We start from the raw sequence: 72,089 nt of genomic DNA, 5'->3' as shown, positions 1-72,089 counted from the left end.
GCCATGCTGTTTTTTACCCTCTCCACAGGGGTAATTTGGAGCACAATAAAGCACTCTAGTGGGTAACAGAGCTCTCTTTGTGGCACGGGCCCCTGGGGGCCGCTAATCTCTGCCAACGAAAACAATAGCGTGCTGCTGCAGCAAGGCCCGCTCCTGTCAGTAATGCATCAGGTTCAAACACATGCTCAGATGCACGCACACACTCACATACACACAGGGAACATGGTTGCTGCCCATCCCTACAACCAAAAGCAGCAAATAACTGGATCCCAACCTGAGTGTCAATAAAAAAATGAGCAAATATGGCCAGTTATTTTCCCTGACTGCCTCAACACAACATGTTTCTTCTGTTAAACATGCCACTGCAATTATTACCTAGCAAAGAATATTGTTGATACATGAGCATGCAGTTAATATGTCATCAATAAATAAATCAAACAGTGCTGGGAACCTGATTTACAACACAAATATTCAAAATCAGGTCAACATTAATGAGTGCTGAGAATCAGAGGTTTTCTAAATATCTGTTCTAAATATCTGAAAGTTTAACTTCTTAAATCATTAATTTTTCGTGATAACCTCAGAGCTTAAAGTGTGGGTGTTTGAATGTTGAAAATCCTCAGGCATCCAGACAGCTATTGCAGATGGCTTAGGCAAGAGCGCTAATATCAACAATGAGTCAAGAACAGTCTGAAGCAGCACTCTGCAGAGTCAGGACTGTAAGGTTTTCTGATCTGACTCACTGTTTAATGGCAGTTTGTACCTGCTTCCATTTATGGTATCTTCACTGGACTGCATTCGTAAGCTCTTTTGACTTTTGCGCTGTCCCTCTCTGGTCTCTTCTCCCTTACCTCACCCCCAACTGGTCAAGATGGATGGCTGACCCTCTCTGATCTTTGTTCTGCAGGAGGTTACTTCCTGTTAAAAGTGAGTTACAGCTGAATAGTGTAGTGGTAAGACTACAGACCTTTGGAGCGCGAGTCGCAAGTTAGATTCCTATCCAGTAAGGGTCCTGGCTAGACTCCCCATGCTAAACCAAGCCCTGGAATGGTGCGGCTACGTGCATGGACACAAAAACATTTCACTGCACATTGTACTCTGTATGATATTGTATGTGACAAATAATAAAGCTTGTTTGTTTGTTTTGTTTGTTCCTTCCTACTGTCACCAAGTACTTTTTCACAAGGCTTGTCTGATTGTTGGTGCTTCGTTCTAATATTGTAGTCTTTTACCTTCTAATGTAAAGAGCATTGAGGCAGCTGTAGTCATGATTGGTGCTATATAAATAAAATTGAATTGAACTGAATAATGCAATAATGCTTAAGCCTTAATACAATTTAAACAGTTACAAAAAATCAACTTTTGCACAGTTGTTATGAAGGAAAATTAAATAAAGAGACCAAAACTGTTTTTTGTGATAAGCTGCAAACATGTTTATTTCTGATGTAAAGTTGGACAGCCTCAAGTGGAGATTAAGAGAATAACAGCTTTGGTACTAGTGCATTTGCGTCATGAAAGCGTGTTGTGTTCCAGACGTTTTCATTGTTAACACTCTTTCTGCAAAATCATTCAGTTAGAACTGAGTGGCTGGATGGAGACATCATCTTGTTGTGCCAGACTTACAGAAACAAAAAAACTGCAGCAGCATATTTAGCTGCACCTGTCAATTGCTTCAACTTCCTCACTGACTCAAAATTATGTTCAGAGATGTTTCAGTCTAGTCTGGGTGTTTTTCATGAGGTAAATAACTGCCTGTCCAAACAAAAAATGACTAATGGGAACACAATCCCAGACTGGACAGTGACGTCAGAAACTAAAAGGTTATTCGGTCTGAACTCCCTCAGTTTAGAGAGCTTTTTTCACTCTTTTTGTTCCATTAAGTTTTTTCTCGTTAACGCCAAAGAGAGGCAAACTCTCAACATTTAAGTGTGAATACAATACAGTCTTTTGAATTCAGTCAAATGTTCCTCTCCCTCAGAGACCTGACTCAAAGACTGGTGAGGATGATGACTGGCCTGTGTCAAATCAAACACAATTATATTGTTTATAGTCTGACATGAAAACTGTGTTTGTTGTCACACAATATTAAGATTCATGGATGCAGTGAAAGAGGACATGTACATGGTTGGTGTGACAGAGAAGTTTATAAAGCGCAGGGTGAGATGGAGGCAGACGATCTGCTGTGGTGACCCCTAAAGGGAGCAGAAGAAGGAAAAGATTTATCAATTCATTGAAGAAAGTGTGAGAGGGGCTTTTTTCTCCCTTCCCCGCCACCACAACAAATCCAGTCGTATTCTGTGGGAAACACTGGGATGTTGTCACAAATCATGTGATGAAAGTTTCTTATTTATGAGTTACATCACACAAGTCAAATCACTATTTGCGTGTCTGTGTGACCATGTTTTGCGAGATACTTGTGTTTTTCCTGTGCCTGAAGACAGCTCTTAATGACTCTGGTTGCATGTTTGGGCACACTGTCATGTTGCAAAATGAAGTGGGGACGGATCACCTCCCTGATGGTATTGCATGATGGATGGGAATCTAAACATGGGCCTGAACCTTTTGTGAGTTTTTGGCTTTTTTCTTCTCCTGAATGACGTCTTGTAGCAATGCTGCTGTATTCCCAGAGCTCACCACGCCGGTGCACCTTTTTGCACATTTTCCATGTGTGCTGCAAGAGTTTGTCTTGCCATAGCAAAGGTGATAATAATAACATTAGCAATGATTCAGTTCTATTTGATGTTCCAATGAATAGATCCTGACAACCCTTAAAGTGGAATGCATGTAATGCTATAAAGTACACCTGTACTTCTTCTGTTAAGACAAGTTGAAATGTCTGCAGGATTTATAATTAGCAACAAGAGTGTCGATTATGGCTACTGAAATAAAAACTGTCCTCTCACAAAGCCAACTGTTTATTTTCAGCTGCTGTATACCATGAGAAAACTCACTCCGCTTCTGCTATTGGAAACATGAAGGATGACAGAAAACCTCTGGTATACAATAATGACAGGTTGAAAAATATAACTGTCATTTGGAGTCATTTCACCAGCCAATGACAATGCAGTGAGTTTAATTAGAACAGCAACCAAAGCCTATAATCTACATGTTCTCTTTGCATCTGACCTAGATCTGTTCTTTATTGGTTAACCACATGTGCTACAATGGCCAAACCACATGTAAGAGACTGTATCAATAAGAGCAAGTCATCAATCAAGCCTGAACGCTCAGCATCGTGTTTGCTGAGGTTTCCATGCCTTCAAATGAAAGGCGGGATCATTGGCTGACGAGGCAGTGATAGCTTGAAAAACATCAGAGCTTTTTTTCTTCTTCTTAAGTCTGAAAGGGGTGGATGAGCAGTCAACTGTGACACGATATGCCAAACAATACGGCTAATATTTAGAGCAACTCATCTCCCCTGAGGATCACAAAGCGATGTGGCACACTGAAAATAGGTGGGTTTGTATTTCATTCAGCGATCTCTTTTCATATCTGTTGAAATCTGTGTTGTCAAATTTGACAAGATATATGTAAATTCATACCAGTGATATACTAAAGAGTAGAGAACTCCAATGGAGAGCAAAGACGTGATAAAAATATCATTCTCCCCACAGTTTCCTCCCACAGGATTCCCAGTGATAGGTAGTGGATGGGAAGGAAGACTAAATGGACACAAAACAACCACAATAAGACAAAAAAAAAAAAACTACATGAAGGTACTGAAGGGCTGTATAGAAATTCAGAATCACCAAACAAATGAAAAATGACCGCATTCAGAGGCAAGACAATCAAAGAGAGATGCAAAATGACCACAAAGAAACACAAACTGTCAAGAAAGAAACAGAAAATTGCCACATTGGGAGAAACAAAAAACTTGATTTAAAAAAGACCACAAAGAGATCGCAAAACCATACCTAGAAGGAACAAAAAATCGTGTTTTCCTGTCTTAATTTTTAATTATTGATTTATTTTTTAACTTTTAATATCTTGTTTCTATGTGTGAAGGACAAGGAAGACTTTCTTTCGGAGTCTATCCAAATCCATATCCGTATTTGGATCCAGGGATTTTTGGAAGGATTATTTACCATAGCAAAACTGGCCCAAACTTGACAAACACAATGAAACTTAAGTAAGAAAAATAGGGAGTCATCATCTTGAAGTTCTAAGATAAGATAAGATAAGATAACCTTTATTAGTCCCACACGTGGGAAATTTGTCTTTTGGAAATATCACAAATGGATCCAGCTGCAGGGCTCCTCATGGAACCGAGACTTAATTCATGCACAGTGTGGAAGGAATTTTCAGCAGCGTTATAATCTCAGCTTGAATCTTTCGAATTTTAATGTTAAAATTTCAAGAATCTATATAGATCAGTGAATTGAACCCTTAATGTGATTCTCCAGCCCCTGAGTTACACCAGCCTTTTATAGCCATATCCTCTACATCCTGATCCAAACACTGAGCTCTGAAGTGTCTGGACAATATTTGTGTATGAAGAACTACCCAGGTTGACGGCTAGATAATAACCTACCCCCATTACCCTCATCGAACACACACTTTAGACCCTCGATGTGTGCTGTCAGCACACATTGAATAGGACGGATTAAACCCCTCTTTCATCCCCTTCTTACGGGTTTTATGTTGGTTCTATGGGTCGCCAGATCCAGCTGGGAGTCTTCACTTTGCCCAGAACGCCTCCCTGTGTTGTGACACAAACAAAGTACACACTGAGGAATCAAACTGCTGAGCTACTTTGAAGATCAGCAGCTATTATTCCTCAAGTACCCACATTGTTCTATGCTTGAATTAGTGCACCTGAATCCACTAATCGATGGCTGTTAGTTCTCTGTGCACATGAATGACATGTGAGGGCTGTTAAGTGATCTTTGAGTGCTTCACAAGGAAAGGCTGTCTGTGTGTCAGTGGACCACGATGCCCATCTGAAGTTAAACAAATCCATGACAATATATTTTGGAAGCCGTGACTTTGGGCTCTCTTATCCTTTTCTTGAGCTAACGAAAACCAAAAACTTTCCAGTGAAGCAGAAATTTTAGTCTGCAAAGTTCCTTCCAACATTTCAGGACTGACTAAAGGCCATTTTACCAGTGTGTATGGAAATACCCAAGAATGGGGGAATTTGTGCTCCTGGCCTCTGTCCAGAGGGATATAAAATTGAGGTCAGAGAACACATCTTTAACATCAAATTACCAGTACACCAATTATTTAGCAATGACTTAAGGTCTCGTTGTTTTCCCTTGGAAAAAATGACTCAAAGGATCTTTGTGTATTATATAGATCTATCCTTTATTTATCCAGCTAAAATGTCTAATTGGAGAGATCTAGCCTAGAGGGCAAGAAGTATAACAAACATAACATAAGAAACAAAAAGCACCCACCATTCAGTACAGGCCAGTGGACACAAACATAGAAATCAAAGATAAACCAATGACAATAATCAATTAATTTGAGATTACACTTTTGCAACAGACCTTCGGTTTTTCACATGAACCTTTTACTTTAACCAAAGCTTTCTCAAACAGTCTCAGTCAATACTATATGGACTACAAGTGGCCCACAAAAGGAAGATTAGTCCTTTTTTTTTTTTTTTGCTCTTCAGCCTAAATGAGCTTGGTGAAACATGAAAAGCTCTCCCCCTGCTGCAGGATCCAGCTGGATCGAGCAGCAAGTTAAAGGTTTGAAGATCTGGAGTCTTAGTACTGCTGGCTTGCATGTTTACAGTGTTTAAAGATTCAAGATTCAAGAGCTTTATTGTCAATACAGTAGTATACACAGTATACAGTGTACCGAAATGCTGTTTCAAAGTTTATCATTGTAGAGATCTAAGACTCCTGAGGCTAGCCTTTGCAGAAACAGCCGTGAAACTGCAGTTTCACAGAACTCAAAGCTACTATGAAAAATATCTGAAACCCAAGCAAATCATTCACTGACAGTTTGATGGGTGTTCTTCCCGTGAAGCAGAATGCCACACACGTCTTTTCTTCTAAAACAAGTGTGAGGAAAAAAGGGATCATCTTCAAGCCACCTGTCACATCTACTAAATTTAGCACATGTAGCAGCAGAAAACAACTTTTACCAGAAAATGCAGTCCTGCTCATTCTAACTAATATACTTACAGAATTTTGAATGTTAATGTAATTTTTACTCAAATAAAGAGACACAGTTCTGTTGTACACAACAAACTATAAAAGAGCCCCAGCATACTGAACATGGCCACAGATGAGTGTTTGCTTGGGTTATTTGTTACGTCCACTAAGCGTGTTTTCTGCAGGATAAGGCAAAGTTTCTGGCAGGTCAGAAAACACGTTTAGTAAAGGTAAAAAAAATACTTTAATGTAAAAAAAAAAAGCATTGACACATACCTCGGTCTGTATAAAAGTTGCACACTTTGCTGACAGACCGCACTGACTTCTGTGTGTTATGTCATGTAATTTCTGCCTTCAGGAGGACAGTAATTACCATTATGACAGTCAGAGGGTGTTTTCAGGAAAGCGTCAACACACTGTCGCTCATATTATGTGTTTGAACAAATGACTGGTGTGGCTGTTTTTGTCTGTGAACAACTGAGCTCATAACGTTAACGTTACATTAGAGCTTGAGGGTTTTTCCTATCACACTTTGCAGAAATATTTCAGAAGGAAACTAAAAATTTAATGAACTATCAGGTCAGGTTTGGAGTTCATGCTAACATATGGCAGGAACAATGCTGGTGAATGTTAAATAAATATCCTTGGCCAGTAAAGGCTTTGGAGAGATCAGCAGGCAGGACCCTGCGGCCTCGCTGAGTAATGGACAGTTACAAATCTTTTCCATGGGGATCGAGTGAGGAAGGGCTAGAGACAGACATATACTGGGGAAAGTGTGGGGGAATCATTTGGTCGCACACCTGCACCAAGACTGGGTTGTGGTTTGTGATCCCTCCTGAGGGGACGATGAAAACCGAGGACTCCCAGTGAGATGTATGATAAACTGTTTCATGGTACTGTTCAATGATATGGGAAATTATGAGGTGACAGCGGCGCAGCGTGAGAAAGGTCAGGCAAACTAATTTTCCCTTGCGAGTTCTTTTCCTCTTCTTTTACTAATTCATCCTTGCAGTTTTGTTGCATCACTGCCCAGAAAGTAATAACATATCAGACCTTTGAACAATGAAATGTCTGTTTTGCTTTCGCTGATTCAGCCTACATCATGAAAGTGTTCCTCAGAAATGCAGTGGCGTATTTAAAGAAGATATCCATGTCTTTGCAAGGGATTTAAGTGGCATTACTTACCTAAAAACAGCCACAGATCAGTACAGGTTTTTCAGCATAAGTCTGTAATCAGTCATTTTGCTTTGTGGTTTTTACGATACTCTGCAGACTTTTGTTCACTGACTTCAGCCTTTAAGGCAGTGCCTTCTCCCAAGGCAACTGATGTACCCCTAAGAATCACAGCTCTTGCGGAAAATATCTCCTCTTTCAATTATCTCAACCGAGAGATACCCCAGTGCAATTTTGAGGTTGGAGGGTTTTAGCTGGGTAACTCAGAGGTTAGAGAAATTTATGTTTAGCTTCACTCTTGCTATTTTACTTTCAGTTTCACTCACTGGCTGGGTTTATGTACTAATAAAATAAAAATTCAAAAAACATGGATGGATAGTGCTGTCTAGTTAATCGTATTAAAATGATGTTAACGCCATAACCGCATTAACATGGTAAATCTCTATTAACGAGTTAACGCGGCGCTAACGTGTTAACTGTGCCAACGGGTCGGTGAAGCTGATCAATGAATGATCTGATAAACAGAGTGAAGATGACCCGTCAGTCGTATAGATGTATGTGAGGATCCGAGGAGGCATCATACCAGCAATTGTGGGTTTGTGAACGAACTCATTTTCTGTCACATGACTTTTTTTTCCAATCTAATACAAGAGTAACTCACACCTGAAATGAACAAATGATAAATGAGCTCTCTTCAAAATCTCCCTGCTCAAAACTGGTTTATAAAAAAAAAAAAATGATGAACTGACTCATTTGTTGACATCAGAAGTAAGGCCTAAATTATTTTTTCCAGTCTTGTTACGACACGTTGTAAATGAGGTCATGTTAAGGATCGCCTTTTTTCCACAGAAGGAAACGTGAGACACAATCATCTCTTCCCTAAATGCATTCGCACTGGCGATGTCTAACAAAACAACTATTGTAGGCTACCTCCTGCACTTAAAATAAAAAGCTAATAGAGGCAGCAAGAGATAAAACGCATAGATTGTTTATTCATTTCTTGAAAGGTGATGTAGCAGAGTGAGGACTGTATGGCAGGCTCCTTGAAAAGTGTAATCTCATAAAATAACATTTAAGGATTAGCTTTAATGTGAGGTTATGCCCAGCACACAGCAGCGTCTGTCATCAGAGGCTTGACTAGTGTTGGCTTGAAGGCAGCTTTGGATGATCCACACTGCTATTAGATGATGATACAAGCGTGATTTAAGGTTCTAGAAAAATCTGATTCCTTTAAAAAAATTCAGAATTCTTTTCTGAAACATTTGTACACATTTTTTTATATATTCACTTCAAGTGAACATAATGTCTGCTCTTGTGTACCAAAATGCTTTGGCTATGTTAGATTTTTATGAAACTGGTAGCAGCCTTTTAGTTTAAAGAGGAGCTCATTTCAAAGACTTTCTTTCTCACGAACCCTCTGAGGTTTAAGTCATCATCTGTGACCCCAACCTGAGCCACGAATCCTCACCATATGTTTTGGAGACAAGCAAAAAGAACTTTACGGGGGGGGGGGACGACATGTAAACAAGTTTTTTATGTATGTAACTTAAAACTATATTTTTTCTCCCTGATTGCCACAACTTGGGTTGACTTTCTAATTTTGGAATTGAGCCAAACTCAAATACAACATCTTATTGTTTGAAAGTCAAGACAACATATAGTTTGTTTGGTTTAAGACGCTTTCCAACAATGGAGAAATTCCGCAATGCAAGAAAACATTCTTGCATTGTTTTCCACATAACACTGTCAGAAATTAAGCCTCTATTAACCTATTTGGCTTTCATCCATTTTGCATCCTTGTCAGAGCTACGAGTTTCCTCATCCCCATTTACTTGGACTTAAACTACAGCAAATATCAGCCTGCTCCCATTCTCAGACTGTCATAGTGCCATTTCTCACAGATATGCTAAGGTGTCCTTTGGCAAGGGACCTTGACACACAGAGTTATGTTATTAGTTAGACACGCATGGTTGCAGCTGTGATATTTAACCCAAACCACAGTCACATTTCACTGCGTGAAAACAAAAGCAAAAAGTGAGAAAAAAGCAAAAAAAGGTATGAAACAGAATCAAAACAGCAAGTAATCCATGTCTCGTGGTTGACAAACATGTGACACCCTTCTACTATCCTAATGAGGACTTTGTAGTGTCTGAAATGTCATCTTTTAGCAGCTCACTGCTCAAGAAAACTGAAGGAACATTTTGAAAACACATTAGATGGTAAATGGCCTGCATTTGTATAGCGCTTTACTTGGTCCCTAAGGACGCCAAAGTGCTTTACACTATATTCAGTCATTCACACACTGGTGATGGCAAGCTACATTGTAGCCACAGCTGCCCTGGGGCACACTGACAGAGGCGAGGCTGCCGGGCACTGGCGCCACCAGTGACCACCACCAGTAGGCAAACATGGGGTTAGTATCTTGCCCAAAGATATTTGACATGCTGCCTGGAGCAGCCTGGGATCGAACTACCGACCTTCTGGTTCGTGGCTGACCTGCTCTGCCACCTGAGGCACAACCACCCCAGATCTCAATAGGCAAGAAAAAAAATCACGCTGGACGTCATTATTGATATTGACTGGATAAGGCTACATTGTTCAGTGGAAATGAAAGTTATTGACCTACAGAAGAATTCAAAGAAACCCTGAAAATCCAAATGAAAAAATGATGCAAGTAGTCCATTTTGAAGAAATTACATTGCAGCAATTATATTCATTACTTCATTTGACTCCCATGTGCCTGTATGGATGCCTGAGAACATCAGGGCATTCTCCTAATATGAGAGCAGATGGTGTCCTGGGGGATCTCCTCCCAGATCTGGACTAGTTGCTCACTGAGCTCCTGGAAAGTCTGATTTGCAAAATAGTGACATCAGATGGACCAAAACACGATGTTCCAAACATGATTGTAATTAGGTCTGGTGACTGTGGGAGCCAGTCAGTGCTACCACTTCCTAGGGATGTTGTTACATGTGCTACAAAGAGTTTTCAGGTATCGGTGCGCTAGAAAGGGGAAAAAAATATAACAAAAGTGCTTTTTTCTTTTTGCGCACTTGTGCTGCCATCAGCTGGTTTCAGTTTGTGTGCAGGAGGAGGAAAACGGTGGTGAAAATGGTGGACAGAAATACAACTTTTGATGAGTATAATTATGGTCATCGCTTTTATTTTTATTCCACAAAGCACAAGACTGCAATGCCAAAGCGGAAATTGCATCCAAGACAGAAAGAGCCACATTATATTGCTAACAGACTCTTAGCACAAAGCTAGCCAAGAACAAAGCGTGATTTTAAAGCTTAATGCATGTCAACCCCAGCCCAACAGCCAAAGCCTGATTTTCAACATGTAAAAAAAGCAGTGACAAGCAGTCACGGTTGAAGCTTCAGTTTCTGCTTGTTCATTTTTTTTTTAAGTGGAGCCCCTTTGCAGATCACTTTAAAGTCTCTTTGGGCTTGTTTGGGCTTTCATACATGTTCATACGTAAAAACTAAAAGAAAGATGGTATGTGTGTCCTCATTAGGATAGAGATTTGTGTTTGTTTGTGGGATTGGAGCCTTATAGGTTTTATTGTTAACTAGTATTTGTGTGACAGTGCGTCTGAGGTCACTTTACAGAGTAATGAGAAAGTTTCGTAAGGTAAGTAAGGTAACAAATTACCTACGGCGTAAGGTCTGACAATAAGTCCAAGGATTTTATACTGATATTGAATGGCAGTCAGGGAACCCTGGCCTAGCCTGTAGAGGCCTGTGCGTCCCTCCAAACCGGTCATGCCACACAATGTAAAAGACAGTATACATAGCGTTCATCAGAGCCTTTCTCAGGGTGAATGCACTCTCATTTGTTAAAAGCACAGGGCCCCAGTAGTGGACCTATCAATTCTGTTATTCTATGGTAAATGCAGATAGAGCTCCACGGTGCTGGACAGTGAGCCCAGTACGTCAGGCCCTCGGGCCACCCTCATGAAGTCTATTTCTGATTGTTTGGTGGCCTGCTGGAGGTCATTTTGTAGGTCTGTGGCAGTGCTCATCCCGTTCGTCCTTGCACTAAAGAGCAGATAAGAGGAAATTTCCAATTTCAAAAACCTTGTAGATCAGATGTTCTGTCAGACATCCCAGTGACCCTGTGACAACATTTTTTGAACCCTGCACTGCATTCTAGACCCAACTGGATTCATACAGATTATTTCAAAGATGGAGCAACTGTGGCTCAGAAGGTAGGCAGGTTATTTACCAATTGGAAGGTTGGTGGTTCTGTCCCCAGCTCCTCTAGTCTGCATGTTGAATCAGGTACACTTATACTATACAACTAATACGCTTATACTCTGAATCTATCAGTGTATAAGTGTATAAAGGGTTAGGTAGGTCAAGTTTATGCTTAGATAAAGCTTTTCTACACTACTTGACAACTTGTACGACATTCTTACTGCAAGCCTCATTCACCTATGCACTTTCTTCTATTTACAAAAGCCCAATTTATCTACAACAAACAAAATATGAATCTTTGCTGAGACTGCAGCACTTGGTGTGCGATGCTATCAGTGTAAGTGTCCTGAGACTGGAACTTTTTTCCACAGCATGTTTATTACTGTGACATGGAGGAAAATCCCCAAACAGACCACACTACTTCATCCAAATATATGTAATGTAATATAGCGGTGGTAACAAATTTACAACATCAGCACAAACACTCAAAGAGCTTTAATGTATATATGAATGTGTATGCTGACCCTTCCAGCTAAAGGGCAGTGCGTGAGGTGTTCCCAGCTTGTTCTCACTGTCTCTGTGCCAGCCCTAAAGCTATGTAAACAGTCATTACAAAATTACAATCCCTAACCCAAACATTAGGGCTTGGATTTAAACACAGAAATCAGCTGGAACATACTCGAGCAACACTTTGCTTTCTCTTGACGTGACATATCGATGAGTGCCTGAGAGTGGGAATTTTTTCCCCCCCTGTAAACTATAAACTCTGTACCAGATGAGCCTGTTCACAGTAATGTCGCAACACAAAAACAATGACTTTTGTGTCATTCAAAGCCCATGAGAAAACAGCAGGCTTAAAGGCTGGCACTCAGATTTACACAAGGCAACAATAGAGGCATTATGTTTAAAATTGGTCATGGGAGCAGGAAAACACCAGTGTCCATCAACATCAGTAATATTTTCATGTATCAGAGTCTATTCAATTCTGTTCCAATTCTGTTTCCCATCATCACAAAAGACAATAAAGGCCAGCACAAAGCAAAAGCAGATTGTTCTTCCTCATCCACCAAAATAATCAAAGGATGATACAACAAGGAAGCTAAGCGCTTGCCACATTCCTAAAGCCAATTATGGCCTGTGGCCAGGGTTCATTTGTTTACTGTGAACACACATAAATATCTTTAAATTTGTTTGTTTGGGCTTCTATTGTGGGCTTTGATAATTGAGCCTAATCATCAGAAGATTGCACGCTGAGAGCATTTCCTCTGATTTAGGTTTCGATATTAAATTTGCACAGGAACTGCTGAAGACGACAAGTTGAAGCAGCGGAGATGAGGAGCTAAACAAACTTTAAATTAAGAGTTTGGTGGATGTTTCCTGTTTGTAGCCGCTTCTCACACTCATCTCATGCCAAGTTTTCCTACAGCTCTACCCATTAGCTCAACCCTACTGCAACCACTGTTACACGGCTACATTCACACATGGCTCTGCTTAATATTTGCAAAGGTTCAAGTAGAGTGCTGTGATTTACTGTATGCTGATACACACCTGACAAAGGTCAGTTATATAATCTCGAAAGCACTGAAGTCAGGACAGGTTCATGCAAGCATCAAACAGTAAACCCCCAACGCTTTAAAAGATATTTATTGTATGTACTACTTTCTTGCCTCTTTACTCTATCTTTACTCTTCAAAGAATTTAAAGATATGCAAGCACTGAAGAGCGTAACATCAACCAGGTAGCCGGTAACTTGTTGAGGGTGATGATGAGGTACATTTTTAACCCTCACACTCATAAAATTTTCAGCTATTTGGTGTTCCTCAGTGGAGAGCATGTAGAACTTTAATGTCACAATGCTTGTAAAACACTTTAAAGGATCTTCTAGTTTCTGTTTTTTCAATTCCAATTTTACCCTCTCAAGGCAGGCGTTGCTGATTTGCAACAGTTAAAAACTAACAACCTGATTACCCCACATACATATTTTATGAGTTTTTTTTACTCAGAAGTACCACTGCAGGACTTGGTTGTGCATTAGCAACAAAAAGTTTAATTTGAGCCTGAGAGGGTTAAAACATGAAGGGGGAAAAAGAAATATATTAATATATACTTTTCGTAACCACTTATCCGATTCAGAGTCACGGGGTCTGGAGCATATGGCAGCTGTCATAGGGTAAGAGGCCCGGGGAGAGCATATAACCTCCATACAGAAAGGCTCCAGATAGCTGGCAGGTTCAAACCAGGGACCTTCTTGCTGTCAGATGATCAATGGTAAATGGCCTGTATTTATATAGCGCTTTTACTAGTCCCTAAGGACCCCAAAGCGCTTTACATATCCAGTCATCCACCCATTCACACACACATTCACACACACTGGTGATGGCAGCTACATTGTAGCCACAGCCACCCTGGGGCGCACTGACAGAGGCGAGGCTGCCGGACACTGGCGCCACCGGGCTCTCTGACCACCACCAGTAGGCAACAGGTGAAGTGTCTTGCCCAAGGACACAACGACCGCACAACGATCAATGCCAGCCAGTGTACCACGATACAACCCAAAGCTGTATTTTTTACAGTGTTTGACACTTTGTAACTAATAGGATTTGTTTTACAACTCACAAAGTGTCAAACAGGACAAAAACCATAGTCTACTAGCAAACATGTGAGTTTCTCTTTCCCTGCCCCTGAAAACTCCAAATTTAGACTGAGTCATTCTTTAAAGGGGAGTGTTTTGGAGCATTTTTAATCCAATTAAATAACAAATAATACACTGACTGTGATGGACTGGTCACCTGCAAAGGGTTACAGACTAGGCTCCAGCTCTCCGTTCACCCCATGTAACTCCTCCCACTTGATGCCATTTTTTTCTGATTGGCTGCCCCTCATGACCAAGAAAGACTCTGTGAAACTGATGTTCAGAGCAGTCTGAAGCACGAGCTTTCATTGTGTTGTGTCTCTGTCTCCTCATGTGTGTTTTAGGACTAGTTATTGTAATAATTGGCATGACATAAACAGAATAAAACCCAAACATGTGCATCTCCTGTGTCTCAAGGCACAATAAGATTAGCTGCTCAGCATGAAAGGTATAACTGTTTAACCTAAAGTTTTTGCAAACATATAATCTGTATAATAATTTGTTATGAAGACAGTGGGACAATTGTAAACTGAGTAGCCGCAAAAAGAAAGATCCATGTACGATATTCAGCCTGAGGGATTCCCTCGTTTGGCAGGAGCAGCATGCCTGAGAGACTGTGCACAGGGAAACATAAACCACATTGACGAGAACAAAGGTCATGACTCAGAGACTAAGGTGTAAACCCCCCACTCTATTCAGCCATGGTCTTCATCTTGCTTGCTCTTTGGCAGCCACTGATCCTAACCAACTCTCAGCTACAAGGTCGAGAAGCTAGAAACTGCCCCCCGTCCCCCCACTCGCTGTTCCTGCCTGCCTGCGTAACTGAAAACTCTCAGCATAGGCTATGCCCTCCACATGTCACTGCCTGGGCCATGAGTAGTGGTGTAACAATGCCAAATGTATGCCAAATGTTTGTCTTTAATGGCGGGTAATTTATAGACACTGGCAGGAGCAAATTTGGACTTGTGGCCAAAGGTGTTGATTACCCTTTTTATCTGGCCGTTTGTTTGGGAGCGTGATCAAAGCCTCCCGTTAGCGATCATGCGCTTTTCTTCCCCCCACAACTCTGCCCCCCTCTGCTAAAACTCTGGCACACGGCCATGCATCAGCCTACTTTGCTTTGTTTTATTACTTCAAAAGGTTAGCGCCTCACCCCATTCATCACACAACACTGCTCCTGTCGAAGCTGTAACAGAGTCAAATTGTTCAGGCATTTGGGCATCTAACAAAGCATGGTGAGCATCTCAGAATCTGATGTAATTCAAGGAGGGATAATTCAACACTCCCAGAGTCATCTTTGATCTGTGATCTGTGCCATATCTGCACCCACAGTCACCCGTGGCTTGTATTATCATGCTTTGTTACTCTTTTGATATTTCATCTGGCCTAACCCATTTGAGCATATCACCACAAATTAGCACTGAGATGTGGAATACTCCTTGATGATGCCTTTGTTTTTCAGTCCCTCTTTGGAATAACTTTGATATAGATGCATCCTTGTTTATGCTTTTTTTTCTGTTTTGAAGAAAGGACAAAGAATGGAAAACATCCAGAAGAGCTCATGGCAGGGTGGAGAGTTTAGCAGTGTTCCCTCTCCTCCAGGCTTTCTTTCAAGCCGAGCTGTGGCTGCCGGATGGATTTGAGCTTATTTATCTTCCCGTTCAGGCCTGTGTTTGTGCAAAAGTTGGCTGTGGAGGGAAGGCACATGAGACAGAAGAAGCCACTCTGCTGCTTTCAGAGGCACCCTGCCCCTATCTTGAGGCCTAATCCGATGAGCTCACACTCAGCATGTTCCTCTCGTGAGTTCTGCATGACTTACGCTGCCCCCAGAGATAAAGGCTAGATGGGGTGCTGCTGTCCTCATGGGGAGGCCAGTGTGTGCGTGTGTGTGCGAATATGTGTGTATGTTGGGGGGTGGTGTTACAAGAAGGTGGGAGGGAGGGAGTGGGTGAAGAGTTAGGTTTAGATTGTGGGGAAAGGGGTAAGGGAGGGGCTGTCTCATCATCACCCAGCACCTCTCCTGCCCTCGGACACTGGCCTCGTTGTAAGATTCATATTAAAAACTCCAGCCCTGTGAAGATGACCCCCTAAGACTAATCCTGTGACCTCCAGCGCATTAGAGTGACCGTTAGTGGACATGGCAAGAACAGTCTGTCATTTTGGAATCCCCTTGGAAGGATGGCAATGTGTGTGCGAGTGGTCAGTACTTGTCAGGCCACAAGTACAAGGTGGGGTGTGGGGTCTGTTGGGGAATTGGGCTATTACAGGGGCCCACAACCAGACTAATGTGATGTGGTTGTTACGCACGCCTCACTGAGCCAGCATGTATGCTTCTTCTTATCATCCTTATTAACCCCTGAGCATCCACCAGGTCACCGGCGACCTGCATAGTGTTAGGGTTAGGTTGGTGTCTGCTGCTTCATTAATAATTATCACCTATTTTTAGACAGCGAAATGGATAGAAAGAGCTGTAAGGCCAAAATGCGTGTAAATTATTTGATTTAAAGGTGATATCATCCAGATTATGAAACAACTGTAACTTTAAGCAGTTTGCCAGGATTGTGGTGGATGTTCAATCCAAAAAAAACCAAACAAAAAAACAGTTTTAACTGCAGCAACTTCCTGGTATGTTAAGCATCGTCTTTGTTTGATCCATGGTCTGGTAATCCATGGCAGTTTGAACCTGTCCAAACCTTGGGTTTCAACAGATTTCTTAAACTGTGTGTTGGATTTAGTTTGCACAGTTTGGAAAATATCCCACGTGTCCTATCTCTGTTGTCCTTTGGCCAGCTTCCACATTTGTGATACATAAAACACTGGGAAATATTTAGTGTCCATTGAATTAAAATGTTGCAACAGTTTATCAAAACTAGCTTTGTTGTTGAAATTCCCCCAAAAGTCTGAACAACAGCCCAGTCATGCAGGGGCGTCATTTGGAAAAACCCTTAGTATCTGTTGTGTTGTTCTTTCATTTCTGCTTGCCTACATGAACCGACATGAGAGAACCCTTTATAGCTTCCGAAGTCTGAAACCACCTGACCATTTGGCTGGTAATATTCAATAGCGGCTCAAAGCACCGACTTGTTGTCTCTGGGACCTGTGGACATCTTCTGAAGCTCTTGGAAGCAACTTTATGTGGTGATAAAAAAAAAAGGGCCCAATAAAGCCTTCTCACCACCGGCAGATCCTCCCAGTCCAGCAGTCCTTGTTAATCACAGTAAACAGTTGGAGATCCTTTCAAAGGGGATTAGATCAGGGTCAGGAGCGTTTGGACCTTAATTACCCTTGACATAATGTTTGACCATTCTGTTACCACTGGGGAGGGCAACACTTATTAAGGAGACATGGGTCTAGGGGTCAACAAGGTTACTCAGGTCAACAACACAGCCCATCCCAACCCCCCAGCCAGCTTCTTCCATGTTACATAGGAGGATCCCTCTGCAACAGATGATCCCAGGAAGGAATCTGCTTACTTAAGTTAAACGGTGTTAAACGATGGGGATTGGGCACCAGTGTTGGCTGTTGTCTTCAGCTGGGATGGACCATGTATTGCAGGGCTGAGCCATGACGTGCGGACACATGCTCTGAGAGAGGGCAACTGCAGCCAAAGGGTTAGAGGTCACTGGCTCTAATCCTCAGACTATCAGAGTATATCTGTACTTTAGGATATTGCATCTTTGCTGTAATTGCTTCAGCATCCTGTGTTTTTTCTGTTTGCAATAGGAGTAGCACACCATGTGCTTCTGTTTAGTGTACCTATAGTGTCCAGTGTGTTTGCTCCTGGAGTAATGTGAGAAAGAATGTGTCCAGATTTAGCTCAAACTCTCAGCTCCACTGTTTTCTGTTACTAAAAGAACCTAAACATGAGGTGTCTGAGTCAAGTCTCTACTAGGAATACATATATACTTGTGCCCTGATGCTTTTCTGCTACTCTTGTAGATAACTACTGAAGATTCTCCCAGAATGTATGATGTTAATTCTTTCAGATATCCTTGCAGACTTTCGAAGTCTGTAAAATATAACTATGTCTGGGCGTAATCCACAAACAAGGACACTGAAGACCAGCATGGGAGCTTCTATCGCTTTGTGTGCTGACTACGCAGCATGCACAAGTCAGTAGACACAACCAGAATGTGAAGCAGATAATATATAACGAGGATGCATGGTATGCAGTCAAAAGCATCCAATCTCTGGGTGGCTACAGACTGTATACATTCTGTCAAGGATGTCTACAGAACCGAGAACATTTCCATGTAAACACACAATGCTGTGCTGTGTATCACGGGCATTTTTAGCTTGTTTTTTGAAGAAATATAAACGTCTGTGGGCAGCTGAATTGTAGCAAGAGCGTTTGACCTTGAAATCATACTCTGCTACGATATTTGCACTCCAGTTTTCACCAAAACCAAACCTTAAATAGAAAGAGGATATAAAACCTCCTCTTTGAGACGTCTTGCTGTTTGCCTCCCAGGCTGATGTGTCTTCACTGATTATATGGGGCCCCACAGCATTTGCACAAGTTCAATAATTTACCCAGAGTAAACAGTCTTTTGTCCAGCATCATGCTTCACTGGGAAAGCACAATATCCACCATCAACACATGCACACAACACAAAATCCCCACTACCACAAAATGATGTCTTTCTGTCAACTTCATGCTCTCGTCTGTCAAACTAAAAGTGTATGACAACATGTGTCTGTGAATGTAAAATAAAAACAATCTCCTCTGAGCTGACATGAGGGGGAGCACATAATTGGAGGAGTTACTGTAGCTGTAAGGGGGATTGAGGAAGGATTATGGAAAGGTAGGGAGGGCTGGGAAGGAGGGGGAGGCAGGGAGGGGGTAATCTGTAATTAGTTTGTAATTGCATCTTAGATGGTTCGAATTGCCTTTGTGCCATGATCCATGACTGACAGAGGGCATGAAGAAACTTAGTCACATAGAGTTTTTGCATAAACATGGAAAGAACCCATGACATATGACAGGAGAGCCATTAAGATCCATCACTTTACAGCTGCTTTTAAGCTTCCATAATAATTAACAAGACTGCGTGATGGATTTTGTTCACTCCATTTACTTACTCACCTTTTCATTTTAGAGTAGACACTCTGGAACGCTGTATGTGTTGTGACAACAAGGTCAAAATCTTTCACGCAATGTCGCAGCCTTCCCTGAATTGTTGGGAACAAGCTAACGCAACCCAAGCCTGATGTTGGAATTATAAAGTTTATTTGTTGTAATATCATGTTCTTTACATAACCTTGACTATACTCTTGTCGAGAAAAACACATTAATTTGTGAATTATTGCATTTCATTGACTGGTTGTCGTAAAGTTGTAACTGGACTCAAACCGCTCGCTGCAGCCTTCAGTTCATACACAAATAAGCTGCCCGTCATCCTTGCTTTATAATGTGTTTTTTAAGATTTAAGGCAGGTTTTGAAAACAATTATAACAGCATAACTTACGATAATTATGTCTGTACTGGAGTAGCAGCGCAAATGTATCTTTTTTTCCAACAAGCTTATTGGTCGTTATGCTGAATGTGACTGTGAGCTACACAGTGTACTGTATATCCAGTCTGGCTCCTGCCTGAGAAGTGCGCAGTCTAAGATTAATATCACCAAATGAATGCTGGAACATACTGCAAACAAGTATGACAGACAGCTGTCTGTGTCCTTAAAAAGGGGAACAGTCGCATGATGCTGGAGTCAACCTCAGACATTTGTCAGGGAATCAAAATGAATAAAGGTTTGTATTAACCGCGCAATCACCAACAGGAAAACACTTGTAACCTTTATGGTGGTGCCACGGGGGATGTTGTTAACATACAAGGCATTCATTGGAGCCTCAAGAGCGTCTGTAGAAAAACATTTTCCCCTAATGAAAATGACAAAAGTGTTAGACGTGTACAGTGAGGTGCTGTTTTAGAAGCTGCTTTATGGCCTCCCTTGAGTTTTACATGAGACATGGTGGCTAGGCTGCACAATGAAATAATGAACAGATACTGGGACTGCATTTAAACTGAAACTTTGCCAAGACAAGAGTGGAGCTTTCACTCCTGTCCTCATAAATCTATCACTGGATCTATTAAATGATCCTAAAACGGGCACAGGCGTTTTGTTTGTTTTTTGCTGTAGGTTACAGTAGTTGATGATGCTCGCAAGTAGCAATTTGAGAGCGGCATAAATTGGGGATTTTATGGACTCAGGTCTGCATGGTTTTATTGCAAGAGTGTAAATAAGCATGGCAATGTTTCCAATGCTACATTCTTCACAGGGTCACAGTGATGAAACACGCCACATCACAAATATTAATCTGTGTATGAATTAAATCCTGATGAGCTTTGGGAGAGCCAGAGGTGCATGGACGAAATCATGTTTTGTCATCAGGTTTTCACCAATAAAATAATAAAAAATAGCATTAAGAAGAATTAACATACTCTCTGCCAGCTCGGCAGTCACTGCAAAAAGATATTTGCTAGGGAGAAAAATCCCGCTTATGGTGAAATTCCACACGTGCTCTAAATCAAACATTTAAAAGGTAATCCACAGATGCAGCAGATACTATACAGGCAGTACTTTGTACTTAACAAAAGCCTGAACATAATGCAACCCTGCAAGATCCTATCACATATTATCCTGCTATTGTACTCTACAGAACCAGTACACAATACCTGACATACTTTCATCTGCTCTTTATTTCTTTCATGTGTGTGCACGCAAGCATGCACGTGTCTTTACGAATTAGAAGATGCACTATATTATACTGAGCATACATATATATAAAAAAAAAAAAACCCAGCACGCCCCTGCGGGCGGTTTTATCCTTCAAGCTCGGGTCCTCTACCAGAGGCCTGGGAGCTTGAGGGTCCTGCGCAGTATCTTAGCTGTTCCCAGGACTGCGCTCTTCTGGACAGAGATCTCCGATGTTGTTCCCGGGATCTGCTGGAGCCACTCGCCTAGCTTGGGAGTCACCGCACCTAGTGCTCCGATTACCACGGGGACCACTGTTACCTTCACCCTCCACATCCTCTCGAGCTCTTCTCTGAGCCCTTGGTATTTCTCCAGCTTCTCGTGTTCCTTCTTCCTGATGTTGCTGTCATTTGGAACCGCTACATCGATCACTACGGCCGTCTTCTTCTGTTTGTCTACCACCACTATGTCCGGTTGGTTAGCCACCACCATTTTGTCCGTCTGTATCTGGAAGTCCCACAGGATCTTAGCTCGGTCAGCTCGGTCAACCCCAGCGGAAGGGGCTACATGAATAGGATGAGGGACCTATGGATATATATATATATATGTATGTATATATATATATATATATATATATATATATATATATATATATAAAAACACCCAGCACGCCCCTGCGGGCGGTTTATCCTTCAAGCTCGGGTCCTCTACCAGAGGCCTGGGAGCTTGAGGGTCCTGCGCAGTATCTTAGCTGTTCCCAGGACTGCGCTCTTCTGGACAGAGATCTCCGATGTTGTTCCTGGGATCTGCTGGAGCCACTCGCCTAGCTTGGGAGTCACCGCACCTAGTGCTCCGATTACCACGGGGACCACCGTTACCTTCACCCTCCACATCCTCTCGAGCTCTTCTCTGAGCCCTTGGTATTTCTCCAGCTTCTCGTGTTCCTTCTTCCTGATATTGCTGTCATTCGGAACCGCTACATCGATCACTACGGCCATCTTCTTCTGTTTGTCTACCACCACTATGTCCGGTTGGTTAGCCACCACCATTTTGTCCGTCTGTATCTGGAAGTCCCACAGGATCTTAGTTCGGTCATTCTCCACCACCCTTGGGGGCATCTCTCATTTTGACCTCGGGACTTCCAGGTTATACTCGGCACAGATGTTCCTGTACACTATGCCGGCCACTTGGTTATGGCGTTCCATGTATGCCTTGCCTGCTAGCATCTTGCACCCTGCTGTTATGTGCTGGATTGTCTCTGGGGCATCTTTACACAGCCTGCACCTGGGGTCTTGCCTGGTGTGATAGACCCCAGCCTCTATGGATCTTGTGCTCAGAGCTTGTTCTTGTGCTGCCATGATTAGTGCCTCTGTGCTGTCTTTCAGTCCAGCTTTGTCCAGCCACTGGTAGGATTTCTGGATATCAGCCACCTCCTCTATCTGCCGGTGGTACATACCGTGCAGGGGCCTGTCCTTCCATGATGGTTCCTCGTCTCCCTCCTCTTTCTTGGGTTTCTGCTGCCTGAGGTATTCACTGAGCACTCGGTCAGTTGGGGCCATCTTCCTAATGTATTCTTGGATGTTCGTTGTCTCATCCTGGACTGTGGTGCTGACACTCACCAGTCCCCGGCCCCCTTCCTTCCGCTTAGCGTACAGCCTCAGGGTGCTGGATTTGGGGTGAAACCCTCCATGCATGGTAAGGAGCTTTCTTGTCTTTATGTCAGTGGCTTCTATCTCCTCCTTTGGCCAGCCTATTACCCCAGCAGGGTACCTGATCACGGGCAGGGCGTACGTGTTGATGGCCCGGATCTTGTTCTTACCATTCAGCTGACTCCTCAGGACTTGCCTGACCCTCTGCAGGTACTTGGTGGTTGCAGCTTTTCTAGCGGCCTCTTCATGGTTCCCATTCGCCTGTGGGATCCCCATGTACTTGTAACTGTCCTCTATGTCTGCAATGTTGCCTTCTGGTAGTTCAATCCCCTCAGTTCTGACTACCTTCCCTCTCTTTGTTACCATCCGACTACACTTCTCCAGTCCGAACGACATTCCAATGTCATTGCTGTATAGCCTGGTAGTGTGGATCAGTGAATCGATGTCTCGTTCACTCTTGGCATACAGCTTGATGTCATCCATGTACAGGAGGTGGCTGACAACTGCTCCGTTCTGTAGTCGGTATCCGTAGCCAGTCTTGTTAATGATCTCACTGAGGGGGTTCAGGCCTATGCAGAACAGCAGTGGGGACAGAGCATCTCCTTGGTAGATCCCGCACTTGATGGTGACTTGTGCTATGGGCTTGGAGTTGGCCTCTAGTGTTGTACGCCACATCCCCATTGAGTTCCTGATGAAGGCTCTTAGGGTCCCATTGATCTTGTACAATTCTAGGCATTCCAGTATCCAGCTGTGGGGCATTGAGTCATAGGCCTTCTTGTAATCAATCCAGGCAGTGCACAGGTTGGTCAGTCTGGTCTTGCAGTCTCGGCTGATTGTTCTGTCTACCAGTAGCTGGTGTTTTGCGCCTCTGGTATTCTTGCCAATTCCTTTCTGTGTCCCGCTCATGTATTGACCCATGTGCCTGTTCATCTTAGCCGATATGATGCCTGACAGGAGCTTCCATGTAGTACTGAGGCAGGTTATTGGTCGGTAGTTGGAGGGGACCGGTCCCTTCTTGGGGTCCTTGGGGATCAGGACCGTCCGGCCTTCAGTTAGCCATTCCGGGTGTCTCTCGTTAACTAGCAGCTGGTTCATTTGTGCTGCCAGACGCTCGTGGAGTGCAGTCAGCTTCTTCAGCCAGTAGGCGTGAACCATGTCGGGCCCTGGTGCTGTCCAACTCTTCATACTGGAGACCCTTTCTTGGATATCTGCCACTGTGATGGTTACTGGACCCTGTTCAGGGAGGTCGCTGTGGTCAGCCCTCAGATCCTCTAGCCACTGAGCATTGCCGTTATGGGTTGCATCCTTCTCCCATATGCTCTTCCAGTATTGCTCCGTCTCCAGCCTTGGTGGTGCTGTTCTCTTATTGTTCCCTTGCCACTGAGAGTACACCTTTGCTGGTTCTGTGGAGAACAGCTGGTTTATTCTCCTGCCTTCTATCTCTCTGGTGTACCTCCTCAAGCGGCTGGCCAAGGCTGTGAGTCTTTGCTTGGCAGTTTCCAAGGCCTCAGGTATGGACAGCTTGCTGTATTTCTTAGGCACCTTATTTGTCGCACCTTTCTGCAACTCCGTTAGTTGGCTAACCTCCCTCCGTGCTACTTTGATCTTGCCCTCTAGCCTCCTTCTCCATGGAGGGTACTGCCCCTTGTCGCTGTTCAACTTGTAGCCAAGCATTTCACTGATCACTGTTGCCGTATTGTAGATCAGCTTGTTAGTGTCGGTAATCGTGGTTGTAGGTATTGCCCGTAGTGCTGCATTAACATCATCTAGCAGACCTTCTGAGGGAACTTCACGTAATCTTGGTAACCGGCTACGCGGGATCCAGGTTTCAAGCTTGGCCATGATCCTATTTTTCGGTGTATATATATATATATATATATATATATATATTAGGGGTGCAACGATACACAAAATTCACGGTTCGGTTCGGTTCGATACTTTGGTGTCACGGTTCGATATTTTTTCGATACAAAAAAATGTTCATGCATTTTTAATTTGTCATTTATTAAAATTATAAATATATTTTTTAACTCAAAAGTACAGTTTTTAAATTTAACCCTAACCCTTGTGCGTGTTTTTTATTTTGACAGCGAATGCGCACCTGCGGACCACTTATGTGCAGCCCTGGTTATTTAGCTCATCATATTGCAGCCACAGAAATTCTTTTGTCCATGAAACCATAAAGCTGCACTTTCTTTTTGCCTCATAGTCTGATTTGTCATAACGTCTCCGTTTTGTGGTAAGCTTTTCTTTGGCTGTCACTTCTTCACCCTGACCTGTCTTATTTGGCTCAGCAGAACTGAAATGCTTTTACACACTCACTCACATAAGCTCAGCGATTCTCTGCGCGATCAACCTCTCACATGTTTAAGCTTGCTGCGGGAGATTTCACTTGTCATGTTTGCATAGTAAGCTAACGATTAATAAGACGATGTCAGAGGAATTGGTGCACAAATTATCATCACTCACAGATCAGTGCTGTCGCTCTCTATACACAGTTCGCACGATTGCAAAGTGAAAGCAAAAAAACAAGCGCAAATTCAAACGCGACTTCAATATGTCACATATTGACAGTGGCTCACCGATGCCAATGACATAATTACCCAGCTACATTCCGAAAGAATGCAAAAGCATTGACATATATTTTTCCTACTTTTTGACTTTACACACAAGATTTGGCAGGTAGTATTTTCCATAGAGACTTGGTTTTGCTAATTGTGAGTCAGCTCCACAAATCTGCCAGTGGTTAGCTTGGAATGTTAGCTGATAAAGGGACAACTACAATTCAAAAGAAAGACCACTCAGCATTGGATTTATTCCCAAAAACCACATGACCTCCATGAATCAAGTGCACAAATGAACCTCTATATGCAGGATTATATGGAGGCTATTATACAGAACCAGTGAGGGCTCATAACTACCCATAGATCAGTCTAATGCTTTACTTTAGTTTCTACATTCTGATCCAAGCAATGAGCGGAAATATCATTCCAGATTCTCAGTCATTTGTTAGTAACTAAGCAGTTTTTCATATCCCTAATAGTAAAATGTGAAACAGACTTGTATTGCCATCACAGTGTGAAGGCGCTGAAGCAAGAAGCAGCCTGTATCACACTTTATCAGCAGCCAAACTGAATTCGAACAACTTCATGCAGTCATTCTCTTATTTACTTCACTGCAACTCCAATCAGTAAATAAATCCTATCAATAGATAAAGACATACTCAATCTCCACTCGATATGCAGCTGCAATAACGATCAAAAACATCCATCACGTGCACTCAAGACATCTCTGTTATCTCCACACAGTGACTTAGACACTCGACCGGTGCAACAATTTGCCAGAGCCTTATTTATCCCAGCTGCATTCCTAATACTATAGATTTCTAAACAGTTTTTAAAAAGAATATCTGAAATCTATTTACTGAGGTTCTGCTTCCACCTTGTTTCAGGCGCTTAGGGGCTTCCTGCGTGTTGTTGCACGTACATTATATAACTATTTCACAGCTCACTTTAAATGTCAGTAAATAACATGCAGCTCTGTGCTGATCCCAAAGCTTCCAACGATACTAAATATGTCAGGCAGAATAATGATGATTTCGATGCAAAAAAAAAAATGTTTTGAGTGTGAATGCCAAAAACGTCTTGTACATTCCTGACAGTAAAAGTGTGCTCTGAAGTACAACAAGATAAATCACTCAAAGTGGAAAAGGCGGCACTCCATGAAGGCATGTTTGTGAGTATTTAATTATAATTCCAGGGCTGGATCGAGCTCCTGCAGCCACACAGTAAAGAATATGATGATTTTAATGAGCCTGAAGCAAGTTACAGGGAATTAAATTTTGAAATAGTAGAAAGGGAGCCTTTTTTGGGGGGGGGTATGCAGAAAGAACATCAACTCCAGCCTATTTCAACACAGCTATTAGAGTCAATTTAATACTTAAGACTTATATAAGGAAAATGAACATGTGTTAGAAGGCATGAGACAAGTACAGCTGAAACAACCAGTGCCACCTTAAAGTGATTTTTCATATTTGTTTAATTTACAAAAAATCAACATCATAATGATTTTTAAACAAATGTAATGAGCAATTATACATAGACAGCATTTTAACCGAGCATTTTATGGTGTGGCATGTATACTTTCACATAATAGATCTTCCTATTTCTATTACTTTGGACTTGAATTAAAAAGAAACTAAGTAACTTCAGTAAAGAAAGACACGTTGTAGTAAAAGTCAGTAGGTGTACTTACTAACTGACAACTTGTGTAATGTGAAACTGTTATGAATGGTGGGAGGAGCCAGAGATGCTGATCATACCAGCACCACAAACTGTATAAAAGATGGGAGCAGCTTGCTGATTTAAAAAGAGAAGCCAAACCAGAATACCTCCATTCTCTCTAAAGGTCAGCAGGGGGCGGCTCCTCTGACTACAAAAAAAAACACTTCCTGTTGTATAGACATCTATTTGAAATTGGCTCTCAGCTCCCTTGCTTTGTGACCTCAGTAAGCACTGTTGACTTCACTGGCTCATTCACCACTTTCAGTTCATAATAAAAACTTGACATGCTAATCGTTAGGCTCAGAAGGAGAATCATCTAGGGCTTGTGGTTTGCTCAGTTTCACAGTTTGACAGTAACCACTGACACGTCACATCCAGCTTAAAAAACACCAAGAAGGTGACAGTGAAAATGCTCAGCTCAAGGCTTCATAACCAATGGGTGACCTCACTGTGGCTACGTCCATGTTATTTATGGTCAACACTAGAGAGTGAGCCATTAATGAAGCTGTAAAGAGGTGAGCATGCAGAGCAAAAATATAACTTGCAGGGAAAAAATACTAAAACATTTTAAACATTATTTTTCTAGCAAAATGTTTCTATCAAAATTTTACTGAAGCAATAAGAAAGAACAAAGTGTTGATCACAGATTACATACAATTTTTTTATATAGAGACAATTCACAACGTCTTCAGACACTTTATCAAACCTATGAGAAGCATTTGCAGTGGTGTGGAAAAAAAACTCCCTTTTAACAAGAAGAAATCTCCAAAAGAAGCAGGCACAAGGAGGGGCAGCAGTCTGCTGTGGTTGAATGTGCGGTGAGGTAAAAGAGAAGAGAAAAAAGGAGAGTATAGGGAGACTAAAACAAAAGAACTATAACAGAGAGAAGACAAAATTTAATGGCATGTAAAAGTGGCAGATTAACAGATTAGCAGATTAGAGAATAAGAAGAAGGGGTGAAGGAGAAGTGTTCAGTGCTTCATGCGATTAATCTACATGCTCAGCAATCACCCAAATGAAAATAACAGGGAGGACAGGACTCCCGGAGTCATTCCCCATGTTGGAGCAGAGCTAGTGGATATGTGATAGAAACTTCAACACGCTGTGGACATCCAGAGGGACAATGTGAGGGTCTGAAAGACAGAGAGAAAAATTCATGTTGATATTTAAAGAACCAGGTCCAAGAACAGGGTCAAAGATCAGTGGACAATCACAGCAATGCTGAAATTGTGAATGAAATGATTTTGACAGCGTGTGAAAGGGAAAGTGATGATGCACTGAAAACAGCTGGATAAGGGCAGAATCTTCCTGCCTGAACGTCTGCTTTGTGGTAGAGGTCAGACACAGGCCAGAGAGCATGCACAACCGGACTGATATACTCAACATGTCACATCAGGCACAGGTGAGCCCCGAGACAAAAGGACAGGGAGGAATTCTGAATTGGAAAGTGAGCAGGAAAGAGAGGGAGATTGAGAGAAAGCCCTATTTTTCTTTCCATGGTTTCCATAAAGGCAAGCTCTCTGATTGCCTGTGTCAAAGTGACAGAGTCTTTTATGAGCACTTGGCGGGTCCCCGCCCTGGTTTGTATTGCTGGGCAGTGATAGCAGCGGCCATTGTTGGACTAAGGAGAGAGGAGCGGCCCCGTGCTATTGAGAGGGGAGGAGCCCAGCCCCACTTGCCCGTCCGAGGCAGTGTGTTGGTTGAATAGGCAGCTAAGGTGTCCATGCCCCCCAGTGCCCTTCAGTGTGGGAAAGCCAGTGCAGAAAGCACCTGCAGCACCTTGACAGCAGCTGACACAGGATTGCGTGCTAGTTCTGGACGCACAGGCCACGTGACCTGACACTCCATGCTGACGGGTACACTAGGAGTGTCACACTCCCATGCCGTGTTAACATCTCTGGTCAGAGATCAAACGGATCAAGTTCACACACACCATAACATAGGATACACACTGCATTGTGCATGCTCATAGAGATATAGTATAGAATACACCAGCAGTGTAACCAGACACTCTTTGTGGTACAGTAGATATACAATTGCTCTTATACAATTCTTGCAGTGCACATGTATACAAGTTATCCAGGAACAAATTACAGCACATAATGCGGCACGCTTCAAAGCCACTCAGAAAAATGGGCTTGAAATGGTGCTAAAAAGGCTTTTGTTTTTAAAAAATGAATAGCCGAATAATCAGCCGATCTGATGCTTTTAGATGTTCCCAGGTATAAATTAAAGACAAAGGGAGAGAGGGCGTTTGCTGTGGCTGCACCCTGACTGTGGAACAGTTTACCTCCTCACGTCAGATTCTCCAAAAGCCTAGAAACTTTTAAAACTGCTCTTAAAACTCACCTCTTTTCATTGGCTTTTAGAAAGGTTTAATTTATTTGTTTATTTATTTTTTATTTGATCAGCGAGGTGTTTTTATGAAATTGTGTTCTATTGTATTTTTATCTGTATTTACTGTACAGCACTTTGGTCAGCCTTGGTTGTTTTTAAATGTGCTCTATAAATAAACTTGACTTGACTTGACTTGACTAGAAGAGACACATGCAAGGAGAACATTCACAACCATGACACTAAAGTTGGAGGAAGCCATGAACACTCCTAACGACAGAGTTCCTGGAGTTGATTGGGTGATTTTATTGAAAGTAAATTGGGTGATTTACTGTAACCATAGCCTGCTCAGAGGAGGATTTCTACCAATTAACTCATTAAATAGGGAGCAGTGAATGAGTATAGCTAGAGTGAAAATATCCTACATACCTAACATTTCTAAACTATCTGACAATATGAGAGTCAACGCAGGCAGTAAAATAAAAGTGACTCAAGGAACTTTAGTCACTGTCCGTGGAACATCAGCTGGATTGGACTGCTTTGGGAAAGTAACACAAGAGATGATGTCATTTTCCAAATGTAGTCATTTCTGTCGAATGTACGGCCTCCATCTAGGCTCAGAATCACCAACAATATTTTATACTGATTTCAGTCAGAGCGTCAGTCATTCTCAGTCATGTGTTCCCTGTAAGGTTTCTGTACTGCAGACTTGACATTCTTCACATTCCTCCCTACGATGCACAAATGGGACCTCACAGACAGGCAGAAAGACCGTAAACCAAGACGACATTCCTTTCAGCTGCACTCGATACTGTAGGTAAGCACTGCAGGAGAAAAGATGGCCATCTTGAAGGCAGTGTTGCATAATCTTTTAAAGAAAAAAAATGTCAGTATTACAGTTCACAGGTGTGCAAAGCACGAGAGAAAAAAAATAAGAGAAGGTACAAGCAACTTTTCTTATTTTGAAAATATACTAGGTAAAGTTAATCTGTACTAATTTGGCCGTGCATATTTGGATATTTTAGAAACAAGGAGTTCACAATAAGGAGATGATGACACACGTAAAGAAAAAAAACAACTAAATAATTAATTAGTAGATCACCTTCAATCACTTATTTTAACTCATTCAGATCTGGAATACTCATTTTTTCTCAACACTTTGAGAAGGAAGAAAAAGGAAGAAAAACATCTGACAATAAATCTGTGCTGCTAAAATAAATGCATGACTTAATTTAAAATGTAACATCTTCACATTTTCCTATATGTGCTTATTTAGCACAAAACTCAACACTAATCCTACCTCTAACCTTGAGAAAGTTGTGGGTTTGAGTTTAAGGTCATATTTAAAGAGAAATCAGCCTCTCCCCCCAGGTGTCCTTTGGCACATCTGTTTAGTTAGTTAGCCATCTTTCAGTGACAACCTTTTTCTACTTTTTCTACTTTTCTATTCATCCAAAAAAAGGCCTTGTATTGGTATGCTTGTGTTGAGGACCATAGGCAGAGCCTGATGAAGCTCTCTCCAGTAATGTTGCCTTCATGCCCAGACCACTCTTGAAAAGCAGGGTTTGTTTTTTTTATTTCAGTGAGACTTTTAGCTGGAGAAATAAAGGATCCATTATATATTATTTATTCTGAAAGTGTTCACATACCCAGAGAGTAAGATGGCAGATTGAGAGCTATGCTCCTCCAGCATAAAGGTTTACCATTATCATGGCATGCTTTCATGTGAGGGGTAATAGAGAACTGAGCAATGTTTTCCCACAAAAACATTGTCCATGCTTTTGTGCTTCTCCACTGAACTGGATAACTGGTATCTGCCATCTCTCCCATCTTTTCTTTATTTGTTGTGTAGTGTTTAGACTATGGATGCCGCTCCTCTTTACCATGCGTCTCAGATGGGTCTTTGAAAAGTTCCTTATCGATGTATTATTGTAGGGTCTTTACCTTTTAAAATACAGTAACGCACCTTGAGGTGACTGTTGTTGGGATTGTATGATGTAATTAAAACAAAATTCAATTTCATTGGTTCACTGACTTCTCTGATTTCTCTCCTTTTCCCTGTAGTAACTTTACATTTTGATAAGTTTTTTTTAGAGAATTTGTCTTATTTCCTGTATGATATTTAACCATTAATCGCTGTTAGAGGGAAACCCCTGCAAATGTTGGCAAAATGGACAAAAAAAAAATCAGCTGACATTTCTGAAATTTCTCTTTTATGTAGGATTAATATTATCAGTCATTCTTTCTTAGAGATGACTCCTGATTGGTCGCCGCTGTTTCCTGGGACAACAAGCGGCAAAGCCATTTGACACATGACAAGCAGCTTGAACTAACTTGTTTTCTGATGGGAGGGGGGACTCAACTGGGTTCACGGCAGTGTGGCTGTTGTTCCAGCACAGAAGGATTACAATTAACCAGCCACTCCTGTTGGGCTTAATGACCGAGCACGGCAAAAGCCAGCAGCAGGGACACTTCCTGAACAGCGCCGGGTTAGCCCTAATTGGTTCTGGCACAGCAATCCTCACTGCTTATCTCATAGCCAGCTGAGAAAAATCAGCAGTGAAGTGTGAATCAAAACATGTTGATTGCAGGAAATTCAGCAGCATACCTGATGAAAAGGCTTCTTTTTATGGCATCATGAATAGTCACACTTCCTCAGTTTTGTTTTTTCAGACTGCTGCATTCCGATTGTGTGTTTATGTATAATTATTATTTACATGAACTATGGAGAACTTATTTTAGATATGTACTGTAGAGGGCTTTAGAAACAAATAAAGCCATAAATTGCATATGACAGGGACTCCCGGAGTCATTATTTTAATATAATAGGGACCCTGTCAACACATGTCCAAGCTCAGAGTCAAATGGGGCTGGGGGGCTTTGGATGGGAGGTCCAGGGGATTTGGGTAAACCATCTGTTGACCAAAGCTTTTGGGAAAGAGCACTAATATGGATTTAGGATATTATTCTCTCTGCAGGTGGGATGGTTAAAAACCCCTGTGGATTTCTCTGTGAGGAGGGGGGGAGCCTTAAGAATAAAAAAAAGATTTCAAAAGAAGGACAAGGCAGCATAAGAACAGACAAAGGCACTGCATTACTGAGGTTTTCCTTAAACCCTACAACATGCTGGAAGCGGAGTCAAGTAAGAGCTGGATCAAATGGGATGGAACAAAAAAAATGGAAGAACAATAAAATACTTCACTGCAAATATTTGATTATTTTTGAGGTGAAGTTTCTTTCCTACTTTCAAATCCTGGCCAGAATAGCAGCAGCAACATTTGGAGCATCTGGGTGGATACCCATATAAGCCAAGACCTTGGACTTTGGTAAACCCAGAGACCCTAGTGTTGGGTCAGGATCTCTTTGGTTCACTTGCCGCCTGGGGTTATTCCAAACGCATCCGTCTTTACTGGGCTTAACTGTGATTTGCCCCCTTTTGCTTACTTGTTTGTTTATCAGGATTGAACTCCAGAGCTTTAAGCTGCCAGGTGCTTTCACTCTATCTCCGGCAGGAAAGATGCACAGCTGCTCGCATCTGCATCGAGATAGCAGCAACAGGACTGTACTTCCTGTGGCCACAAATAGGCCGGATGGCTGTTACAAGTTTAAATATAATCATAATCTCCTTAAACTCCCAGACTCCCAGTAAACTGGCTTCCATGTGACTCTAAATATTACTTCTTTCTGCAACCTGCAGCTTCTAGCCTATGTCAAAACAAATCATTAATGGTATTTGCTACAAATGCTTAACTGAAGACTTAACAAACTGTAAGCCTTGAGGGAAAAAAAGGATTTTCGAGTCACGTAACGCCCAGTAACAAAACATGACTTATAGAGCAAGGTTGAATTCAAGATGAAAATGTGAAATATCTTCAAGATTGTGCCATATGGTCTGTTTTTTTCCTGACACTAATATTAGACACTGAGCTGAACAAGATTGCCAAGCTATAGCATGTACCATCATGCTATAGCTCAACATTAAAGCAAAACACTTCTAAGAATTCAAATCACCAAAGGAAAAAAAAGGTGGTGATAATGTGAAGCTCTTTCCCAGCTCTCAGTCAGTAAATTACAGCTTCACTCTAATCCAGCTCTGATCCCATCTCTCCCTCCCTGGCATCCTCCCTCCCACCACTCCATTCCCCAATCTGAGATACTGAGTGAATTGATTCCGGGAAAATGTCTATTTCAGGAACAGATTGTGGCATTGTTGTTGACACAGTGTGTTAATGTAGAAGTAGACATAGCTAACACACTGGGGTACTTTAATGATTAATGAGACAGAAACACATCTGTCATGTTGGCTTTCCTCTTCTGACCTAATCATATTTAAGGCATTTTAAAGCAGATCTTTAAAACATTGGTCATCAGAAAAACTCGGGAAAGCTTGGTTGGATTAGAGATGAACTTTGTACAGACATTTATCAAGTAATTGATGGATTCCTGTGGAAATTTAAAGCAGATTAATTTACTGTTTTGCATTTTGTAGCCTTAACTTGACCATTACTATGACCATGTCTTGCCTTAGCACACCACACTCTGCTATATGTGGTGTGCTACACTTCTGGCCCCATAAGCAAAGCTAGCCGGGTAATGCTAGCTAGCTTAGTTTTCAAGCTACATCAGTAGACTGTATGGGTGTTTCGCAAAGACACAAATATCTGCTAATTTGTGCTTAGTAACATCCAAATAAAATCCTAGTATTTCACTCACCAAAACTGGAGCTCAGACTTCTTGACTGGTTTTTGAGTACAATTAACTCCATAGCTAGTCCAGAGGTCCAGTTCAGGAACTCTAGCTGAAGTGAAGCTGACAGGTAGCAGCTACAAATGTAATCATCTACCTGACAGTCAAAGAGGCCACACCCCCAAAAATATTAATCTTAGACTTTAATAAAATATTTCCCCAAAATACATTTACAAGAAAACTACTCTGTATAGGGAATTAAGTGCAGAGACCAAAACTTATTTATTATTGAATGCTCAGATGAGACATTTTAAATATGGAGGTCTATGGATTAACATCCAGTGGTTATTTGAGTGTGTCAGCATTGGGCAAACTGAAATTTTGACCTTAAAAAGTACATTCATCATGATCTGTGTTCCAATTTCCAAATAGACAGTCTAAAAGCTAATATTTTACTCAAATCTGTCAATCACCTCACACTGGTACCAGAGTAATATGTACATCAAATGCCAGTCAGTCCAGTAGATTTTGGGGTATTTTACAGGATAAATACAAACAGTAATACAAGATTACCAAAGTATTTAAAGGTTTCATGTCAATCAATTTAACTACTGTAATTATTATAGTTTAGATCACAGTGGTGGACATGTCTTAAAAACACATCCTTGAAGTGACATCTTTCATGTAGGTAAAAATACTAAAATTCTAAAGTCAAAACAGCGAACATTAGAGGGGTCTGTCAAAAATGGAGAAAGAAAGCTCTTAGATGGATTAATTGCTCCATCATTAAGCCATTAAACACCCATCTCGGTCAAGTTATGTGTGGGGGGCCTTGGAATTAATTCATGGTCAATAAAGATGACTTAAAGCCTGATTAGTGGACTTTACCCCTGCTAGATACAGGATCTGACTGAGGTGAACCCATAAGGATACGTGAATCCAGCCACTTAGGGGTCTCTGCGGTTTAGGGTTGATTAGTTTTGCGGATGTCCTTCCTGATGCTTTGGGGATATCCTGCTGCTTTCTGGTAAACATTTCTGGTTATACAGTGCAAGAACAAAAACGTTTCCCAGCAAGCAGTTTGATCAAAACTGTATATGATCTTATAACCCAGATTTCAAAAGATTTTGCAGCTCAACATAAGACATAAAACTCTCTAAAAATGATTTTATTGACAACATTTTGAACTGCACAGTAGACTCATTTGGCTCTCTGGAAAGTGGCCAGACAGAATATTTTGAAAGCTCCACGTTACCCATTAGAAAAGGAAGAGCACATCAAAGTAGAATGTGAGCTTGATTAACCACAAGTGATGTGCTGATCAGGGACACATGAGACACTGTGTCAAGGAAACAAGACAAGGAAATACAATCTCTTAAACTGTAATTCAGAATAATAGGCTAACTTCCTCTTGGAATGGTTCTGTTTGATAGTTTAATTGTTTGCAGACATGGGAGTGAGCTAAGTGGAATCTGGCAAGATTTTTCTCTCCGGGATTAATAAAAAGCATGTTTGGAGGAAGCCCAAGAAGGTCTTACAATCTAAAACCAGTCATTACAGCAGAAAAACGATTGGCATCCCATTGAACTAAGGAATACACACATTAAATTCTTCCAACTTAGATCAAAAATACCTATCAATACTTCAGGTGAGTATATATGCATTGTGTATATGTGCAATTCTTACAGTTTTTTTTATATTTTAATGTCAGTGTTAGTTTTTAATCCCCTTGTTTAAAGCCATTTTAATCTCTACCTACCAACCTTCATTTAAAATAGCCTTTCAGTAACAACATTAACATCAGAGGTATGCTTGCTTTTAATTCTGTGTTTGAGATAGCTGCCTCTCTTATCCCGTATCCTTTTAAAGTGTTAGCTACCCGTTGATCCATTTTCTTACACTTGTCCAATTCATGGTTGCCTACGGCCTGGTGCCTATCCCACCTGCTAAAGGGTGAGATAAATCATGGACAGATCCCCACTCTATCTGAGGATTAGCACATAAAGACAGACCACCCTTTACACTCAACACATGCAAATCCAGGCAATGCCAACCTCCACAACACTACTGTTCCCAGAGTCAATCTGTGACTTTATAAATTAATGCAATGTGATGGAGTCCATAGGCACAATACCAGACAGGATAGCAAAAAGTTTGCCAAGTTATAAATATAGTTCTAAAAAAATATCTGGCAAGAGCTCAGTACTATTTTAGGAATTGACACAAAAACCTCCAAAATTACATGGAAGCAAATCCTAAAAGATTAGGTCCATGCACAACACTACAGGATGGAAAAAGGAGTGGGAATAGTGTCTGAATTATGTGCAGTGTTCAGTCATCAGACTCCTGTGGTAGCTGGTGATTCAGAACTATGAATTAAAATTGAGCACATATGGGTCTGATATCTCAGATTAGGTCCAAACGTGGTGCCTAACTCAGAAACGTCTCTACTGGAATACAAAAACACAAGTGGTATGGAGGTTAGCTATATTTATGACACAGATGAATGTTTATGCAAACAGTGGTTAAAAAGTATATCTCCGGTTGAAGGCTTTGTTCCATCTGCACCCAAATCAGATCCTTAGGACAGGCTGCCCTCACTGACATTTGCAAGTGTCCTTGATTTGTGTCTAGCTAATTTGCATGTATTAACAATGGAGGCATCAGTAACTATGTAGCTATGCTGGTTTCTACTGCAGAAAAATGAGAAGTGAAAATCCACCAAACGTGCACTGTCGTGAAGCAGAAATATATTTTGGTTTGTCATCTGTCAACATACTGTCATCCTCCATGTTGTCCTCCATAGCCATATTCTAGTGGCAGCAAGTATTATGTTCAGTGCAATATGATGTCATCCTTTCATGTGCAGCCTGTTCTCATACATGGGACATCAATTAGTGGCATTTTGTCAAGGTTCAAGGTTCTTTAATTGTCACATGTGTAGCAGCATGTATGCAGCATGTTGTCTTCACTGGGTTATGGTTTTGTGAAGTGGGTCTGTCATTCACTCATTGTAATATTCTGGGTTGCTGCAGTTTTTTGTCCATAAACCCAACCAGTGAAAATGGAAGTGAAAAAGTATAAAACACAGTGGTCCCAATGTAGTATGAACCAGAGTCTCCTGGTTGACAGACCTGGAATTTATGTCACTCCTCAGCCTCCTAAAACAGACTTTGGACAGTGTCGTAAAAAATTTTCCCCTTCCTGATTTATTCGTTTATTAGTGCATATTTTTCACACTTAAACGTTTCAGATAAAACCAATAATACTGGTCAAAAATAATCCAAGAAGACACAAAATTCATTTTCAAATGATTATTTTGTTCATTAAAGGGAAACATCTTCAAATCTACCTAGCCCTATATGTGGAAAAAGTAGTTTCCACCTAAACCCAACCCAGAAAAACTTCTGAATGAAAAGCAATGCTGACAAAAAAAATAACACAAAAGACTCGTCTCACATTTGCCAAAAAAATATTTTGATCATCCCTAAGATTTTTGAGAAAATATTCTGTGGACCAAAGAGATAAAAGTTCATCTTTTTGGAGGATTTGAGTTCCATTATATCTGGTGCGAAAACTAACAGCATTTCATAAAAAGATCATTATGTCAACAGTCACTTTAGGACCTGGATGACTTGTTATAATTGATCCAACCATGAATTCTTCTCTCCACCAGAAAATCCTGAAGAAGAATTGGGTTATGCAGCAGGAGAACGATCATTGCCAGTTATAACAGACATGTGATTGCAGTTCTTGCTGCCAAGTGTGGCACAACCAGTTATTAAGGTTTAGGGGGCACTTGCTGTATTACAGAGGACCAGATAGCTTTGGATGTCTTGATTAAGAAGGATTTGGGGGATTTTGAGTGCAATCACATTTCAAACAACCATCAAAGGCATTCTGAAGATGGTCCGAGTCTGTTTGTCCATCCATCCATATACTAAACTCCTCCTGTTCAGGATTACAGCTGCAGCCTCTCCCAGTTAGGATAAATCAATAAGCAGGGTACACCCTGGACAGGTTGCCAAACCAGTGATGAATTTCTGTAGGAATTTCTGTGTAAGTTTGAGAGAATTCGATTTTGAATTTTAGTCTGCTTAAATGCCAAATTGTGTGTTTTTAAATTAAAACATATATACTTGTATGTGTATTGCTCCTCCTCAACGTGAAAAATGATGGCGTTTTCTATAGTTGTGTGCAGTATTTAAAGACGGTGAGTGAAATCAACTTCACATTACAGTATGGGAGCTCTACCTTATTTCAAAGTTAAAGCACTTTATACAACATTAGTTTAGCAAACATTATAATAAATAGACTCCAAAAATATCACAATAAGGGGCCTAGTTTTTTCTTTTGTTTTGTTTTTTTAGACATATTGTTCTTGGTGTGTCCCATACACCACACAGTCACAGTAACACTGGTTTTAATAACAAATGTACTACAACTCTGGACATAAGAACTGACCGGGAGTCAATAAATCACAGCAGCCTGTTATTGGCTAAACATTGACATTGTTCTTGGCCACACAGTCACTGTAAACTGTTTTAATATTTTAATAAATAATGATCTCAAAATGGGGCAGCACGGTGGCACGGTGGTTAGCACTGTTGCCGCACAGCAAGAAGGTCCTGAGTTCAATTCCACCATCAGGCCGGGGTCTTTCTGTGTGGAGTTTGCATGTTCTCCCCGTGTTTGCGTGGGTTCTCTCCGGGTACTCCGGCTTCCTCCCACTCCCCAAAGACATGCAACTTGTGGGGATAGGTTAATTGGATAATCCAAATTGCCACTAGGTATGAATGTGCAAGTGAAAGTGAGTGCGAATGGTTGTCTGTCCCTGTGTGTTGGCTCTGTGACAGACTGGCGACCTGTCCAAGGGTGTACCCTGCCTCTCGCCCTATGACAGCTGGGATAGGCTCCAGCGCCCTCCGCGACCCTGAAAAGGATAAGCGGAAGCGAATGGATGATCTCAAAATGTATTAAAGGACTTTAAGGTAAACAGTCTTTTTCACTTGCCACAGCAGTGTTCCACACCTGAAATGCATTCACAATTAGTAAATGAAACAAGTCTCACAACTACAATCCTCAGTATGCTGATAAAAATGACAGTATCATAAGGAATACCTCAATATTAGCAAGTAAAATCACAAGGGCTTTGTTTCCATTTACAGTGTAAAAAGAGTGATGAAAAAGCCAAGACAGAAGAAACTGGAAGAATAAAATGAGAACATGAAATAACTGTATCGAGTAGTTGTATCCAGAATTAATATATTTCCAGTGTCAGAGTTTCACTGCAGCTCTAATATTAGCAGACCACAGTGGAATGACAATGCTGATCTGAGGGCAGTACATCAGACAGAACCACTTCAACACTAAACTGACAGAGCAGCATGTCTGTCCCCTTTGTTAACACTAATATGCTTTATGATATATACACGCACAGTATATCAGGCTTAAGTACAAGCACTATTCCTGCTTCCTGCTCGTTGAAATGGAAGATTGGAGCCAGTAGTGTGCTTCTTTGCAGCTGTACTAACCATTCAAATATTCCTGGTTAGCAGTCATTCACCTTCATTTCTAGTCAATTTAATTCAAGTGCCCATTCACAGCAGTTGCCTCCAGGCTCTTTGCATTGTAAGATTAAGATTTTAGTGTATTGGAGACAAAACCCCAGAAATCCGGTTCAGGCTAACCTGATCCAGTCCTAAGGAAAGCTTTATCAAAAGGAAAGTTGTAAGCCTAATCTTAAAAGTTGAGCGCGTGTTGGTCTCCTGAATCCAAACAGGGAGCTGGTTCCATAGAAGAGGGGCTTGATAGCTGAAGGCTCTCCCATCCATTTTATTTTCAGAAACTCTATTAGGATAATAAGGTGGTATGAGGTATTTAAGATATGATGGAGCCTGATTATCCAAGACTTTGTATGTGAGGAGAAGGATTTTAAATTCAATTGTGGCTGTAAAAGGGAGTCAATGAGGAGACGCTAATATGCAAGAAATATGTTCTCTCATTCCAGTTCCACTTAGTACTCCCACTGCAGTATTATGGATCAACTGAAGGCTTTTTGTGTAGATGTTAGAGTGATCTCATAATAATGGATTACAATAGTCAAGCCTAGAAGTAATAAATGCATGAACTGACACTTCAGCATCACTCTGAAAAATTATGCTTTTAGAGATATTACACAGATGAAAGAAAGCCGACCTACATATTTGTTTAATATGCACATTGAGGGACATACCCTGGTCAAAAATAACTCCAAGAGTCCTCGTGGTGTTACTGGCTGCCAAGGTAATTAAAGCTAAAAATATGTTGGTCCTGGCACAGAACCCTGTAGAATTCCACAACTAACTTTGCAAGCGAAGAAATTGGAGTCTATCTGATAGATATGATCCAAACCACTGTACCACATTTCCTTTAATATCCACTGTGTTTTAATCTCTGTGGCGAGAGTGCAGTCAGCGATATTAAATGCTGCACTGAGGTCTAACAGGACAAGCACAGAGATGAGTCTACTGTCAGAGGCCGAAGATCATTGGTACTTACTGGTTGTAACACTTCACTGCCACTGCTTCGGTGCTATGCTGAAAAATACATCTTGACTGAAATTCTTCAAATAAAAATGAGACTAATAATGTAAACAAAACAGCAATAAGAAACTTTTTAGCAAGTTTGACATAAGCAAGCATTCCTGTATTTAATACTCAGTTCACGAAATCCCTGCTTTTTGCAGCGCACAAATTCTGACAGGATAATGTCTGCAAACTGTTAACAGAACGCAGCTGACCTGTAACTACAGTATCTGCTCATATCTTACTTACGTATTTTTGTTTGTTTTGCTGGATTACAACATAATTATAATACCATACAGGAGACAAGAAGGAACAAATCTTCTTATCAAAATAACTGTGCAGTCAAACATGGCATGCAGATGGAAAATATGCTTCTATAAATATGGCAGTTTATCTAATCAGATGACGGTGACATGATAGCTCATAACAAACTGAACATAAATACGGGTGTTTTCAAATTATATCATGCTAACTTGAAATCAAATAAGTCGGAAAAGATGAAGCGCAATCTTTGGTTTTGTTATAAAAAACAAATACTTTTGAACTTCGTTTTAAGAAATCACAGAACTTTTCCCACCTTTTGTAGTGAATGTGTTATGTGATCTATGGGAAAAGCATTGAGGATAGAACTACAAAGAAACTTTGAAATGGGAATTCACAGAAAAGAAAATACTTTTAGAAATTCCCGTTGTGTAGCTCTTCTTTCATGTTCACCACAGTACCCTTATCAAGTCTTCCTTCAAGCTCACACAGAAGTATCTCAGGGAATCAAGGGAAATTCTATTTGCCACCCAAAACTGCCAGGTGAGGCTGTATGCTGCTGGGAATGCATTACATACAGTTAGGTGCATAAATATTTGGACAGAGCCCATTGGTTCTGTACATCACCACAATGAATTTTAAATGAAACAGCTCAGATGCAGTTGAAATACAGACTTTCAACTTTAATTTTGTTCACTGAACAAAAAGGTTGCATAAAAATGTGAGGAACTAAAGCATTTTTCTTTGTGTTAAAGTGTAATGGAAAAGTAGGAATAAAAGTCCCTGTCTATAGGTGACATACATACAGAGGATTTTTTTGTTCATTTTTATGCCTCAGTGGTAATTGAGATTTAACCATAACCAAGCTAACGTCAACGAAAAATGTATTTTGGATGAACCATTTAATCAAAGAAGTGCTCTGTCCAAGTCCAGGTGGAGGTCAAAGCACCCGCGATGGGTGTTCCTGCCCCCATCCAGCAATAACATTATCTCAAACCACTGAAACACCCTACTGGACTGATTGTAGCGCACATAATGTCCTCTTCCTGACATTGTACAAAGGTACATTACCACAATGAATTTTAAATGAAGTTGAAGTGCAGACTTTCAGCTTTAATTTTGTTCGCTAACAAAAAGATTGCATAAAAATGTGAGGAACTAAAGCATTTTAAACACACACACACAATCCATTCATTTCAGGGGCTCAAAAAAAATTAAATAAGTGAAAAAAATGTTCATTTCTATTACTTGGTTGGAAACCCTTTGCTTGCAATGACAGCCTGAAGTCTTGAACGTCACCAGAAGCTGGGTTTGTTCCTTTTGAATGCTGTGCCAGGCCTTTACTGCAGTGCTACCTGGCATGCATACGCAATCCATCACACTGCCTCCGCCGTGTTTTCCATATGATGTGGTATGATGTGGATCATGAGCTGTTCCACGCCTCCAGGTCTTTTTGCGTTGCCGAGTTCACCGGTGCTTTCTCGCTTTCTTTCTCAGGATGTACCAAACTGTAGATTTTGCCACTCTTAATATTGCAGCAATTTATTTTATGTTTTTCTGTTTTCGCAGCTTAAGGGTGGCCTGCTTCACCTGGATTGAGAGCTCCTTTGACCGTAAATCTTCCAAATGAAAGCACCACACCTCACATCAACTCCAGGCCTTTTATCTGCTTAATTGATAATGGCATAACAAAGGAATTGCCCATACCTACCCATGAAATACCCCCTTGAATCATTTGTCCAATTACTTTCAGTCTCTTTCTCTTTCAAAACAAATTTCCCACGTGTGGGACTAATAAAGGTTATCTTATCTTATCTTATCTTATCTTTCAAAAAAAGGACTGCACATGTTAAGGACCTGAAACTCCCAAATCCTTTATCCAATTTGAATGTGGATACCCACAAAAGGTGAGTCTACACATTACTTTTTTATATAACTGTAATCAAAATATGTTTCAGTAAACGGGTAAAAAAAAAAAAAAAAGCTTGTGTCAGTGTCCAAATATATATGGTTGAGGAGGAACAATATATGGACTGTAGTGCTCTGAACATGTGTTTGACTATGAAACTCTTGATCTTGTAAGTGAGCCATGGATCTAAAGAACCTTGGTACCCTATCAAGTTTGCCATTAAACTTTATATGATAACAACTACTGAATCATGAGTTGGTTATCGTGGTTACAGTCTGAGGTAACCCATCACTATAACCCTATTTTGTAACACTCGCTCATAACTCCACACACGACATTAAAATTCTACTGAGGCAACATGTTAACTTTGTTACCTGTGGTGTTAACACAAAAGCCTTGACCCAGAGTGTATGCCAATTCTAACCAAGCAGCCAACGCTTGATATTCAAAAGCTATCAAAACAGATGAACATCCATTTATTCGGTCACAATAATCTCGGTTAAGATCACAAACTGAAAAAATAGTCAAAATCAAGTTAATTTATATGGCACGAAGTCAAAACTACAGTCAATTCAAGGAGCTAAAGTGACTTCATCAAAGTTTATTAAAAAAGAAACATGTCTTTTTATTTGATTTGATTTTATATATTTAATTTTAATCACAATTCAACTGATCATTCAATCAATACACTGAATGAAAATGAAGTGAATTGAGATACACTGTCTTTCAAGGAAAAGTGGAGGAAAACAGAATGCAGCAGCATGGCAAAGGACACCTATGAAAGCAGCTTTGGTGAAACTGTAGTAGTTTATGTCCAGTCCCAGGATTGGACCAGTTTTATATAAATTAAAAACAAACAATATTTGCACTGAAGTCTTTCAGATTTGGTTGTTATTAGCTTTGATTTGTTCTCGTATATGTGGACTTAATTCAGCTCAGGGAAAAGTCCTGTACTGTCACATTATGCTGTCTATTCAGCTCGTGGCAGGCCTTTGAACAGCACCTGGGATGAGGCTACACTCAGAGCTATAAAGAAAACACCTGGTATGCCTCTGTCCTGAATAACATCACACACGTAGATGTTGTCATTGGACTGCATCAGGCCAGCTGGTACAATAGTACTGTTGTCACCATATAAAAGGCAGCTTATCTTCTTTCACTTTATTCAATCACAGCAACAAATCTCAGCTGAACCTTAGCTGAACAATCACACCAACAAAGTGGATTAGAGCTGGTCCAGAAACAGTGTGATGGCATTTGAATTAAAGCGCATTTCATCTACTCTTTAGTGTTACACAAACATCTTTACACTCCAGAAGAACAAGTGCAAACATCTGCGTGGAAACAGAGAATTTATTGCTCCTTTATTTACACTGTTGCTCATTACATCGACATGTATAGTTTTACAGTACATGGATGTGAGTCACGTGTTTGTCCATGAGGACATCACCTGGTAGCTTGCTTTTCTCTGACAGGACGTGTTCTCACTTGTCGGCTATCCCCTGAGTTTTGGTTACGCCCTTGCAGATCTATCTGGAAGGGTTTCCTCGCTTTGAGCCCTCTGGAAGTAAACACACAAATATGCAGTTTGTGAAAAAATAGAGAGAGAGGGGACATCCAAACACAGCACTGGGAGCTTAATCATATGATGAAAAAAAGAGATGTCAGCCCTTGGGCCTCTCACTCTGGAATATTCAAAAATGGCAAATGCTGCTGCTTGACTACAGAAAATCACACTAAATAGAACATGCTTCTACCTAGCAACAGTCTTAGTCATGATTCAAACTTCAAATCAAAAGGTATTTTGTGGAAGAAAATGTAAATGTTTTAATGTGATTCATTTTTTGCAGAAAAACTGCATGTTTTGATAGTCAAGGGTGAGGTTAAGCACAGATAGTGATAGAGAACTCAAAAAGTCCTTAATCTCCTTTTCTGATCCTTGACTTGGTGTATACGTGCACCAAGTGGCGACAAAATTGAGAGCTAAAGAATGTCAGTGTGATGGTGGAAAAAACTGTAGATGCTGTATTGTCCACTTGAGGCTGTCTCAATCGTCAATCCAGGTCATCGGCGGCCAAATTAGAGTTAGACTGATTAACATCCAGCTTCGTGGGTAAATCAAAGAAAGGTGGATGCCAAAATTTGTGTGACTTCATTTGAAATCTTTCTTTTAGTTACTGAAAATTGTTTATTTTATCTTTAAATGCCCAACTTGCATAGAGATATTAGATATCAGTCTCTGTACCTGTACTGAGTTTTAAAGCAGATTAGTATTTATGGTCACGAAGAAACATTTAATTTTAAATGATCTTAAAGCTTAAAAGTAGCCAGGAGGACTTTAAATCAGAGACTCTTTCATCACTGAAACTGCAGAAGTATTTCTTTGTGTTAAAGTGTAATGGAAAAGTAGGAATAACAACCATTGTCCATAGATGACATTTTCCTAAGAGAAAAGCATCTGTGTTGGATCAAGTTTTTACATACAGAGGATTTTTTCTGTTTATTTTTATGCCTCAGTGGTAATTGAGATTTAACCATAACCAAGCTAACGTCAAAGAAAAATTTATTTTGGATGAACCATTTAATCCAAGAAGTGCTCTGTCCAAGTCCAGGTGGAGGTCAAAGTACCCAGGATGGCTTTAAAGTTCCTGCCCAAATCCAGCAATAACATTATCTCAAACCACTGAAACACTCCACTAGACTGGCTGCAGGGCACATAATGTCCTCTTCCTGACATTGTACAAAGGTATATCCCCAGGTCTGCTGTGCAAACATTTCTTTTGTGTAACATTTCCCTCAACCTTTGCTTTTAGGAGGAAATGTTATCCTGTTAGAAGCAATCTGCAAAAACAATAACATTGGGACAATTATATTGTTTTTAAGATTGTGTGTTTAAGATTCAACTTTATTAATAGGAAGAAATCCCAGTTTTCCAAGAAAAGAGATATGGATTCAAAATAATAATATTTTAAATGTTTGGAAACATTCCCTCAGACCTTTGAGACAGCAAATAAATGATTGCTGGGATATTTCCTGTATAAAAGTCTAATGGGCTAACAGTTCAAAATGAGAACATAAAGACACCAACGGCTATGCTGTAGAATCTAAGAAGTACTGTTTCTATGAAATGTGTACATGCTCGTTAAAATAGCCACAGTGGAAAGCAAATGGAAGAACCAGCTGTCAGAGAGAGCAGGGAGGTGCGGTTAGGTTTATAAAGAGAGCCCAGTGGGTACATATTGAGGAAGACAAAAACCACAGAAACTATTGTGAGCTGCACCACATTTATTCTCAACAGCAACCTCAATCCATCGTGTAACATGGAAGTGTCACATATTGCATTTCCTCTGATGTCCACTTTAGATTGTGGCAGTGAGTCACTCCCCTTAGGCTACCTTTTTAGACTGCCACAAAAAAGTACCAAACAAGTTTTTTTTATTTTCAACACATGCAACTCAATTATTTGGATACTCGTAAAGCTCAGAGACTGCAGTACTAATGGCGGTGGCCTCTTTGACTGACAGGTGGATTTTGACAAAGGCAGCTGTAGCTGCTAACTGTTTCCTAGGCTTCACTTCAACACAGCTTTGCCTTGATGTAATTATCTGACCATTAATATGGCTGCTGTGGTGCCTTGTACTAACATTACACATACACAAGATGTTTGGCAGTTTTGGCAGTTTCGAGTGATTCACTTGTTGTATTAGTATTCAGTTGCTTAGCATTACTTAGCTGTTATCGGCCTCTGTCCATGCATGCTGTTTGATAACCAAGATATCCAGTAAGTTAGCACTCTACCCTATCATTCAATTCAATTCAATATATATATTTTATTTATTGCAAATATAAACAGCAGTCTCCGCAAGCTAGCGTAGCTTAACTGTAGATATTTTTTACTTCCCTTAATGAGAATGATCAGAGGGGACTTTTACATTAATCTGTCATTTAGGTGTTAATACATTTCAGCCATTATGGAGGTGACTGAAAGTAGAGATGCATGTTTTTCATTTTGCATGACATCAAAGTTTTAGTTCTGCTGTGGAAGCTTTGCAAACACTGTTTAAACAGCAGGTAGGTATATACTGGGCATCATATCCAAGAGTAAAAAAAGTTTGAATCACTAATACTCAAAAGCTCACTTCGTGTTGAATTGTCAAAGCTGCTGTTTTGCTCTTGTAACTACAAGGTGTCAGATGATCAATGATCAGGTTTGATACTAAAGCTTAAACCCAAGTCACAATCTTTTCTTAATCCTAACCAAGTTATTTTTAGTGCTTAAACCTAACTAGCCAATAAAAGCAAAGACAAAAAAACATGTTATATACTACTTTTGTAGTATATTTGATTTTTAAATTTAGATGCTTTCAATGGAAACATCCCCACTGTAAGGTAAGGTAATGTAAGGTTTGCATAACTAGCCATTATATTATGTAGTATTTATAGTAATGTTCCCTGCTTTAAGTTTTAATATGACTCAGGAGGCTGTGACAACATTGAAGCCTGGTCTGAAGGTCACCGTATGCTGCCATGTGGGCACAGGTAGCACTCTAAAAAATGTATGAAGTAAAGCATGGTGCATTCCCAAACTAAATCTCTTTCTTCTTTTTTTCCTTTTTCCTTTTTTTAACAGCCAAACTCATAAACAAAGTCAGCTCACAGGCATAAATGCCACTGCTGCTGTTCTTCTCACTCAAAGCTCACATTTATGAGCATGCAGTTAATTTCCTCAGAGCAGATTTTCCCTCCGCTTTGAAGTGGAAACAATATAATTTTTTGTGCATTCCTAATAACATCACATCTAGTTTGGTGACTTTACATAAAAGGTGTTTGTGTACACAGCACCGTGCGGCAGGAGGCCCTTTTTATGGCAGAATAAAACAGGCTTGGCCTTCATGGTTTTTACAGCTGAAGGCTGATCCCGAAACCCGGTGTTTCAAAGCTTCTTGAGCCCTCCACAACCCCCCCACCTCAACTACTTCTCCTCTACAGGGCTGATTACAACAGGGCCCCATTTGTGCTATCTTCTTTTAAACACCACTAAAATCTTTTACATTTCCTCAGCAGGTTCTTGAAATTCAGCTGAGTACAGTGCATTCCCCCAGAGTCTCCTTCTGTCAGGTTTTCAGATGGTGACCTCTCTGCTTTCACTTTTTTAGCCTTGCTTTAACGCTAGCTAACCTTGAGGAGATAACCAAAGAGAAAATAAGCTTTGGTTACCTTGTTTGTTTTACTGGGTTCCCTTTTGGCTCTTTTTGACATATAATAAGGGTGCCTTTATGTAGAAACTGTTACGAGCACACGTCCCAGTTGCCTGAAAGTATGTTGAACTACCTCCATCCTATTTCCAACCTCTTATTACCTCCATGTGCCTTCTTCAACATCCCTACATTGCTTCTCTTCTTGCCACTTATAGCTCCATACCACCCTCTCATTCCTTTTCTCAGTCCGTTCCTTCCCTCTCTACTTATTTCCTCTTCTTTTCTACCCTTCACTCATTCCCTACATTCTTCCCTTCTGCCTCTCCCTCTTTCACTCTCTTTTTGCAATTCAGTCAATCTTCAGTCCCCTCCACCCCACAGTACACCACCCTCTTCTGACATACTCCCTCCCCTGCCCTCTGTCCCATTTTCTATATTTTCTCCTCCAGTTCTGGCCTCCGCACCCACATGACCAACATCATGAGAAAACACTCATGACAGTACGCTCTGCCAACTCTGCCATCCTGTTACACCCCAGGAGCAAAGAACAGTTTTTGCACAAAGCTTCACTGGTGAGTATTGTCTAACCTCAGTTCACTCTGAAAGAAAATACAGCTTGCTTCCAGCAGGATCTTTTCAAAGATCATTTTATGGGGATCCAGATCTTCAGCTGCACGTTTTTCCCAAGGAGCTAGAATTCAGTTTCGCAACTACAGGTCAATGAACTGTCCAAAAATTCGCTATTTACTATGACAAATAAAGAGTTTACTGAGCCAGTCTACTGTGTATCAGTTGTGAACAAGGCGTCCATTGCAGCAATGTGCGATGATGTCACTCCCAACTTGTCATTTTTCAGTATGAACAGCCAGCTTTGTGGAAGGGCATATTTTAAGCCAAACTCCAGTCCTTTCCTAACCCTAACCAACTACTTTAGGTCCTTAGTCTTAGTATGAGAACATCACAAAAATCAAAGGCAAGGGAAACCTGGCTAATAAACTTAGCTCATGCTGTCACAATCATTCAACTTCCTACCACAGACTTTGTAGGTCTGTAACACGGACCGTTATCCCTCAGTGGCTAATATGGATACAGCTGGTACTAAGGCACAGACACCAGAATATACCTTGTACACAATGGTGAGATGCCCTGTGTTGAAAAAATGTTGTTTGACTTGATTTGCAGGATATAGATCAGACAGGCAGCAGTGCAGTAGTTAGCAACAAGGTTCCAGGTTTAAACCCTGGGTTCAGATCCAGCCTGGGGCCATTCTGTGCAGAGTTTGCATGATCTGAGATCAGTGTGAGTTCTCTCTTGGTACTGTCATGTCAAGACATGTATGGAGTTATGTTAGCTGGTGAATTTTAAATTGACCGTAGGTTTGAATGTTTATAGATTTGTGTCCAGATATACCGGTTATATTCCAATATAAAGGTTCTGTTTAGAATCTGAATGTAACTAGTTAATGTGAATTACTGTGCTCATAGATAGCAAGAGATTTGCAAGTTTCACAGATTTATCACAGTTAACTGTTGTATTATCACAAACAGATTGTGTGTAATTGCCTGCTTGCCCTATTTAATCTCAAACTGATAGTGTAGCAATATAAGAATTGCTACATGAAGTGTGAATTTTAAACTCCATAGAGAGAGAGAGAGAGAGAGAGAGATAGATAGATAGATAGATAGATAGATAGATAGATAGATAGATAGATAGATAGATAGATAGATAGATAGATAGATAGACAGATGAAAAACTTCAAAATGCAATCAAATTACTCAATACTACGCCACACAGAGCTAAAAATAAATCGCCTTTTTTATAGTATTCATCATGATAATAAAAGGCCACCATTCACACATTTTATTGCCTTTTCAGCCCAGTTATTATCATCAGTATTAAGAGTGTTAAGTGCTTCAAGTACAAGGGTGCAAGTTCTGACAACGGTCTCTCAAAAGGTGTGACAGAATTTGATACAGCACTGTTCAGAGGCGTGGGTGTTAACCACTGCACACTGTGAGGCATTTCTAGCATGAATGCAGCCTACCATTAGCCTAGCAGTGAAGATAATACAACTTCCTCTATCCACATGTTAGAACCTGACAGCCAATTGGAGTCATAAAAGTCCAGAAGGTTCCCATAGCCAACAGTTCACACCAGGAAGACTGTTGTTAATGTTAATGAGGTGTGATGGCAGGCTGCTTGGTTGTCAAGGTCAAGGCTAGCGCTGCTAACAACACACAGCAGCAGTAGTATCAGGGTATGAGACAATACACCTCGATATAACAGAGGTCAAACTGATTCCGCTAATGATGACTTTAATAAAAACAATAAAAAGACCAGAAAAAAATGACTGAAGACTATTTTAAATCACTTTCTTTGGTCTTTTATTGTATCAAATGAATGCTTCAAATGACCTGTTTACACCGGCTGTTGCTCACCTTTCTAGATTTCCTTCTTTCTACAACGAGATTAAAATCAGGTTTTTCTTGTAGGACTGAAGGGGAGAACACTAAGGTGAACATGCATAACTTCTGCAGTAAAGGATGAAAGGTCTGCATGCACGTCTTTATTGCTCTGAAGCAGCTTATACCTATATAAATTACTGTATATATACTGTATATAGTATGTATACTGTAAATGTGACTGTGTACTTACTATCCTGCCTGTTTCTATTAGAGTTTTCAACAACTTTAAGAAGAGCTTGTTTATTTTGTCTGTGTTATAAAATCCAAATCTCACACTTTCACTCTATCATATCATATATGGCAAAGAAATAGTAAGAAAAAAGTAGAGGCAGTCACTGCCTATTTTTTGTAGCATATTTAACGCATGTGTATCCTGGTACATTCTATATTTTTATCCAGTTAATTATTACTGTATTTTGTGGGATTTTTTTGTTTTTGTAACTGAACATCATAAAGTTGTATTTGTGTTTTGTCACTATAAACATTTAAATGAGGGATAAGATTTGGGAATGATCAAAAGCAATAAACTCTATGTGCAGCAGATCATTTTCATGCTCTGTCTAAGACCCAGAAATGATCGGTCTTCTCAACACATCTCCCATGGGGGAGACTTGCTTATGGAAGAACGTTACTAGCGGCTGGTGGCCAACAAGAGTTTCATGCATTGAGTTTGCAGGAAGGTTGCAGTATTGACCAAAAGAGGAAACAGAAGGGACAAGAGTAACTACCCTAAAACCATATGGAGAAAGCTAACTGTGGTTTACATGCTTTTAGACAGACATGTATTCACATATTATCTATATATATGTATATACACTGTGGAGATAAGTGCTGTGGGAGTTCCATAGCAGACTGATGATATTTATATATATACTCAGGAGGCCAACACAGTCCAGGTTCCTGATGTGGCTTCAGAAAAATCACAGGGCCTGGGCAGCAGTGTAGTCTTATCTTTCGTCACGGCAACCCCACGACACATCCTGACAAGGTCAGGTCACATATTTAACCTCTGACCCCTCCACTACTGTTGAGTTTTGCTGAGAACCACTCCAGAAAGGATAGAGGGATACCCAGAGCGGATAGCACAGAGGCAGAGAGTGTGTTTATGTCCGTCCCAGTCCAGTGTAAACTGCTTGGATGCTGTCTGTCACTACAGCCCAGTAACACGGTTGTCCTGTTTTTACTGTGCCATTTGTAGCTGTTATGAAACTGCTTTTAGAGGACGGGGCTATGAAAACTTCCCATATACTGAAGCAGGACCCGGGAGATTTACGGTGCTCTGAAGAGATGGAGGTAGCTTGTGAAATTACATCTGTTTGTAGGAGGAAACAACACTGCATGTTTACTAGAGGCCAGAGATTCTCCAGACTGATAGAACTGATAGGAAGTGTTCTCCTTGCTGACAATGAAGATATCTCTTGCTCTTCCAGATGGACAGTGGAGGCTGCTCTCTAGCAGGTGCTGAAAGGCCAAAACCCTCCTTTTAAGCACTATACAGCCTTGGCTTTCAAACCATTAAAAACTTCATTTATCAGTGCCTTACTCACTGCTAAAACTAGAGTGGTTAATTGATTCAGAGTGCCTTTAAGTAGGCCATCAAGTTTTACAATTAATAGATTGAAATTCTGCAAATCAGCATAAATAATGAGAGCTGAAGAAAAACTATAACGAATCCTGAAAGGGAAAAATTTATTTGAAAGTAAGTGGACAATATAAAGCAATGTTGGATACATGCTCAAAGGTTCAAAAGATACGTTCTCTCAATCACACCACCACACAGTACTGACCCACACATATGGTTCTTACACACACACTGGACTTTCTGGACTTTGGTTTTGCACAACACTGGTCACTATATTCTTCATTTCCGGTTAATACTTGTACAGCTGCTGTTATTGTGTATATATTTATTTATATTTAGATTTCTTCATACATTCTTATATAGTTCTATATTGTGTATTGTGTATTTTGTTGTACAGTTATTTTATTTTCAACTTTAATTTATATATTTATCTTTATCTTATTCTTCCCAGTTAAATTTACCCTTCATTCTAATTTGTGTTGTACAGTTATTTCATTTTTAACCTTAATTTATATTTTATTCCTTCCTAGTTAAATTTACCCTTTTTAATTTTTCATATTTATTTCCTATCTTATTCATAGCCTTTTCCTTTTTGTTTTCTTTAGGTCACGAGCAGTTGTCCAAGCATTTCACTACATATCGTACTGTGTATGACTGTGTACGTGACAAATAAAATTTGAATTTGAATTTGAATTTAAAATATTCAAGTAGGTGAGTAAGTTGGACACTACCTGAAAGGTCATGACCTCAGGATCAAAAACAAAGCTCTGCTAGTCAGCTGTTTGAAATAAATATTTTATGTATTAAAATGTGCAACAGAGTGTGAAGAAAATGAAACATAAACTGAATTCAATTTATTAAACTTGCACATTAACATTATTTTTCATTTCACAATAAAAGCTAATCATTTAAAATCAAGTATTTATATGATCTAAGAGTTAGGAAAAGTCAGTGATCCACTGTGAATACAAGCGATTTTACTCGTGCATAGAATGAAGTAAAGGTATGAGCAAAACTTGACAGGTATCCTCATCATCGGTACAACAGCTGTATCGCTCCTCAGACTGCACCACTAAATGTGTCAGGGTCATGTCCTATTTTACGCTCCAAACGTCCTCATTGAGCTTGAGAAAATGTTTCATCTAGTTTAGTCTGCTGCTGCGCTGCTTATTGCCGTACGCACATTGTATAAATAAAGTGAAATATCGCTCACGATATCACTTGAGCCTGTCAAAGGTAAAGATTATAAAAGCAATGGGTTTAGCAGACGTCTGTAGCCCACCCCTCATATCTGTGTCCTTGTCAGAGGCCTGAGTCCTGACGTCAAATATCATTGCTTTACATATCTGTAGTTTTTGCAGCCACAATATTATCCATCCCACGAGCTGGCTGACTGAGATAACCCTGCTGACATAATCAGTTATTTTCCCATGCTCAAAGCTGTCCCAAAGCCTCACAAGATATTTACATTAGTTTCCAAAAGCTAAATACTTCTGTGAGTTACAACTTATCACACATTTATGAGTAAAATCTGAAACATTAGAATTGTTTATGCAAACGGTTACAGTAAGAAACAGTAACAGTATGATTCCTTCGGTCTTTTCCTCAAACAGTATTAGATGTCATCTCAACTGGAGTCTGAAGCTGACTCCTGATATTAGAGACATTTGCAAGAGTGAGAATCAAGGAACGTGAATGGACTGGTGCACTAAAATTCCAGTTTGTATGCCCACATGCACAGCAACATCAGTTTACAATGACCAACAATAGTGAGAGTGACTGATGGGGAAAGTGAATTCTTTGATGATGCATAGCTGTGTACCATGTGCAGAGCAGTGAAAGTGACTGACAGAGCACTAGTGACCTGTTTAACATTAAAGTTAGGTTCATATGCTGTTGTCACCTATTTGGCATAAATACCTGAAGTCTTAAAACACACAAAAACATTAAAAAAAACACATGAAAGTTCATTTGGAACGTAGCATCTTGAGCATTTGGTGAAAATACAACCTAACCCTAACCATGGCTAAGCCCTTATGCAACTGCAAGACTATACAACAAGTTCCACTCATCACAGAGAGAGTAATCGATTAAGAGGCACTGAGGTTTATTTTGCACACTATCTGTGTGGAGAGGTGTGTAGATAATAAACATGATTGTCTGACAGGTTTGGTGGAGAGGATCTAATATTGATGGTAATGTTGGTAATGGTTTTCTGCTATAAAGGCATCTCTGGAACTGAAAAAAAAAGATTATTTTTTTTTAAATAAAATCATCTTATGAATGTTTTTCTTAGATTTAGTTTAGGAAATAATTCAAGTCTGACTTAAAAGACTTGAATCGTGGCGATCGTGGCTCAAGAGTTGGGAGTTCACCTTGTAATTGGAAGGTTGCTGGTTCGAGCCCCGGCTCGGACAGTCTCGGTCGTTGTGTCCTTGGGCAAGACATTTCACCCGTTGCCTACTGGTGGCGGTCAGAGGGTCCGGTGGCGCCAGTGTCCGGCAGCCTCGCCTCTGTCAGTGCGCCCCAGGGTGGCTGTGGCTACAATGTAGCTTGCCATCACCAGTGTGTGTGTGAATGGGTGGATGACTGAACGTGTAAAGCACTTTGGGGTCCTTAGGGACTAATAAGGCGCTATACAAATACAGGCCATTTACCATTTAAAAGAAGCCCCATAAAAACATTAACTACACGTTCAAAGTACAAGTATCCCCCCAAAACATCATATGTTCTAATTTTACAATCTTAATGTTAAGAATGATCTGCTGTGGATTTCTACAGTGGACTGAATTCAATTACTGACACTGTGTCGAGTGACTTTCTGTCCACCCTTCAGATGTCTTCAGATTTTCTTTCTCTGAAACACACTTCATGTGTTTCTCATTTCCAAATCACCTCACAGTATACACAGTGCATACCTTCCAACTTACCACAGTCGGTTGCATCATTCATATCCTATGTGTTTTTGCATTCATGTCATCCTGTAACCAGTTTTATTCAGACCTCTGCTACCTACACCTGTCAGCATGTCCAGCTGCCTGGAAGCTTACAACTGCTTATTTCTCCATTTTTTATTCTATTTTTTTAATATATGTATCATACGCTCCCACTCTCACAAAAGTTAAGATGCTCTGTAAAATTTAAATAACAACATAATGCAGTGGTTTACATTGCAAGTCTTTTTTTAAATTCAGAACATAAGAAACACATCAAATGTTTAAACTGAGAAAATGTACCATTTTAACAAAAATATGAGCTAATTTTGTACTTGATGCTAGACATTTTTCCCACTGTCTAGCATCCTTCCGTTAACAACGTCTGGGAACTGAGGAGACCAGCTGCTGGACTTTTGGGAGAAGAATGTTTTCTTATTCCTTTTGAAAATTCCCAACGGAGAATTCAAGCTGCTCAATAGTCTTGGGTCTTCTTTGTCATATGTTTAATTCCATGGTGTTCCAAATGTTTTCCGTTGGTGAAAGGTCTGGACTGCAGGCGGGCCCATTCATGAGCCTTGAGTCTTCTACAAAAGGTATGCTGTTGCAATAGGTCCAGTATGTGATTTAGCATTGTCCTGCTGAAATATCCAAGCTCTTCCCTGAAAAAGACTTCATCTGGAGCGGAGGATATGATGCTCTAAAACCTTTGTATGCCTTTCAGCGCTGATGATGCCCTTCCAGAAGCACAATGTGCGGTTCTCTACTGCATATGGAATTGGTAGGGAACAGTTCTCTACTTTACTCATGAGGTTTAGCACAGAGAAAATGGCAGTTTCATTTTTGCGTGATAGTACGGTGGCCCTGAAGGGCTAAACGGACTACAACTCAAGAAAACACCAGCAATAAGAAAAATGCTGCAAAAGCACACAATACACAGAAATAGGAAAAACAAAAACGGAAAAAGGAAAAAAGAAAACAGAAATAGGAAAAACAGAAATAGGAAAAAACAGATTTTCAAAAGCACAAGGGAAGTGTTTCTGGCGAGACAATAACATGACGGACCAGTTGCAGGAACCAAAATATGCTAAGAATTGCGCTAGGAGACACTTAAACGAAGTGGAGGATCAATGGGTTTTGTGAGGAAAGATAAGATGAGAGGTAAGTGTGTTAGCCTAACTATTAGCCTAAAAATCAGTATTATATGAATCATGAGATTAAAACACACTTACCTAGCATGTTTTGGTTCCTGCAACTGGTCCGTCGGGTTATTGTCTCCCCAGAAACACTTCCCTTGTTCTTTTGGAAATCTGTTTTTTTCTATTTCCATTTTTGTTTTTTCTATTTCTCATTTCTTTTTCTCTATTTACATTTTCTTTTGTCCCATTTCCGTTGTGTTTTGTGTGCTTTTGCAGCGTTTTCCTTATTGCTGGTGTTTTCTTAAGTTGCAGTCCGTTTGGCCTCTCAGGGCCACCGTATGATAGAGCTTTAAACTGTATTTGTGGATAGCAACAGTGTTCACAGACAGTGATTTCATAAGTGTTTCTGGGCCCATGCAATGATTTCCATAACAGAATCATGCCTGTTTTTAATGGAGCGCAGCATTATTCTGAAAATGTTGCACAATTTGTAGACTTGCAAGTCATTGCATTCTGTGTTCATATATATTTTAAACAGCATCTCAACTTATTGGAGTTGGGGTTATACTAGTTCTCTATATTTGACTCCTAATACTTCTACTCTTGATGCAACATTGACTTGAATCTGGGCTGTCTTGTTGATTAGTAGTGCATTACATACATTTGGTTTATAGATGAGCTTCACTTTCTCCCTTTTTCACTTTCTCCCTTTCTCTCCACCAGGTTTTCTTCAGCATCACCTCAAATTTTCATTGTTTGTATCTGCAGCCAGTAGATTTTCCCCCCATTCAATATTTTTATATCTGACAGCTGCCAAAGCCTTTCTAGAACCAAACCCAAAAAAATGAAGTAAAGCAGAGAAACGTCTGAAAACACAAGGTCCGTGCCCATGTCATTCTTCTGAACTCCAGATTAATCGTCCAAAGAAAACACGTTCCACTTCTCTCTTCATCATCTCAAATCTCACAGCCAAAGAATGTTCAGTTGTTTATATCATCATTTCTAAGTGATGAAACTTGTAAACTGGAGCACATTCTTTGCTAACACACTCACATTCAGAAATAATATTATGAGAAGAAATATGCTCTAGGTACTCTCATAACCAAGTACTGGTGGAAAGTAAATTCTTTTGTAGCTTCAAAGGTTCTATGATATGCTGCCTGACAAATAAATTCCCTGTGGTATGCTTCACTTTTTAATCTTTTCAATGATACTCATGAATATTTATTACAGGCATTAGTGCAAAGTGAGACATGTGCTATGATATTATACATAGAGTCAGATTTCTCTATCATGTCTCTCTCACTCTGCGGTAAACTGAGTTTGAGTTTGTAGGCTGTGGGAACAGAAATGAATGTCTGTCTCTATGTGTGTTAGCCATGCTCCACAATACAACCACTTGGCAACCATTTGTTTTGAGTCTTCCTATCACAGACGAGTTATGCTCATTGGTGCAGAATGATTAAGACTGACTGTGACATGTTGACAATTTGTTTGTGTTTATAAATTAGACGACAACTACTTGCAAACCTTCACCAACACCAATCTGTCTACAAATGACCCCAGTTTGTAGACAGTGGTCTGAGGTGGACCACAATTGTTTGGAGACAAGTTGCCTTCAACCAGGCACCTTCTGCATTTGCCTTCAGGTTAAAAGCAGTTGAGGGTGTTGCATGCTGAGCAACCAGGTTGTGACTGCAACTACTTGCAATCGGTTGCTGAATCCAGAAGGATAGTTACAGGGTGGATGCTGTCCTTGTATTACTTTAGTGTGAAAGAGCAAAAAGTGGGAGAAAATTGAAGGTAGGTAAATTTTCTTGAGTATATAGTTATTTAACATGAATATGAAATTACTCCCAGCTCTGCAACCTTTTCCCAAAAAAGTTCCCTTAGAACTAAAAAGTAAAACAGGTTTCTCTGTCAGCACAGAGTGTTTGTGTCTTGGTGCACTTCTAGCAACAATAGTGAGACTGGTGTCACTTTCAAGTCACATACAGAAACTTGACATCACAGTGTATCACACCGGGTACACCTATAAGCATGCTTTTACTGCCTGAATCTAACCACAAACAGCAAGTGAAAGTTAAGTAGCAAAGCATGGCATAAACCGCAGTCTGCAGGTTCTCACTATCAGTTATAATTATTATAATTATCAGTTGCAACTTCATAGTATTCATAGAATATTCATGGATGGTTTTCAAATTAAGTAAACCTACCAGATCATCGGCTTGGTTAATGTCAAGCTTTTTGAAGAAGAAGAAGAAGAAGAAGAAGAATTTTCGACTGAAAAGACGAATGAGACTTTATTTGAAATGTAATGTAATGTAAATGTTATGAAAACGTGTCTATTTAGTATGTCCTAACCCAGTTAAGGAAATTGGCATGCTATTCACGATCGCAGCCTGAGTTGGGTGGGTTTTGTACTTCCTTTTTTACTTCGGTACCATGCAGCACCATCTTCCACATTTTCCTAAAGGGACTTCCAATGTGTCCAAGTGTAACACTCTGGGTTCTTTACCAGGCAAAAGAGTTGAAAGATGGTGTGAGTAAGAATGCGTTGGCTCAACATGTCTTGCTCTTCTCTGAAGACATCAGTCTTTCAGCTATGCTAGCCCCCAAGTCAGGTGCCAGGCAGACTGTTCATCCAGGCCAAGTTACACTCATTGCTCCTCTACTAACACATTCCAGTTTAAAGTCCGGGCAACGTTCAAAGGAACCAGGCAATTACAGTGCAGCCGCCTGCGTCACTTTTTTGTTTACTTCCAAAATGTTCTGAAGTCTTTAAGCCTTTTGAAGTATTTTCCTTGTACTAGGGGCTCCTCTTTCTCTCAGGGTAGGAAACTAGCTGTGAGCAATGTGCAAAGGTCCAGATGTGTGCCATATTACCAACTCACTCCTGACTGGGCTGCAGTTTCCATTACAGTCACCTTGACAGAGGGATCATACAATGGTCACATGTGTTGAGCGTGTGAGAACTGTTGAAATCTGTTTTCACACAGATTTTTATCCCCCAAAAATCACAAAGGTAAGAAAAAAACAATAAAAAGAAAATGCAATTAAGCTGCTGGAGTACTATAGTGATTTATGGTAAGTATAAAAAACAGTGATGTTTGCACTACAAATGTTTCTGTCCTGCAGAGGTGTTTGGCAGTCTACTGAGGTTACCCTACTGTGGATTATTATGTGATCAAACAGTTCTGGGAACAAGTCCATAAAAATAAAAAGCCTTGCCCGATTTAAATTTGGCCAGTCTTCTGTTCAAAGGTCATCTTTATGGAATGTCCAGACAGCTTCCAGCACATCTGTACCTTTAGATCTCTCCCTGGCAGTCCCGTCCTGACCACATGCACCGTGGCCTCTGAGATTTCACCACAGACCTCAAAGTTGTGCAGAAATCAACCAACTTTTCTCTAAGACTAGTCTGAATTTCATGTAGTGGATCATTACTGATGGTGAGAGTTTGCAAATTTTGCAGGTGGTCAACCAAGCACTCTTTAGATAAGGATTTTTCAAGCCAGAACACAGCATGTCACAGGGAAGACTGAGACCAGAAGTATACTCTTCATTATTTTCTTCTCGACGTATATTGGTTGGCGCACTGTGATCCTTCCTCTTAGGGTCAGGCAGTGCCAAGCTTTCCCACCAACCTAATACATCAGATTTGCTTCTCAGTGACTTTTTTAAACTTTCTCAAAATCAAATTCAAGTTGAAGAACACAAAAGAAGAGATTCACTGCGATATAACACCAGAGAGCAGGACAACCACTACAAATATAAAAATTGTCCAGAGGTCAATGTGAAGATGAGCTTGAATTAGAACGTTAAGTTTTTTTTATTTTTATGGGTTTATTCTTCAAATACTTGTGCAAATGAAATATGAGTCTGTATGAGTTGATTTAGTTGAACTAGATATTTTATTAATTTATTATAAATGAGGTCGGTATACCCAGATAAATCAGCAGATGTACTTTGCAAATTATTACAATTTCAGATTTTTCAGGAATCATTGAGTTACTTCTATTGAATACACACAAAAACTTGCATTTTGCTCCAGCACAGTTATGTACTCAAATACAAGTATAACCAATTTTCTTCTGAATCTCAAATACAGTGCTTTAAGGCTAATAAAGGTAGCCTTAATGTTCCTCCAAATGGCACTATGCATTTATTGGTTTAAGCTTCCTCCCAGCTGGACATGCTTGCGCTACTTCCTCATCAAGGCTGCCAGGAAGGATGCTAATTAGGTGCCCATCCAAATTCAACAGGTTGCTTATTGTAAAAGCAGCATATATTCCTTCCTTGCTCACAACCTTTCCTGTTCTCGGGACAGGCAGACCGTCTGTGAATAAACATCATGATCGAATTCTCACTCCCTAGACCTCATCACCATGACAAAGCTGGAACATACTGTAGACCTGGTGATAAACTAAAGAGGAGCTATTCTACTTTTCTCGATTCTCTTCATAGATCTATTGTTCAAATGATCATATTACACATGATCAAAGCTTTCAGTAAGTTAACAGACTGCTCCAAACATTCAGTTTATCTCAGTTTTTTCTAGTTTTGGATGCATGTGATGTCATAGATAGAGGATATTCCTCGTATGGCCATTTCAGCCACATAAGCAACACCTTCCTGCAATTCTTTTTTTCTTGAGAAAGAGAAAAATATTCACATAGAGCACAGTTCATAGATTGTCTTGAGGCAGAAATTACTAAACACTGAAAGCCACAATCACATCATTTACAAGAGGCAGTCACATCTCTGGTGTTTCTGGTTGTGGGTAACAGTATCAGCAGGCTATGCAAGATAGCCCAGATGCCTTTGTCTGTTATGGGAATGCTTTAGGAACTTATGGCAAATTATATAATCTAGCTATTGTGTTCTACTCCTGTCCCAGGGTCTACAGGTAGTTCCTTTCACCTTAGGTATCCAGGAGCCATCTACAGTGGTTGCTACAAGTATGTTTACCAAATCAAGCATAACATTAGTTCAGACATGCCACAAAGTGAAACTCAACTGTAATTTCAGCAAATCAGCCGATACCCTCCTACACATAAAGTTGTCGCATCTCATTCAGTGTGCGCCATTTAAATTTCCATACCTGCAGTTTCTACACCCCAGGTCATATACAGAGGTCTCAACGATTCTGTCTTGGCCTTAAAAACAAAAAACAAAAACTAATTTTATGTTCCTTTTACATATTTCATGCCCTGCAAAAAAAACGAAATAAACAAAAGTGATATGGCTTCTTTGAGTAATTTGATCTAGACGATTACTTTTTGGAAAAACATTGCTATGTCACTTTTTTCCACCAGACACTATTTGTTGTTTGTTTTTTGGTCTGCACATAATTGCTGAACATTATGTGCAGCAACCCATCCCCACCCTAGCTCTTCCTTTCATCTTGTGTCTGAATCGGTGTCATATCTGTTATCACTGATGCCTGCACATGGAAGGGTGCAGAGGTGTGGTCTGCTCTCCTTTGCTTTCCATGTCTGCACGTGAGAAGGTGGAGAGGTCACCAGAACTGAGTCATAATATCAAACATGAATTACTGCAGAGGGTTTTTTTTTTAACTTTTGATCTCAGATATGAAGAAGACAGATGCTTCTTCTGCTGATAAGCAACACAAGCACAAAAGGTTTTACTCTGCTTACAGGTCGCTTCAGCTGAAAGAATTATTCTCTCCCATGATAACTCTTCTTTCTCCTGTGAGGTGACAGACATTTGCTCATAAACACTTTGTTAGCCTATAGGAGGCCCCCCGCCCCTGGCCAGTTCAGGCTAGCTGCTCTCAGCGAATGAAACCAGAGAAATGGCAATGCTCATGGGAGCAGGGTTAGTGACTCAAAGACAACCATTCACGAAGAACACACTCCTCTCAAGGGTGTAAGTCATACAAGTAGCACACATTCTCTGTTGTTACCTACATGGAGTTATTACTATGGACACTTTGATTGATTATTTTAGAAAGCTTAGTAAACAATACCTGACTTTTATTGACTTTTGAGAGGCTGCAGTTTGTTTAAAATGTCATGCATTCATCATTTTTGGACATTGGCTGCATTTTCCCTCATATTCAGTCCAGTCCATTCCTGACCATTTTCAAAGGAATGTTTTTTTGTTCATTAAGCCACTTAACACTGACCTATGAATCATTCATGTATAAAAAAGCCTCGTAACTCAATAGATGAACAAGATAAACTTTTAAATAGCTGCTATCAGCATGTCCTAAAAACACATCATTTGTTCTATTATTTATTTTATTTATTCATATAGCGCCAAACCACAACAACAGTCGCCTCAAGGCACTTAATCCTATAAGGTAGACCCTACAGTAATGCATACAGAGAAAAACACAACAATCATATGACCCCCCATGAGCAAGCACTTTGGCGACAATGGGAAGGAAAAACTTCCTTTTAACAGGAAGAAACCTCCAGTAGAACCAGTTTCAGAGAGGGGCGGCCACCTGCACTCATTACTTTAGTTGAATGGTACCTAAAACTAAACAGTTTGACAGGAATAAAATAATATTTTTGCGCTTACAAGGTGATTCCCAAAGAGCTATTGGCGCAAAACTTGACATATATCAACATGGTGTGCAGTGAGTGCTTGGAAAAATATAAGTAAACTGGAGAAGTGGAGAACAAAAGCTTCAGGTTTTAAAAAAATATCTACAGTGCCGTAAGTTTTCAGCATGACGATGATCCCAAACACACTTCCAATGCTATAAAAGTAACTGTAAACAACACTATCAGTCATGGATTGGCCTCCCCAGAGCCTGGACCTCGACATTATTGAAGCGGTGTGAGATCATCTTGGCAGAGAACAGATCAAAATGCAGCCAACATCAACAGAAAAGCTTTAAATTTCCTTTAAGACACCTGGAAAACTATTCCTGAAGACTACTTACAAAAATTACAGGCTTGGCTGAGAGAGTTCAGTTCATGTTTCAATAAATCACTGCACCCATTTCCCATTTCCTAGGGTATATCAAGACTTTTAAACTGTAATGCATAAAGTTCTGTTATATACCATTTGAGTACCACACACACATATTAGTGAAATACTTAAATTCAATAATTGTATAAAAATAAAAATTATATAGTTAACCATCAGCTGTTCCATAAAATAATTTATTAAAACTGCAAGTCTAAATTTTCCTTTTAAAATCCTCTTTCTCGCCTGTCTATTCAGATAATGGCTCAGCTATTGTTGTGGCTACAGCAAATCATGTAAAGGCCTTAATCTAGCTATTATCATAATCTGGATTTTCACCGCAATCAAGTTGTTTGTGAATGTCCCGTGTGAATACTGCTTTTAAGCAATATTCTCATGTTCGACTGAAATAACCCCGCCGCCTGCTGCCTGTCCCCTGCTGCCCTTCCAAAATAACATCACACACTAATCAATATGAATGCTAAAACACCATAATCTCCACCACCACTCCCTCCCTCCCTCTCTCTCTCTCTGAGTGCTTTCTCTGGGCATCCAGTGCTCACTTGTCAGTGTCCTGCACCTCACGTGATCGTTTAGCACACATTTAACACATTAAACAATTAGGCTCTAACAGAGGCTGACACCCCCTCACTCCCCCTCCACCCATGTTCAACAGTGGAAAAGCACATATGTCAGAGTGCACGCGGGCAGAAAAGGAAGCAACAGCATGCTGAACATAACCATGGTAGATGGTTAAAGGCAAACATACATGCACAATGCCCACAGTTTATGAGCATTAAATTTACCAAACAAAGTGGGAACAGGCAGGCCTGGGGACAGGTGCAAAGGGGGTGGGGTTGGCTTGGTGGAGGAGAGGGAGGATGAGGAGAAGGGAATAAGCTCTCAAAAAATATTTAAATTGTACATTAGCTTCAAGTCTATTCACTATAATGAGTGGAATTAATTATAGCTGTCATAAAAACACACACTGGCTTCAATAAAATTAGCCAAAGCACAATGTGTGTCGTAAAATGCCAGAGATGTACTGTTTCTGCATATTTTAAACACACAAAAATAAAGTCTTAATGCTTTCATGATACAGTTTCTCATTAATATGCTCCTCTTTTGCAGTGCGGATGGCGTCCGAGCTTCTGGTCCCACCAGCTGCCAGCAGTGTCACAGGGTTAGTGGGCCCTTGAGCCACACAGATAATCAGCTTTATTAGTGCTGCCGCTAAAACCAATTTAAGAGCAGACTAGAGGGATCAGACGGGCCAGCTGTCCACACCAGCGCCTCGGCAGGCACCCTGGCCCCGGCCCACAGAAAACACCAAAACAACAACAACTGCGAGCGCTGCCAATTCAACTGTGTGAACAGGCTTATTACCATATTTGCAACCCTGGCCCAGATCATGAAAATAAAGCCACACACATGACAAATTCTGTTATTCTCGATACATTTTGGTCAATGCTTATTTAAAGTGTGATTATTTTGGTTGATTTTTTTATATTCCAGGTTTTTCTGGTTTCAGTTTGGCCACGATTCAACCCATTTTATTCTCTCACACATCGAGTCAGTGTTCCTGGTATTTCCACACGGCACCTGAGTCATCAACACAGCAAAACATCCTCACCTCATTAACGACCCTCTGACCCCTACAGGGACCAGCCTCATTACCTCATTGCGTTTCCTGTCTACCTACAGTCTATCTCCCAACTTGCCTTCACTGCTAATTACAGAGTGGCGAAAGGAGGCTAACTCCATATTAGTCAGGCCAACACGCTTTACAACACGCTCCAGGCACGATTTTAGCCTTACATCACGTTTGTGTCTGGGTTGACGAAGAGACAGAGGACGTTAATCTGGCCTGGTCACAGTTTTAGTCACAGTTGCATCCTTTACACAGCCCCAGATCTCGTCTGTTCAGACAGAGGTTTCAAGACCAGATTAGCCGCAAAATAACAAGTGAAAACAGGAAGAAGAAATAGATGGTCTTGCCAATAGCAGGGCACCAGGACAGTAGAGAGACTCTCTCACAAGTGCCTCAGTAATCTGTTTCAGTCAAAATCAATCATGAAAAATTCTTGGTAAATCTGGGATATTAACAGGTTGTCTAGTGTTTAGAAACCTGTGCTGTCTTTCTTAAATTTGTCTTTAGAAATTACCATAACATCACCATTAAACATTAGGTTAAGTGCTTTAGGTTTCAGATTGTGTGTCATAGAAGATGTTCACTAGCTTAAATGAATTCTGTACACTCAGGCAATTAGCATTACTTGTGTTTCTATTCATGAATGAAGCAACCCCTCCCCAGCTAAGCTGAAGGTGACACCTAATTCCTAGTCCTGAAAAGATCTGTTTTGCCAAATGTAAGTGTGTATGGTAAAAAATGTTCTAATGTTTTAATCAGTGGACAGATGCTTTACAATTAATGCTACTCCTGCTTTTGTTAAGGATCTGCAGAAAATAAATGTGAAATTTGCATCTCGGTTCAATGGTAATATAAGCTGCTTTGATATTAGAGTTGAAATTACAATTGATATAAGAGCTGATGTCAGTTTAAAGGCAGTAAAATGTAGGTTTTTTCCAAAGATTTTTGAAAAGGTGTGAAAAATACAGACAATTCCACACCCACTATACACCGTAAAAAAATAAAAAAATCCCAAAAAAACCCAGTAATATTCCGGCAGCTGGGGCGCCAAAATAATACCAGAAAATACCAGAAAATAACTTTCTCATGAAAATACGGTTATTTTCAGTAATGACAATACAGTTTGTTGCCCTAATTTTACATGGGATTTTGTCTTTTTCAAGTGCTTTTAAACATTAAATTAGGAACATTTTAATGTGATTAAACAATGAAATTACCTATAAACAAGGTCAATGAATGCGGCAATATGAATAATAATACTTAAATGTACAGAAATATACAGTTAACAGTTGGTTTAAATGATAATGGATTGCATTCATATAGCGCTTTTCGAGACCCTCAAAGCGCTTTACAATTCCACTTCATAATTCCCCTCTGGCCATCACCAGTAGGTGGTAGGTGAAGTGTCTTGCCCAAGGACACAACGACTGAGAGTGTCCGAGCCGGGGCTCAAACCGGCAACCTTCTGATTACAAGGCGAACTGCCAACTCTTGAGCTACAATCGCCCTAAATAACAATAATAATTATTATTATTTGATGTAAAAAAAAAAGTTATATATTTTTCCATAGCATTACGTTTGAATTTAACAGTTCAATCTTTCAAATAACGGACAAATATTTGTGAAATTATGATACATTTGTGAATGTATTTTAACAATCTAAATATGCATATGTACAGACAAATACATTTAAAAAACAAGAAAATTATGTTTTATTACATTTACAGTGATTTTACATTAATTTACATTTGAAATTTAAAATCACATTCTATTGATGTAAATTTAATGATATTCTAGAAGAACAGTACAAAACTGTAAAATTCACAGTAAAATACTTTTATATTACAATTTTTTTTACAGTATACCTGAAATCATGCATTTAAACAAAGGAGGAAGAACAAGAATCATTTTTTCCTTCTCTCTCTCTCTAAGTAGGAAGAAATATACTCATGCTTACTATAATAGGTATATCTTATCAACTGCTCATAACTGCAAATATTTAATCGGCCAATCAAATGTCAGCAAGTCAGTGGGATGGGCATGTAGACATAATTATAATGTGGCATGGTTGTTGGTGCTGGATGGGCTGGTCTGAGCATTTCAGTAAATGCTGATATGCTCAGATTTTCCCCAAACAACCATCTCTAAGCTTTGAATGGTCTGAAAGACAGAAAATATCCAGTGAGCAGCAGTTTTCTCGGAGAAATGCCGTGAAAAAAAGTCAGAGAAGAGCGGCCAGACTACTTCAAGCTAATAGGAAGGCAACGATAATTTCAGTAACTACTCATCACAACGAATGTATGCAGAAAAACACCTCTGAATGCAGAACACATCAAACCTTGAAGCAGATGCAGCAGCAGAAGACCAATCCTGGTGACACCCCTAAATCTTAGCTAAGAACAAGAATGAGGCTCCAGTTGACACAAGCTCACCAAAACTGGACAACAGAAGATTGGAAAAATGTTGTCTGGTCTCTAAGCAGCTAAAAAATTCTGATGCTATCATGTCAACATGGATGAAAGTTTCTTAGGAATTTTTCCAGCACCTTTTGGTGGCAATTTTTGCCATTAAAAGAATTAAGGTCTGAAAGCCAAAGTGACTCCATCCTGGTACTAGCAAGTTGTACTTAATAAAGTAAGTGTAGCTGACGTTTTACTTTGTTTACTTTGCTTTGTGACAATCCTTCAATATCTGCCAAAGTAAACACTATGTTACAGTTTTTCTCAGTCGCTTTGGTGCGTTTCTCAGAACACCATTAACATTTGCACAGCAGTTAGTGCATTTCCCAAAACAATTAGTGCAAACTGCAAAACCTAGTGGATAGCCTGCAAAAGCACGTCACATGCACAGAATTGATTATCCATACCTCAAAAGCAAGTATCCATGTCAACGAAACTGTCAGTGCCATCAAAATGAAAAGTCTTGACACCATCTTTATGAACAAGATAGTCAAATGGCATTGTCATGTTTCCACTATGACAGTTTATAATTTCAGTGTTTCCCATTGCAAAAACAATTGGTGACACCTGAAAATGCTGACGACAGCACTATGGCCTACCTGTACAGCCATCTGAAATGTGCAGTAAAGTCACTGTAGATGTTATGGGAGTCTTGGGAGTAACTAAGACACTGAATACGTACGTTTCACATTTCCATTGTGTAGAAGTGTTTGTAATCCTACAGAATTGTGCAAAAGAAAAATATGCTACAGTCACTTGTTCACTGTAGAATACATGTAAACATAAAATCACCCATTTGGTAGAGCCTCCTCATGAGTGACAGCTGTAATTCACCTGAGATCAATTGTTCAATTTCGGAGACATTTCCAGGAAAAATGATACAGAAAGGTATAGGATTTGCTTGACAGATGGCCAATATTTGGCATGTGATAACTAGTTCAACAATTTTGTGTGTGATGACTTAAGCAATGGATGTATGACTATTCGTTTTATTGGGAATGACTATTTAGCATCCATAGGTATGATTACTTTTGACTGACATGACATAAGCAAATGGAAATGTCAGAAAGCAGCAGGGAAATGTATGGAAGCAACTGATTCATGTCCAAAATCATTTGCAGTTTGTTCAGAGAGAGGAGAAATTGCTACTATGATGCGCACAAATGACTGAGTGTTGTGGAGGTTGAACTAATAGTTATGAGAATTTCAATTCTGATCTGAGAAACGCACCAAAGCGACTGAGAAAAACTGTATATGCATATCTGTCAGGAACCCACAGGAATCTACAACTTCAGTTACATATGAACACCTGATAAGTCCCAGGAGGAATGCAGCATTGCATGGCATCATGTGAATGATCTACGTGTGGGTCCATGCACACACACAGAGAAGCCTGTTTTTCAGTGTGTGTCTGTGTGGATGTGTAATTCTGCATGTCCAAGCATGCGGACTTTTCTTCAGCTGCAAGTGTGCATGGCATATATTTAAAAATATATATATATATATATATACATACATAGATAGGTGTGTGTGTGTGTGTGTGTGTGTGTGTGTGAGAGAGAGAGAGAGAGGGTGATCTGTGTGTGATCAAGAGCATAGATCGCACTTAATGTGCAATTAACGGCTGTTTAAACAGCCTCCGTAAATGTTTAATGGTGCAGCCTGTACACGATTGAAAGAGAAGCATTGAAAGAGAATGCAAAAACAGGCCACCAGGGGCCTCAAGGGCCCCCCCTTGACTTACATTTAATGTATGGAAGAAGGCAGTCATTATCAGCCTTACAATGACACAATTCACTCTGGTTGTGTGTCCAATATCCCATTTGGATTGTATCAGGGCCCCAGTCCTGCCGATGGCTATCTAATTGGAAGAGTTAATCAAGAGCTAAAGTCAGAAGAATTGAAGTGTTTGTGCCTTTTCTTTCAAAGACTGATTCCTCTACAAATCCAGTGGAGCAGAGCCAGAAGAAAGGTTATGTTCAGACTGGATCTAACAGAAAAAACAGAAGATGGGGTTTTTGGTTAAATCTTTGGTATGACTCTTTCCATTTTGAGCTAATATTTCTGTGCTTTAGCTTTTCCTCCCCATCATAGCTCAGAAGTAGTCTGATAAATTGTTTCCAGAAAAATTAAGAGAATGCATGTATGATGTGTTTTTTATTTATTTTATTTTTGTTATTTTAATGATCTTGACCTGCAAAGTGTGAAGCACAATGTTTCAAATTTTTATGTTCAGATAAGCTAAGGCTAGAAACAGCTTTAAATGCTTTAAATGTTTAACTTTAAACATGGTTTTGAGGTCAAGACAACTTCTTTCCATATGAGTGTTTTAGACAATTTTCTGAAATAATCTTCATGTATCTTAATACATCAGTAAACATGTAACATTTGTGTTTACTATTTTGTAATCATTTAGTCTATCTAGTAGCCCTTAAATATTTACTGCCAAAAGCTACTAAGAGAACCTGTTTGTCCAAGGCACTACTGACAGCTGGAATTCAAGAAAAGCATGATATTTTTGGAAGTAACCAAGAAGCACTGAGATTTCTCTCCCTTCTCTCCCAGCTCTCACCTCTCTTCCTGTGTCTAAATAAAGGTGAACTTGAATCATACAACTTCGGCTGCATGCAAACAGCAATAACCTTGTCCTTCATTTGTCATTATCACTGGGAATTTGTGTGGCTGTTAAGTCTGACATCATTAGCCATTTACAGCTCCAAACGCTCTTTCAGTTCCCAAAGGTAAACACTGACGTACCATGCATCCATCTATTGACTTTCTTAACTGCTTGGGCAGGAACCTACCCCAGCTGACATAGGTAGCTGCACCCTGAACAGTTTGCCAGTCTACCGCAGACCCAATACACAAGGACAAATCCCCATTCACACCTACAGCACATTTCACATCAACAGTTAACCTAAGAAGCATGGATTCATATTGTGCAAGGAAGTAAACATACCTGGAGATAACACAAGTGTTTGAGTCACGAGTTTGAGCCATTACACTGCCATCCCATTAAAATAATTTCTGTTCCAATTAAATGATCACTGAGGTCTAAACAAAGACACAAAAGCTAAATAGCAAAGTTGTTTTGTGAAGTTGGGTTGGTTTACAGTATAATGATGTGCTATATTGCTATAAAGGTTACTTTCTGCTGCTCCCTTGACACTAGGGGTCACCACAGCAGGTAGCCCTGCATGTTTATGCTGGAAGACTTTTACATCAGCTAGCCTTGCCGACATGACCCCATGTTTCTGTTTGGAGCAAACCACCAACATTTCACTTGCCGCTTCACTATGGAGCACCATCTACCAAACATACACTTAAGGACATCGCTATGGTAACTCTAATATAAACACATTAGCACAGTTATAAAGGGAATGAGGGTTAAATGCTGAGGATCCCTGATGAACAGAGACAAACAGCATCATGTAACAGAAAGAAGATTCTCAAGAACTGAGCAAACTTCGGCCAAGAAAACATCTGATAGTGAGTAATTTCAGCCACAGAGTGTGACTCAAGATCCTGATGCTAATTTTAATTTTCACAATGAAGCCTTGGTCTGTGGAAGATTTATTTATTTATTTAAAACTGAGCTTATACTATGCACATTAACAGTGCTGATAGAAAGCTGGTGATGCTGAAAATGACCAATCAATAGTTTTAGGGGTATCAAAAAAAGATGAGAGTGCGATCCATCACAGGAGACTGTCAGACCGTAAATGGGTCGATACATCAGCGTGCAGAAACCTTGCTGTGTGCTCAACACGCCACAACTTTCTTATAAGCTGTGAATGCAAATTAAATTAAACAGTCTTGTCATTATTGTCAGATATAGTACAAAAATTTATTTTAATTCAGATTCCCACAGGTGCCAGCGTTCACTCTATGTAAACTTTGTCATCAATACAGGGATACTATTTATACTTCTTAATACCAGTTGTTTCGTACAACATGAAAGTAAAAATAGGCCCTCTGGCCATTGCTTCTGAGCACAAACACACACAGGGCCAGTAGTGTGTGGAGCACAGTGACTGGTGCATTTAAGAGGGCAGGACTCCCTCCACTCAGCGCTCTAGGGGAGCACAGTGATTTACTGTTCCTCTCAGCGGTGCTATAAACGCTGCTCCATTCCTTAATGAGCCACTGACATGCCGCATGTTTCCAGCGTGTTTTCCTTTGGCTCAGTGGGGACGGCTGCCTGATTGCTGGCCCCATTAAGAGGGCATTCCCACTGACACCAGCGCATGCTTTCAGCCATACGCACTCAGGCATTACAAGCAATCAACTAAGGCTGGGTAATAAGGGGTGTCTATACAGCACCTGCTGTGCCACTGGTTGAAAACAGAGCCAGAAGGTGATGCATGCATTCAGACAACTTAGCATTATTAACAGTGTATTCCAGTCATAAGAGGCCAGAAAGGCACTTAGTCTAGCAACAGTAACCAACTTATATCTCCTATAATGACATGATTTGATGGCTCGTTTCAATTTTTTTAATTTATTTTTTTCTGTAGAATCAATGCAGTGGCTCAGGTCTGCATTGGTCAAACCAGCACTTAACACACTATGCATACTGCTATGAAAAGAATTCCACTCACCGGGTATGTGTTGAAACCCTAAGTGCTGCTGCTCCAGTGTTTTTTATAATCCGGTGGAGTTGAAAAATAGCTAAAGGAAAAGAAAAAATCTTCCTTGTGAAACCTGCCTCCAAACACACACAGTCCAAGAACTTGCCACACAGCTACTCTAGAAGCCAATCCAGCAGAAAGACAGGTGGTGACTGACTAGCAGCTGCCAACACAACAGCTGATACCCAATATCTGCTCACCGCAAGTTGCAGCTGGACCAATGGGATGTAGCAACAACCGTTGCTGGGTCAGCTCAGGTTTATGCTAAAGCCCAAGACTTCACTCTGAGGACCACAGATCCCAGTGTGCTCCAGTTTGTCACTCCTGCGTGACCAAATCCTCTCTCTAGGTCTGTCTGGACCTGCCATGCAGAGCCGCCAGTCCCAAGGATGCTGTCCAGACAGCATACGACTCTCGCTCACGCTCTCCTCATAAGGCTGGATTACTCTTTAACCACCTGGCCAGAAGCAAAGCACACTGAGCAAGTTTAAAATCTGTCTACTGTGAATGTAGTCTATTCGAGAAACACATTTTCTATAAATCTGAAAACTAAAGAGCATTCCCTATAAATATATTATGTGTACAGTAATTTGTG

General features: G+C 40.3%; 1 long non-coding RNA gene across 1 annotated transcript; it reads right to left on the bottom strand.

Annotated features, from left to right (window-relative positions):
- Positions 1 to 27,422: 27,422 nt before the first annotated feature.
- On the bottom strand, positions 27,423 to 71,613 carry LOC146616473 (uncharacterized). The gene is made up of 3 exons (XR_014906969.1): positions 71,465 to 71,613; positions 43,942 to 44,052; positions 27,423 to 27,868 (listed from the first exon to the last, which is right to left on the bottom strand). It is a non-coding gene; the product is annotated as an uncharacterized LOC146616473 (long non-coding RNA).
- Positions 71,614 to 72,089: the final 476 nt, after the last annotated feature.

The sequence above is a fragment of the Diplotaxodon limnothrissa genome, linkage group LG16 (genome assembly GCF_057381915.1).
Source record: "Diplotaxodon limnothrissa isolate DT_005_m linkage group LG16, D_limnothrissa_male_GT1.1, whole genome shotgun sequence".
In the NCBI taxonomy this organism is placed as follows: domain Eukaryota; kingdom Metazoa; phylum Chordata; class Actinopteri; order Cichliformes; family Cichlidae; genus Diplotaxodon; species Diplotaxodon limnothrissa.
Note: the sequence above shows the minus strand (reverse complement) of the source record. Positions and strands in the feature narration are given on the sequence as shown.